This window comes from Bubalus bubalis, chromosome 9 (genome assembly GCF_019923935.1).
Source record: "Bubalus bubalis isolate 160015118507 breed Murrah chromosome 9, NDDB_SH_1, whole genome shotgun sequence".
Classification (NCBI taxonomy): Eukaryota; Metazoa; Chordata; class Mammalia; order Artiodactyla; family Bovidae; genus Bubalus; species Bubalus bubalis.
This window is the reverse complement of record NC_059165.1, coordinates 20941747-21013835: the sequence shown is the minus strand read 5'-3', so window position 1 is coordinate 21013835 and position 72089 is coordinate 20941747. Positions and strand designations below refer to the sequence as shown.

Genomic DNA, 72089 nt, shown 5'->3' with positions numbered 1-72089 from the left:
GTTTACATTGAGTACTACAGTACTTTTGTTTTTTAAAAAAGTATCCAGGTATCTACAGCTATCTAGCTGAAAAAAATAAAAACCTAATAAAATATAAAAGGATAGATATTAAGCACTGCTATAGCCTCAACCACTCAGGTGCACCCTGTTCTTAGACATAAAGGATTAGTCACATTGTGTCATTCCTTCTGAAAATGCAATTTTTCTATTTGATACTGAATAATGTATTAAATTTATTGAAGTTATGGTAACTAACCTAAAGTATCTGTGGAAAACAGTGACTTACTAAATTTTGTTAGAGCAAAGACAACAATATTGTACTCTAAGTAATAAACTTGTTTTCACAGAGAAATAGATTAATAATTGTGAAACTATATATGTTAGAATTTAGTAATTAATTAATTATATTGTGGGTATAAGAGCCAGCTATCTCGCTGCCACAGAAAGGACCTACAGGCAAGGTAAGGGAGAAGGCAACAATGGTCCTTGTAGTTTTAGATGTAAATTGACTATATCAGTATAAACTCTGCTGTTGTTGATATTGTTACTGTTTTTAACATGGATAGGTTTAGAAGTATATATATCTTTCCTAGTTCTGTCCCCTAAGAGTATTTCGAAGGAAGATTACCAAGTACAAACGATCATGCTTAACATCCAGATTTTGGTTTCTAAATATAGCATTCTCCAAGAAAAATAAATAGAGCTTAGCTAGGAAAAATATGTTGGGGACATTTTATGGTGTCAGAAATTACAGAGCATCTTATAAGATGATGTACTGAGGACATAAAATCATTTCTGTGCCATTTTTTGCAAAAATGCATAATATAAACTTGAACACGAAACATCATACAGACAGATTTATTCTACATAATACTGGCTAGTACCCTTCTAAGATGTCAAGGTCCTAAATAAAACATTAAGACTGAAGAAATACCCTAATTAGAAGAGACTAAGAAGACATGAGGGTTTCCCAGGTGGCACTAGTGGTAAAGAACCCACCTCCTAATGCCAGAGACATAAGACAGCAGGTTCTATGCCTGGGTCGGGAAAATCCCCTGGAAGAGGGCATGGCAACCCACTCCAATATTCTTGCCTGCAGAATCCCATGGACAGAGGAGCCTGGAGGACTGAGTCTAGTTCAGTTCAGTCGCTCAATCATGTCCGACTCTGCAACCCCATAGACTACAGAACGCCAGGCTTCCCTGTCCATCACCAACTCCCAAAGCTTACTCAAACTCATGTCCATCAAGTCAGTGATGCCATCCAACCATTTCATCCTCTGTCATCTACTTCTCCTCCTTACCTCAATCTTTCCCAGCATCAGGGTTTTTTTCTTTGTATGAGTCAGTTCTTCGCATCAGGTGACCAAAGTATTAGAGTTTCAGCTTCAGCATTGGTCCTTCCAATGAATATTCAGAACTGATTTCCTTTAAGATGGACTGGTTGGATCTCCTTGCAGTCCAAGGGGCTCCCAAGAGTCTTCTCCAACACCACAGTTCAAAAGCGTCAATTCTTCAGTGCTCAGCTTTCTTTATAGTCCAACTCTCACATCCATACATGACTACTGGGAAAACCATAGCTTTGACTAGATGGACCTTTGTCGGCAAAGTAATATCTCTGCTTTTTAATATTCTGTCTAGGTTGGTCATAACTTTTCTTCCAAGGACTAAGCGTCTTTTAATTTCATTGCTGCAGTCACCATCTGCAGTGATTTGGAGCCCAAAAAGGTAGTCTTTCACTGTTTCCATTGTTTCCCCATCTATTTGACATGAAGTGATGGGACTGACTGCCATGATCTTAGTTTTCTGAATGCTGTTTTAAGCCAACTTTTTCTTTCTCCTCTTTCACTTTCATCAAAAGACTCTTTAGTTCCTCTTCACTTTCTGCCATAAGGGTGGTGTCATCTGCATAACTGAGGTTATTGATATTTCTCCCAGCAGTCTTGATTCCAGCTTGTGCTTCATCCAGCTCAGCATTTTGCATGATGTACTCTGCATATAAGTTAAATAAGCAGGGTAACAATATACAGTCTTGAAGTACTCCTTTCCCGATTTGGAACCAGTCTATTGTTCCTTGTCCAGTTCTAACTGTAGCTTCTTGATATGCATGCAGATTTCTCAGGAGGCAGGTTCAGGTGGTCTGGTTTTCCCATCTCTTTAAGAACTTTCCACACTGAGTCCATGGGGTCATAAAGAGTCAGACACGACTAAAGCAACTTACCATGCATGCATGGATACATGAAGAATAATGAAATAGAAGGATTCAGGATTAGATCTTAGTTCAGATTTTTTAAAAAAATTAGTAGGAAAATTGAAGGAATCTCAATAAGATCTGTAGATTGGCCAGTAGTAATATATCAGCATGAATTCCTGGCTTTGATCACTGCTATGGTTGCTTATGTAAGATGGCAATATATGGTGGAGATGGCTAAAGGAATTCTTAATGCCATTTTCATTCGTTTTGTAACTCTGGAAATACTTGAAAACTAAAGATTTTTTAATAAGGGATTTCCTGCAGGACAGGACAATTTTTTTTTTTTTGACGTCACCTAGACTCTTCTCCAAAAGTTGTTCCTAATTTCACAGTTGTCATTTTTATCTGTTAAAGACTTTTCTCATTAAGGCCCCTATTAGCAGCCAGAAGAATCAAATTAAATGTTATGCAATAAAATCTCTTTCTTCTTCCCATAGCTTCCTTCTCTCCTTTTAAACTTCGCATTATGTTATTCTCTCAGCAAACCTGCATGAGAAATTCTTACTTATGTAACACTTAATGTAATATATAGCATCTTATAAACTTCCAATATCATTGAAATACTATAATAATGTAATTCTGGACACTGTGGTTAAATAATTGCTACTGTCTTGATAGCTACTCAGAATAATGTAGCTAAAACATTATTCTAAATTCTGTAATTAAATAATTAGAGTTGTCTTGCTTGCATGCTACTTTTATTATTAGTTCCGTTTTTCTTTAGCTTTTTTTTTTTCTTTGACTCAATGCTGATACATCTCTGGAACATGCTGGGTTTCTTTTTTAGTATGTCCTAGAGTGGGATCATTACAAATTTTAGGTAATTTTTCTTTCCTTTCTTTTCCTTTTCTTATTTCATATTTTCTTTTTAAAAATTTAATTGTCACAAAATATACATAAGATAAAGTATACTGTCTTAATTATTAAGTGTACAGTTTCATAGTGCTAGGTATTTTCACATTGTTAAAGTCCTGGGATTGGTTCCTTTTTTTTAACTTTTATTCATGTATATAAACAAAAAGATGCAAAGCAAAGATGATTTTCTTAGTCTTGGTGGGCTATTAAGGATAGTATATTCCCAATTTCATGTACCATTTTTCCAGATATTATTTGCAATGATTCACATAAGCTATAAATAAATGTTTTAGCGCTAGCTTTGAGTTCAAATGATTAGAAACAAAAATCAAGCAAAGAGGGGCAGAGAACTTAAATACAGTTATATACCTCCTGTATGACTTCCCAGGTGGTGCAGTGGTAAATCCACCTGCCAGTTTAAGAGATATAAGAGACTTGGGTTCAGTCCCTGAGTCAGGAAGATCCCCTGGAGAAGGGAATGGCTACTGACTCCAGTACTCTTACCTGGAGAATATCATGGACAGAGGAGCCTGGCAGGCTACAGTTCATGGGGTCACAAGAGTCTGACACAACTGAGTCTAACACACACAGACCTCCTGTATAGAACTATCTAAAAAGCTCAACTGTCCAAAATAGAGTTTTTGGAGAAAAAGTAAGTAGATAAAAGTTCTGTGGGGAAATAAAATTAGTACCACAAAATCCAGGGCTTAAATTTGATGTATTTTAGACATAAAAAGATCTCATGCTTTATTCAAGGGTTTACTCTTACTTTAAGGGCAATGTAACATTCTTGGCTACCTGGTTTCTAAAAGTCACCAGAGACCAGAAATAGCAAATATGAAGTAAAAAGAGTTACTCTTGTAGGCAGTGTTGGCAGTACATCGAAAATAAAAAATTACATGTGTAAAGACACAGAAATAACATGAGAAGCAGACATCATAATATAATTAACAGAAAAATGAGTGTACTGTTAAGGAATAAAAATGTTCTTCACATCTCAAAGTTCCTAGAGGCTACTATGAATTTAAAAACATTATAATACCCAGTGCTCATAATGGTATCTTCAGTGTAATATATTTCTAAAAACAAAGAATAAAAATAAATTTATACTGCATGATCTCTATGTTCCAGTGTTCACAGATTTAATTTATAGGATATATACTATATTTTAGAATGCATAAAATAAAACAGCCTTATTTTTACTGCTGTTTAAAATGTGGGTGCTCAACACCAATTTGGGGTCAAGGGGGAGAGATGTACTACTGCAAGAAATTGTATCAGAATCATTTTTTTCCAAAATATAATTCACACAGTTATTCTAGCTCCCTAATTTAAAAAAAAAAAATGCTGGTAATGAGAATTCATTTTCAAAGTGCATATTTTCTCTAACTGCTGACTTTTCATTAATAAATTACTAAATGTGCAGCATTAAAATAAGATTACAAAGATTAACACTTAAGAAAACTCTGGAGAGATATGAGGTTAGAAATGCTTAGAGACATTCACTGGGAAATGACCACAGGCATTCATGGAGAATTTTTGGTCTCAGGTAGATGCCCTTTGGCAAATGATACAGGCTAATAAGTTTCCAAAAAACTGAGACTATAAGCTCTGTGAGGCCAAGAACCCTGTCTCTCTTCATCACTGTATCACAAATTCCTGTTACAGAGAGTGAAACAGTGTCAGGCAAAATTAGCACCTGGACTGTGTGCTTTCTACACACTGTTCTCATTTTCTATGAAGTGAATTAAGGAGATAGGACACTGGAAGAAAGTCAACATGTCCCTTTCTGGACTTAAAGTAACTCATTTTAACAGATCCTATGGATCTGTAATTCCCTCGGTTCTATCTTGCGACAGCAGAAATTCAAAGCAGCAGACAAATCGGTGTTACAGCTCAGTTTTATTAGGAAAAACAAAGGAGGAGTGAGGACAGGCCGACCCAAAGGACCCAAAAGACGAAGAGAAGAGAGGCCTCAGTCCTTCTAGGCTTCCTCCTTTTATACATTTGTCTCCTGCCCGCTGAGCCTGCCCTGTGTAAATTGGGCCAGCAGGAGGGCTGTTTGTTTTACCTGAGGTCCTCACTCCAGGCCTCAGACCTTCCTTTGTTCTATTTTTGTGGGCTTTTCCCTTCTTTGTCTTTTAGCCACCGCCATTTTGGACTCCTTTTTCGTCTTCTAACTCCTAACAGATCTAAAGTACCATCATATATTTTATTTTAATCAGCTCACAAAACTTCCCCAGAGTTTTTGTGATAACAGCATTATGAGACATTTTAACAAGCACGCCAGGACCATGCTAATTGCTATATATGCAGAGCATCATAACTGTTGGCCTAGCCTGCCTCCTCCAACTTTATGTCTCCTGTGAATATACTCAATGAAAGCAATTTCAGAATCTATGTCTTGCCTTGTGTATTCTTCAAATGCCGCAAGTTTAAATATGAATAACTGACATTTTTTGTTCTTTTTGTAATATGTGCTGAGTATCTACTCTAACCTGTTAACTCTACTAGAAGCCCAGTTAACTCTACTAGACACCAGAAATACAGTGGTGAGGAAAACAATCTTTTCTCAAAGATCTTATATTCTGTTATAAAGAGTTAAAAGATGCAACAAAATTAACAAAATGAGGAAAACTGGCAAAAGCACTAGAAGAAAATATGGGCTGTAATAAGAATAACAAAAGGAGTGGGGCAGGGTGGGGGTTGGAGATGCATTGGGTCTGATTGAATCAGAAAAGATTTCCTGAAGAGGGGACATTTACGCTAAAATCTAAAAATGATGCAATGCTTAGATTGACAGGCATTTGGGGAATATGATCCTCTGAAGCAGTAAAAAGCTTGCCTTGTTAAGGAGTTGAAACAAGACCAGGATGGCTGAGGCCTAGTAGATAGGCCATGATAAAACATGAGGGTTTTTCCTAGAGAATTGAGAAGCAATTGAAGATAGTTAGAGAAATGATTTACATGGCCTAGTTACATCTGGTATATTTTTCTTAGTTCCTAAAGCAAAGTAATTAAATATTGCTAACTTAAATTTTATTTGCCCTGAAGTTTTCCATGATGCATTTGAAATAAAGTTTTCACCAACCTTCATTGTTTGAACATGTTAATGCTACAGCGAAACTTGACTTTCTTGACTGTCTTCCAAAGATCAGTCCTTACTGATCTCTCATAAAACTCAGAACCACTTAAGCATCCTAGCTCGAAGCCCTGTTTTCCCTCTATCGTCTTCATGACCATGGAGACCTACAGTTCCCAGACGTTCATATGACAAAGGGCATTAATCATCTGCTTCAAAGGGCTCCATTTGTTGTGTTGGCAGCTTTCATTCTTTCTCCTCTCTAATGAGGCTCAGTCCCACTCACTGACATCCTACAATAGTCAGACAAACCACCATCTCAAGTTCTGCCAGGAATCAAAAATAACATAAACTGCATTCTATGCTGGGTATCTATATTTAATGATAATGTATTAATATAATGTCTCTGGTGGTATTTTTTCAAAATTTGTTTCTCCATTTCCCCTTCATTTGGAAAAATGCCTCCTAACCATTGTCTATATAGCTTTTCTGAAGAATCGAAATGCTTATTCCCCCTGTAATACCTATATTATAATTAGCACACAGAAATCCTTTAAAAGTTCCTGATTTTACCACCTGGAAAGAGAGTGGGCCTCATAATTGTTCAGTAGAGTTCTCTATACCACCCCCAACTGGGAACAGATGCAGCTAATGTGATTCTGCAAATGAACTCACAGAAATCCTGGTGCTTTCTCAAGGGAGCAGAATTCTTTTCCCAAGGTACAGGATACTTCAGAAAAGGGTTAGAAGAGACACCTTCTTCAACATGCATTTATACCTTCTGGTCCTTAACAATCCTTACCTGTAGTAGTCATTATTCCTCTAGACTTGGTAGTTCTACACTCTTTCCAAAGTCACATAGAAAGATACCAGATCAAGATATGGGACATAACTCCTTACAACCTTCCTCTGCAACTCTTACAATCCTGCATACCCTGGAAAGCCAAATAACTTCTGTCAGAACTTGCTGAGGACATGGAATGAGATGATCCATAGAAGAATACCACAAAAGATACAAAGGAGTGTGCAAACCTCAGGTACTAAGACTATGGCTTACTTGTCTTTGTACTCCCAGTGACTAATACAATACATGGTATGTATGCAGCAGGTTCAAAGGAAATACATAAACATAAAATGAAATGAAGTTCTAAAAATACATATATCTATATACAGTGTGTGTGCGTGTGTGTGTGTGTAGAGAGAGAGAGAGAGCACTCGGGTGACATATAGAGAGACTAAATCTAATTACTAAATAAATAAATAAATCTAATTACTGCATTTGAGTATCAATAGGTTTAGCTAGCCTTTACTCTAACTTTTTAAAAATTTCCATCATTATGAAAGTATTTAGTATTTGTCTTTTTCTATCTCTCCTCCCTTTCTCTACGATCCCCTATACAGATACATCACTTTCCCCTATATAGACACATAATCACCCAAGGCCATCCTGACTGGCAAATGATACCTCCTCCCAGTCCTTAGCACCTCATCTCTGCTATCTCCAACATTTTCCTACCAACTCTCCCATCTTCTTTGTTCATTCTTGGGCTCTTAAGCCAGTGAGTATGAGCATCAGACTTGAGGAGTCTTTGATATACAGCCAGTCATCTTATCCCTCACTCACTTGAGTAGCCCCCAGCAAGCCACTCATTACCGGTGTAACAGCAGATCAGCCACGAGCCTGAAGTCCTCAAGTACACAGAGAGCTGTGCTGTTAGCAATGGAGAGCAGCTCTTCCCTGTTCTTCTGGGAAGTTGGAGTCCAAAGAATTTAGAAGGGATATATATAAAGATATAATACATAAAAGTTTTGAGAAAGTGAAATCACCCCCAGTGGTAGCATAAAGCAGGGGTCCTCCCAATATTGCTTTCTTTAAGAAAAGGAGAACTTCTCATTTCCATTAAGTTTTATCAGGTTTGGTAAGGAAAGGTACTGTACAGGAAAAAAAAAAAAAAGTCACTTCTCCCAAACACACTCCCAGATCCCATTCCATACCTGGGCTTACAATTTAGGGAACTGCAATGGGCACAAGTCATTCCACGTGCAGAACCTGCCAGCACAACTTGATGTGTTGGTTGAAAACTACTGAAACAAAAGTATGGATCTCAGGAGAATTTTAAGAAAAGGTAAAGTTTTTCCAAATGATCAAAATCTTGTCTTATTTAAAAGCAGAGGGATAACTACAAGTAAAATTTGAAATTCTTTGCAAATCTACAATTCTATGATTACTAAAAACAAATATATAATGGCCATCTCTCATGGAGGATGTTAGCTCTGAATATTTCTATTTTTAATCATTGTATTCTGTGAAACAAAAACAAAATATATGCTACAACAAGAGTGATGTCATGACATTTTGAGTTCTCTAAGCAGCTATTAGAATTGGCCATATATGCTAATAATTTCAAGCGAAAGGTATTTTAGAGAAATAACTGCATGGGGCTATGTGTTTGCTTTCCTACACCTTGAATATAGTCTGATGGAAATAATACAACCTAGCTGTGCAACAGTTCTTTAGTTTTTTATGTGACTGAAATTAATTTCAAATTAATGTAACATTCTGAATGCTAGCTACTACTGGAGATTTTTAAATATCTCCTATTTTTTAGTACAGCATAACTTTTTAGTAGCTGATATTGGGTCCTCAAAATGCACTGCACTAAGGAGAAAAAAAACAATGAACATCTTAAAGAGAGTAATACAATAGACATATTTTTTATGGAACTTGTTTATCTATCCTCCTGCAAAGAGATTTTATTTCCTACTCTCTTCTAGGGCTAGAACTTTATCAGGTCTCTGCCCGAGTTGAGTTCTGCTAGTTCCAGAAGGAAATCCTATAAGTGGTTTAGTAAATGCTAAATGGAAACCCTGGGATATCTGACTACACAAAATTCAAAAGTAATAGCTTAGTAATTCAAAACAGAACCTCTGTGTCTCTCATTACAGTATGTTAAACTAAGTAGAAGATCTCTAAAGTTTTAGCAGCTGAAATCCCACCCTACTTGTTCCAGTCCTAAGCAATGTCTTCTCAACAACATTAACGAAGCAAAGTGTGAGCTATTTGTCTATTTCATCATGGAAGTGCTCAGTTTCACTTACATGTGTTTGTTTCTTTGGGCTTTGATCAAAACAGTTTCATTAAGTGTCCAGTCATATAATTACACATAAAAATAGCTTTTTTTTTTTTTGCCTGTAGACATTATGTCTCAACACTTTAAGGGCTTTAGCAAAACAGTCTTTGCTCTTTCCAGTAACAATGGTCCAATTCAGTCAATCACAACTTTGGCTCAAAAAATGGCAATTCAATTTGGCTCCAGCTACACAAATTAGACCAAAGAACAAAATCTTTATAACAGTGTATTTTGAAGAATGAAGTGGGAAAAAAAATAGCTTTTTCCTTCAATGAAAAAATTGTGAACCTCTGAAATGGAGCTTAATACAAGTATCTGAATTAGGTTTTAGCTTTGACCTTAAGCATTTTTTCCTTTAAATCTAAGAACTAATAGTTATTTGCCTGAAATTTCAATTAAAATTATTTGGTTTATTCTTTCCAGGAAAATCGTTTTCTTTCCAGGCAACGTTTTCCCTAACTCAAAATTTTACCTGAGTAGGTAAAGCTCTATAGCAAGGTTCAGTTAGTTCAGTTCAATTGCTCAGTCGTGTCCAACTCTTTGTGACCCCATGAATCGCAGCACGCCAGGCCTCCCTGTCCATCACCAATTTATTCTACTTAATACTCATTCTCTTCACAGGCTTAAATAAATCCCAAGTGTCTAGATTTTTTAAATAATTTATTCTCTCAAAATAATTATAATAATAGATCAGATATAAAGAAGCCTAATGTATAGAAAACTATAGAGCAGTTTTACATCTCAAAAATACAAACAAGAGTCCCAGAAATCTCCAAGAAACCAAACAATATGCCAAAAAATTCACAAACAAAACAACATAATGTATCAGGGGTGAAGGAGAAGTTTGCACCCTTTTCCTCTGGTGTGTTTGGCCAAGCAATTATGCCTGAAGGGAACCATAAGTGAGTGGGAAATATGTATTAGTTTGGAAAGCTTGCCCCCTTCTCTTACCACCCTAACCCACCACCTACAAAACTTCTCTTGTTAAAAGAGAAAATTTTAGACATAAAGTCTAAATAAGGGTTTTTGCCCTTCTCCCCAAAAAACTAAGATTTGGAGCCCTCAAAACGGAGTAAATATGATTTATGCTCCTCCCTCCAGATGCAGAAGGGCTAAAACATGAAAAGAAAGTACACATGAATTAGTATGAGGTAGGTCCATCTCTGGAAAGTAAACCCTGTTTGATCAGTTCAATACAAAGAAGTCAAAAGTACTAGAGAGACAGGATATGGAAATGGATGGATCATGGCAGTATAGGTATGGTAACACCCCCTATTTGCTAAAATGCAACCCCAAAATGGCCTGCACTTTAGTCAATTACATTATCAACTCCTCTCACAGTATATAAAAATGGAAAGAATAAAATTGCTCCAAAAATTCTTTCAACAGAACTCCCGATACCAAAGTCATGGAATAGCTCCCCAAGAGTTTCCTTGGAGCCTAAACTAGTATTTAGAGAAAATTCTATTAAGTGAAACCTTCAGCCTAAGTGGTATTTAATTTGCAAATTATGATAGAAGAGATCAACAGAAGATCCATTTCAAAGGTAGGCTCAAAGATAGCAATGAATGTTGAGAGTATGGTTGAAAAAGAATAAAGTATAAAAATAGGTCTACCAGTGCCTCAGGACATAGTTCCTTGAACTCCTCAGGAAGGAGGCAAACACTTCTAGGGCTCTCACAAAGCTTCAATGTATTAGGAGTCAAAGTATCTTCTAACCCTGAGTTAGCAGGGAATTATGGTATGTGTATTCTATTTAGGAAGTTGCAGAGAAGCATTTGCAACTGTGAAGATGTTTTCTTCAAATTGCTGATTTTTCAAGTGTAGTTCTCATAGAGTTATGCTTCAGTTATATGGAAAATTCATTTATGTACATATAATCAACTTAGCATACATGCATGAAGTATTGTATATCCTGAAGATATCAATTCATATTTGTATACATTTGAAGTTTCTATGGTAAATATACAGAAAGACAATATAGATAGGCTTTTGAGAATAGGCAAATTTCAAGATTTATTTAGTCATTCTCAGGACCTAGAACAAATGGGGCTTCCCAATCAGCTGTAGTGGTAAAGAACCTGCCTGCCAATGCAGGAGACACAGGAGACATGGGTTCAGTTCCTGGGTTGGGGAGGTCCCCTGGAGGAGGAAATGGCAAACCACTCCGATATTCATGCCTAGGAAATCCCATGGACATAGGAGTCTAGCAGGCTTCAGTCCACGAGGTCACAAAGAGTCCATCACAACGGAAGCAACTTAGCGCACACATACACAGAACAAACTAAAGAGAAAAGGGTTAAAACCTTCAGTTTCTTACCTTACATTTGCCATATTTCCATATATAAGTGTTTCTTAAAGACATAGTATTTTTTCTCTTGCAATCTTAGTCCTGAGACTCTAGTAGCAAGACTACCTAGGATCTAACAAAATTCTCCCTATGTGTTGTATCTCCAAATCACATAAGAAATCACTTTGAATTTCCCATATGTAGAGTAATTTGTCCCATGGCTTGCATATGGCCAAATTTTAATATTGGCCTGTTACTACTTCTTATCTGGTAATTGTACGTAAAGGAAATTTGATAGATATAGGAAAGCAGACCACAGAAATCCAGGTGATGTTTCCCAAAGCCTACTATTAGTATATTTTACATAATTGTATTCTACACTATTTGTCACTGACAGGAAGATGGATGATAGAAAGTTAACTTTTAAAACTATATAGTTGACCAACATAAAAACAACCATCAAAATTATGGAACTCTGAAGTAATTCTAATCCATCTTACTTAGACATTTTAACTGTGTTAAATAATGCTTATTACCAAAAAAAAAATGCTTAAAATATATCTACATTAATTTGAATTAATGAATAATAGCATAGTCATTGGAGACAAAATATTTGAGTTCGGCACACTCTGTTTTGACCCAAGTATACCAGAATCCATGGTTTGAACTTTTTATTTCAAAAATGATACCAATGCAACAGTAAACGAATATGGTTTCCATTTGTTCTGAAAATAGCTTTCTGTCGAAGTGGCAAAAAGTCATAGGAAAGAGATACTTTTCAAAACCAAATCATCTAAATATCAATGGGCTAATGCTAGAATACCAATAATCATGAAGATGAGTTGCCCTAAAGATACTAGAATCCTATAACCAATTGTTATTTGTTGAGTTTATTCAATACTTTTGTCTTTAGAGAGCGAATTAGTGTAATACATTAAAAATTATTGAAAGAATTTAGGTGATTCACTGATTTCTCTCACTCTTCTTCTTTGGATAACAATTTCTAAGGTTTTATTATATCTTCATACTTAACTTAAAACTCACAATCTTGGCACCAAAGGTGACCAGCGATATATTTTAATTTTCTCTTGGGTCTGTTTAGTACAAGATACATTCTGATTTCTCAGCCCTGTTAGGCTCAAATTATTTCACAACACATCTGTTCTTTGTAGAAATTTTGGAATATTTTACTACTCTTGAATTACTCTGTACATGCTAATTCAGTTTCTTGTAAATGTGAAGTTTAGACAGTAACTGAAGGCAGTCAACTGAAATAAGATGAATAAATCAAAATCTTAGGTATTATATATATATCTTTCCTTCAGAAAGCATTTGGAAAGGATCCTCATTTACCCTGTCTGGACAGAAGTGGTCAATAACTGGAAAGAGTTTATCAACCCTAATATCAGTGTCTCAGAGAAGTATGCAATCTCAAAAAGTAATATGACAAAAATCAGGAAATTGTAGGCTTGGAAAATGGACACGTTGGGAGTATCAGAGATAAGATTTGTGGCTGGCCAAATCTCAGACACTGTTGCAATAGTATTTCTAGGACAACCACACATTTGGAGAAAAGTTAGAGTTAAAATCTAGTAGGACATTGTACCCCAGCTTTTTTCTCTTTTGTATTCCAAATGTCAGATGATGTCTACAAGAGCCATTCAATTCAGTGGCAAAACTAGATTTGTACAAAAACAAACAAAAGAGAGAAAAAAATCTGAAAATAAACAAAATAATACTAATGTCTTATTTACATTGCATTCAAAAGATATTTCTAAGCATGAGAATTAAATCATACTGTTAGTACTGTTAAAGTTCTCACAAAAGCAGTTTTTATAGAGAAAAATGCTTAATATTTGCTTTAATATTAAACATGTCAAATATGAATTTTGAACTTTTTAGAACTCTGCTAAACAAATATTAGAATGAGCAACAACATAATATTAATATATTTATGTTCATAAATATAGTTCATTTTACAATAATATATAGAATGTGTAAGATGTAACATTTTTATATAAAGAGCATCATTCTCAATAAGACACATATATAAATCTCTAAGCACCCCTGTTTTTATCTAGCCTCATGTTTTCGTTAAAAATGTGTGGGTAAAATTAACACAATGGATGTAGCTGTAATATCATAGCTCATAAATTCTACAAAAGTCTCTAAGCACACCACTGTTTGCAGTAGTGTAGCTCAACAGAGGCTGCTGAATCTGTGTAGTTTGGGATCTGCCTATGATTTCTGGGAATAACAGACCACCTGACCTGCCTCTTGAGAAATCTGTATGCAGGTCAGGAAGCAACAGTTAGAACTGGACATGAAACAACAGACTGGTTCCAAATAAGAAAAGGCTGTATATTGTCACCCTGCTTATTTAACTTATATGCAGAGTACATCATGAGAAACATTGGGCTGGATGAAGCACAAGATGGAATCAAGATTGCCAGGAGAAAGATCAATAACCTCAGATATCAGATGACACCACCCTTATGGCAGAAAGTGAAGAACTAAAGAGCCTCTTGATGAAAGATCAAACTAGTCAATCCTAAAGGAAAACAACCCTGAATATTCATTGGAAGGACTGATGTTGAAGCTGAAACTCCAATACTTTGGCCACCTCATGCGAAAAGCTGACTCATTCAAAAAGACCCTGATGCAGGGAAAGACTGAAGGCAGGAGGAGAAGGGGACAACAGAGGATGAGATGGTTGGATGGCATCACCAACTTAATGGGCAAGTGTTTGAGTAAACTCTGGGAGTTAGTCATGGGCAGGGAGGCTTGGCATGCTGTAATCCATGGGGTCACAAAGAGTTGGACACAACTGAGCAACTGAACTGAACTGATGATTTCTCTCACCCTTCTCAAACTCATACCAAAATACACATGGGTGCAAGTGATATCATTTTATATATAACTTTGAATCCTAGTTAATTTGAAAAGCAATGTCATTTCCAACTTTACATCTTTGACTATTATTAACAACAGAATACTTCCTAGACACCTCAAAATAATACCACCATTCTAGTGGTAGTGGTTTAGTTGCTAAATTGTGTCTGACTTTTGTGATCCCGTGGACTGTAGCCGGCCAGGCTTCTCTGTCCATGGGATTTTTCAGGCAAGAATACTGGAGTGGTTTGCCATTTCCTTCTCCAGGAGATCTTCCCGACCCAGGGATCAAACCCAGGTCTCCCACTTTGCAGGCAGAATCTTTACCAACTGCCTGTGGTTGGGGGTCAGGGAAGCCCTGACCTCATTTGGAAGATTTCATGGGTCAGTGAACTCCTTGAGTTTCCAGCACTGGTCCCTACTTAGTCCCAGCACAGGGCTTGAGGAGGATATTGAATATTGCCAGCATTCAACAGTTGTGGGTGGAACTCAACTCAGCATCCACTGGGTGGCCCTACTATTAAGGAATGGTTTCTCCTCACTAGTTGCAAACAAGAACTGCCAAACACAATTTGTTCCTCCAGACTAGCTGTCAGCACTTTTAATCCATATTAAAATATGCATGCTTACAAAGGAAAAAAAAATAGCTTACTTTTATAAAGTTTTGAAATGATTTATAAATTTTTTATAAACATGTATTTTAGTCTTCTTCACTTTGTCTCTTCTTTCTTGAGATTGCAATACAACAGTGGAAGCAGGGACAGCTGCTCACAATTGAACGTTTTGTGTTTATAAATGTGTGTGTATAGACATGTGTGTGTGTGCTTAGAAATAAGTAACACTGTCTAAAAATGTCTCTGAAAGAAATCCAGTAGAAGAAAGATCCCTATTCTATACAATGGCTGATATGATAGGTAAATCTTGAAACCTGGACTTACACTTTAAATTCTGATTTTAGAGAAGAGTTTTGTTTCCAACACACTTGTCTCAACTTCTCACAATTCAGATTCCTAAATATGTTTTTAAAACTAGGAAATGACAATGCTGCTGCTACTGCTGCTAAGTCGTTTCAATCGTGTCCGACTCTGTGCGACCCCATAGACGGAAGCCCACCAGGCCCCACCATCCCTGGGATTCTCCAGGCAAGAACACTGGAGTGGGTTGCCATTTCCTCCTCCAATGCGTGAAAGTGAAGTCGCCCAGTCGTGTCCGACTCTTAGCGAGCCCATGGACTACAGCCTACCAGGCTCCTCCATCCATGGGATTTTCCAGGCAAGAGTACTGGAGTGGGTTGCCATTGCCTTCTCCGAGGAAATGACAATAGATGGGCCCTAATTCTCCAACCCAATTTTTCATTTCAGTTCAAGTCACTCAGTTGTGTCTGACTCTTTGTGACCCCATGGACTGCAGCACACCAGGCCTCCCTGTCCATCACCAACTCCTGGACTTCACCTAAACTCATACCCATTGAGTCGGTGATGCCATCCAACCGTCTAATCCTCTGTTGTCCCCTTCTCCTCCTGCCTTCAATCTTTCCCTGCATCAGGGTTGCAATGAGTTTTCCAATGAGTTGACTCTTCGCATGAGGTGGCCAAAGTATTGGAGTTTCAGCTTCAGCATAGTCCTTCCAATGAATATTCAGGACTGATCTCCTTCAGGATTGACTGGTTGGACCCAAGGGATTCTCAAGAGTCTTTTCCAACACCATAGTTCAAAAGCATCAATTTTGGGGGGCTCAGCTTTTTTTATGGTCCAACTCTTAAAGAAACAAAATTTTCACCTCCATCTCAGTTGAATGCTTAAAATAATCAACATAACATAATGCATAATATCAAACTTCTACAAAAACTTTAAAATGTTTATAAAACTTTGCAAAATAAATAAAGCTGCATTTTCTTCAGTGAAGATATGCAAAAGCACCCCAATGGAAGCAGAAATGACTAGATCATAGTGAGCAGGTCTTTTGATATCTTTTTGTCCAAAAACAGTATGAAAAATCTTTCCCTTTTTTTGGATACAACTGATCTGGAATACCTATTAAATTAAGACAAAATACAGTCACAGTTCATAAAACTCTGAATTTTGTACAATGCAGCAATTTCCCAAACGACTATAGCCTCAACTGCAAATTAAATTTCTATGTTAGTGTCAGGTTAATTTTCCAAAAATGCTTTTTTGACAAAAGGTTTATTGAATGTTTCTTATGTGCTAAGCACTATGCTAAACAACTTTTACGTGTTATCTCATCAATTCTCACACCTATGAGGTAGATACCATTAAAATCTTCACTGTACAGATAGAAAAGGAGGTTTGAGGCGATTAGGCCACTTGCCCAAGGTTGCAACAGCTATTACATGATAGAACTATGTTTTAGACATAGGTCAATTTAACTTCAGAACTCAAGCTACTTATAATGGATTATTCTGCCTGAAAAATCTTCAACTTATGTTCCCTGATGCACATTAGTCAAGAAAGAGCTTGTAGAATCTCAGCTTAAGAAACAACAGTTTTCCTTTGAGAGTGGTGGTCCTCTAGTCTCCTGAGTTTTTTGTCTGTTCTCTGACAGCTCTAAGGCCAGGGTGGGCACTAAGTGTAATGAGGAGAGGACAGTGTTTTTACTTCTGTCTGTTATTTGTCAGCATGCAGGACCTGGCCTTCAACACAATAAAAGGATGATCTCTGATGCAAACTTACTTTTCTACCTTTCAAAGCAAGGCTTTTCACAGTATGGTCCAGATCCAGACTTACTTAAGGTTTAATCACTCAAGAAATCAGAGCTTCCCTGATGGCTCAGCAAGTGAAGAATCCGCCTGCAATACAGGAGAGGCAGGAAAAATGGTTTCAATCCCTTCATCAGGAAGATGCTCTGGAAAAGGAACTGGCCACTCGCCCCAGTATTCTTCCCTAGAAAATCCCATAGGCAGAGGAGCCTGGCGGGCTACAGTTCACAGGGTCACAAAGAGTCAGACATACCTGAGCAACTGAAGGGAAAGAAATGCGTTCAAGAAATCCATTTTTATTGATCATCTACTATATGATTTTCTTATTTTCACATTCAAGAAATTTATGAAGAAATGAAATATGCACATAATTTATTCTCTATGCACTAAGTGAAAGATACTCAAAATTCAAGAGCATCCTAGTATGAGTATAGGGAGTTCACTGACAATCCATACCCATTTAATAATTTAAATGGAAGAAAAGAGAGCTATGCAAGTTAACAATAGTTCCTTAGTTTTTCATGCACCCAGTTTTTCAGGCCATATAGAGTAGAAAAAAAAATCAACTTATGTTGTCATTCTAGTAGAATATTTACTTTAAAATATTTCTAAAAAGGCTAACATTGATCTAATATATAAAATTAAGAAAAGCATTTATTACTGCCTTACACATGTTCAGTGTTTTCTTTCATATCAAATCCTAGAAATAAATTTCCTCAGAATCAGTTCCTTTTAAAAGAGGTTTTATATATATATATATATATATATAAATTTCCCACTATTTCACAATTCTAGACCCGATTACGTTGTTATGTTACCCTCTGGCAAGGGCTGCGGAAAGTGAAACCTCATAACCCCTTGACAAATTTTCCTCTCTCTTCTTAACTGGAAATGAAAGAGTGAAAATTTGTGCTGAATGAGATCCAACCTGAGGTTCTGTCTGCAAAAAAGACGCAGACATTTCAAACCCTTCCTCTTCTCTTTTTCTCTGAAAATATAAAGAGGACAGTTCTCCATGGGGACTTTTCCTTTCAGAGTAACAATACTTGAAAGTTGAGGATTCATCCACTTTGACCACCTGTTTAAAATGCCCAAGACTTCGTTGGCCTATTGCAGCAAGTGGTCGGTAAATTTGAGCAAACTTGAATTTCTTGCATTCCTCCCACCTGCCACATTTCCTTAACTGAAAGCAAAAAGTGTTGCAATTGTATGTATTCCCGTGAGCCTGCAGAGATTCACAGAGTTCTAACAGACATTGCTTTAGGTTTTTAAAATAGGACAAAGCAGTCTGAAAATAGTGAGGTTTGGGGGTAGATCTGGTTTTAAAAAGACTTAAATATGGTAAAATCAATCTAAAAACTGTTCCAGGCAGCTGAGAGGCTGGGGATAACACGAGCAAAGGGAATAAAGGGAGCTCTGAAGAGCCAGTACCAGTTGCTAATACTTAATCTCTTTAAATAATGAATTAGCTGCTCATATCTACTGTGGCTGCTAAGAGAAAGCACTTTCTTTGAGGAGTGAAGTAAAGCTTGAATACCCATGAATTATTCAATATAAAGTGTGCCGGTTAAAATGCCTTGATATTGGAAGTCAAGTGTAAGATTATCTCTTGTCTGTCAAAAAGCATCTCTACCGTGTTACTGAGCCCTAGAGGAGGGGCTCAAGGAGTGAGAAAGGAAAGAAGGAAAGCCATCCAGAAACAACATAATAAAGCACTAAGCACTCAAAACGAGTGGGGAGCGGCTTCCTCGCTGTGGGGAAACCTTTCCTGACATGCCCTCTCTAAGCAGGACTTTCACTGCTCACAGTCATTACCCTCTCTGGCTCTTCAGGATGATAACATGGAAAAGTTGACTAACTCCTTTCCATTGGAGGCAATAGATACTAATTCACCAACTACTGCTGCCTTAAAGAAACACTTCCCTTCCTGAGGTATCTACTGAGAGTTGAGTGATGGTCTTTTGATCAATTTAGAAGTTTTAAAGGAAAGCCGATAAACCACAGAGCATACTGAAATGTAGACCATGGCAAAATTCAATGCACACTATTTCATTATCTATTACTCTATGAAATAATTTCATATTCAACTGCTTATTTTTTTTCTTTCCTAGATGTTCTCCCAGATTTTTTTTTCTTTGATAACTCATAGAAATAATTCGGTGCATGGAGAATCAAAATCCCCAAATCCACCATGTTCCTTTTAAAAATGAGGTGGATGAAACTGGAGCCTATTACACAGAGTGAAGTAAGCCAGAAAGAAAAACACCAATACAGTATACTAATGCATATATATGGAATTTAGAAAGATGGTAACAATAACCCTGTATGCAAGACAGCAAAAGAGACACAGATGTATAGAACAGTCTTGTGGACTCTGTGGGGAGGGGGGGGATGATTTGGGAGAATGGCATCAAAACATGTATTATATCATATAAGAAACGAATCGCCAGTCCAGGTTCGATGCAGGATACAGGAAGCTTGGGGCTGGTGCACTGGGATGACCCAGAGGGATGGTATGGGGAGGGAGGTGGGAGGGGGGTTCAGGATTGGGAACACGTGTACACCCGTGGCAGATGCATGGGGATGTATGGCAAAACCAATACAATATTGTAAAGTAAAATAAATAAATAAATAAATAAAGACGTGATTAAAAAAATAAAATAAAAATGAAATACTCATAAACTATATGCTATGCCTTCAAAAAGCATTCATTAAGTGCTAGTTATTGGAAGATACTGTTCCAGGTCCTGAGAATAAAAAGATTAATAAAGATATCCATGCCCTAAAGACATTTGCAGTATAGACAGGAAAACATATGCACAAACATTAAATCCAAGAGCTTCTGCACATCAAAGGAAACTATTAGCAAGATGAAAAGGCAGCCTTCAGAATGGGAGAAGATAATAGCAAATGAAGCAACTGACAAACAACTAATCTCGAGAATATACAAGCAACTCCTACAGCTCAACTCCAGAAAAATAAATGACCCAATCAAAAAACGGGCCAAAGAACTAAATAGACATTTCTCCAAAGAAGACATACAGATGGCTAACAAACACATGAAAAGATGCTCAACATCACTCATTATCAGAGAAATGCAAATCAAAACCACTATGAGGTACCATTTCACACCAATCAGAATGGCTGCGATCCAAAAGTCTACAAGTAATAAATGCTGGAGAGGGTGTGGAGAAAAGGGAACCCTCGTACACTGTTGGTGGGAATGCAAACTAGTACAGCCACTATGGAGAACAGTGTGGAGATTCCTTAAAAAACTGGAAATAGAACCGCCTTATGATCCAGCAGTCCCACTGCTGGGCATACACACTGAGGAAACCAGAAGGGAAAGAGACACGTGTACCCCAATGTTCATCGCAGCACTGTTTATAATAGCCAGGACATGGAAGCAACCTAGATGTCCATCAGCAGATGAATGGATAAGAAGCTATGGTACATATACACAATGGAGTACTACTCAGCCATTAAAAAGAATACATTTGAATCAGTTCTAATGAGGTGGATGAAACTGGAGCCTATTATACAGAGTGAAGTAAGCCAGAAAGAAAAACACCAATACAGTATACTAACGCATATATATGGAATTTAGAAAGATGGTAACAATAACCCTGTGTACGAGACAGCAAAAGAGACATTGATGTATAGAACAGTCTTATGGATTCTGTGGGAGAGGGAGACGGTGGGAAGATTTGGGAGAATGGCATTGAAACATGTAAAATATCATGTATGAAACGAGTTGCCAGTCCAGGTTCGATGCACGATACTGGATGCTTCGGGCTAGTGCACTGGGACGACCCAGAGGGATGGTATGGGGAGGGAGGAGGGAGAAGGGTTCAGGATGGGGAACACATGTATATCTGTGGTGGATTCATTTTGATATTTGGCAACACTAACACAATTATGTAAAGTTTAAAAATAAAATAAAATTTAAAAAAAAATGTGTCATAGATGATATGATAGAATATCCCAAAGGAGGGCAATTGATTTGAGTGGGGAATGGGGAAAATCAGGGAAAGCACATAGACAATATAAGGCCAGAGGTTAAATTTGAAGGAATATGAAGGAAGTTCATCTGGCCAGATTTGGGGAGAGGGCTTTTATGAATAGGTATGAGGATGAGTACATGTGAAATGCTGAGAAGGTGACCTGGCTTTCTAGGAGAACAGCAGCCATCTGGGTATGGATAAAGCATCATCTAGAGGCTGACAGGTACAAACCAGTCTAGGCTACACGCAGAAGGCTGAAGTGGATAACATGCTTAAGAAGTTTGAACTGTATTCTCTAAACAGGAAAAGATAATCCAGGGATTAGGCAGAAAATTAACATCTTAAGGTTCTTGTTAAGGAAGGTCCCACTGATGGTCAAAGTGCCTGAGAAAGTGCAAAGCTGAGAATGGGAGGCCCAGTTATGTTCCGAGAACCAATGCTTCGTAGCAGAGATGAAAAAGAATAAGAAGGACTGGTGACTAAATGATTTGAAGAAAAACAGTGGCAGAAGGATATAATTAAACTTCCAGGTATCTGATTCAGATGAATGATACAAGTCATTGATATTTCAAGAGATAAGAATACAGTAATCAGAATAAGTTAGGAGATAAAGAGAATTAGTCTGATTTTGGGTTTGTTAAACAGAGATCTCCAACAGGCATTTCAATGTTGCAACCTCAAGCTACAGCTGAACTTGGCTAAAGATGCAAATTTGAAAGTCATTAGCTAGCACTCTGTGAGTAAAGACGTAGGTACCAATGCAATGAATATGAACTTGCAGAAACTCCAGTAGATGGTGAAGGACAGGGAGGCCTGGTGAGCTGCAGTCCATGAGTCACAAAGAGCTGGACACAACTGGGCAACTGAAGAACAAGAACAACCAGTGAAAGAACCAAAAAAGTGCATAGGACTCCAGGGAATAAAGGCAGGCAGAAGAAGAGAATAACAACTTTAGAGAAATTTAAGAACATTTTTTGGGTGGGTTCAAAACTAAACAATGAGGAAGCTTTAAGAAAAAAATGGCCAACAGATTCAAAGGGCCCTTAGGAGTCAAGTATGGTAAAGATTAAAAATTACCTAAAGGATTTGGCAACTAGGGGATCATGGATGACTATTTTGACAGCAGCTAGTTCATAGTGGCAGAAATAGAACAGCAGAAACCAAATTATCCAGGATTAAATAAGATAGTAAGAAATTTAAAGCTATTAGTATGGACAATTCTTTAGAGAATGGCAATAGGAGGTATAGTGGGTTGAACTGTTCCCCCTGAAAGATACATTCCAAGTCTCAGTCTCTGGTGAGCATGACTATAACCTTGTTTGTAAACAGAGTCTCCGCAGATGTAATTAGTTAAGCTGGTAAATCTCGGCCCTCCCTGGCCAGTCAGTGCATCACTCTGTCTTCCCTCTGTGGGTCACTAAATCTCTCCTTCCTTAAAAAGACAACAATCAGATTGGATTAAGGGCCCCATCCTACTCTAGTATGACCTCATCTTAACCAATTACATCTGCTATGACCGTTTTTTCCAAACAAGGTCACATTCTGAACTACCAGGGGTTATGATTTCAACATATATTTGGCCAGGGGGTGGGGGGACACAATTCAACCTATTACAGTCTCCTAGAGACAAAGTAATCTAGCAAATAGATATAGACAAATATGGAAAATGACATGGATGCATACATAGAAATATAAATACAGACATGGATGTATAAAATGATTGAGGCCCAGGATTTTTTTTCACTAACTCAGGTCACACATCAAGTTAGTATTACCGTCTGCACTAGAACCCAGTTCTGCAGATTTTTAACTGCCTTTTCTGTACTGCCCACACCTCCATACAACTCCTCAAAAGGCTTCACGTGGCTATGTGGATATAACCCAAACTCTTTAATATGGTCTAAGGATCTATATCATCTGGCCACAGCCTCAACTCAAGCTGCTTATCCTATTCTCTATGCTCCAATCACACTAACCTTTTCCTAATTTCATAAATCTGCTGGCTTCCTTTCGCTTCACTCCACACTGCGCAGGCTAATTCCTTTACCTTGAAACTGATACTCATTCTGTGGCCCTGCTCACTCTTCCTTCTTTGCATCTCACCAGAAATTCATTTCCCTGAGAAAAACCAATACTGAGTACCAGATTAAGTTAAATTCTACTTTTGTACTCCTCTGTGGCATCCTTATATTTGAGAAAACTTTCCCCAGTTATTAAGTTTTATATGTTTTATGTATATTTTTCCTAATAGACAATAAGCACTGAAACATGAATCCTCCCCAAATTATGGCAAAGTGCTTGGTGCTAAGCATAGGCATTTTGTTGTTCAGTCGCTGGTGGTGTCTAACTCTGTGACTCCATGGACTGCAATATGCCAGGCTCCTCTGTCCTCCACTATTTCCCAGAGTTTGCTCAAATTCATATCCATTGAGTTGATGACACTATCTAACCATTTCATCCTCTGTTGCCCCTCTCTTCCACCTGCCCTCAATTTTTCCCAGCATCAAGGTCATTCCAGCAAGTCAACCCTTTGCATCTCTTGGCCGAAGTATTGGAGCATCAGCATCAATCCTTCCAATGAATATTCAGAGTTGATTTCCTTTAGGATTGACTGGCTTGATCTCCTTCCAGTCCAAGGGACTCTCAATAAAGTCTCCTCCAGCACTGCAGTTCGAAAGCATCATTTCTTTGGAGCTCATCCTTCTTTATGGTCCAGCTCTCACATACATATATGACTACTGGAAAAGCCATAGCTTTAACTATACAGACCTTTGTCAGCAAAGTGATATCTCTGCTTTTTACTACACTGTCTAGAAGTTCTCAATTCACATACTGCTGAAGTCTATCTTGAGGGATTTTAAGGAAAACCTTACTAGCATGTGAAACGAGCACAACTGTATGGCAGTCTGAACATTCTTTGGTGTTACTCTTCTTTGGAATTGGAATGAAAACTGACCTTTTACATCTCTGGGGGCACTTCTGAGTTTTCCAAAATTGCTGATATATTGAGTGCGGCACTTTAACAGCATCATCTTTAAGGATATTAAGTTGCTCAGCAGAATGTAGTTACTAACAGAAGCAAAACACCCTGCCTTTCCCTATCAGATGGCTGAGAAGGCAATCTGGACATGATGAAACATGTGGATCCTTGCTGTTCCTCCAAATCTCACATTTAAATGGACTACTCTGTCTTTCTGGGACATTCTTAGCCCAGATATATTCACAATTTTACTCTTTAATTTCTTCAAGGATTTTTTCCAATGCCACCTTGATAATGATTTTTTGGGACCTCATGGACTATAGCCCGCCAGGCTCCTCTGTCCATGGAATTCTCCAGCCAAGAATACTGGAGTGGGTAGCCATTCCCTTCTCCAAGGGATCTTCCCAACCCAGGGATTGAACCCAGATCTCTTGCATGGCAGGTGGATTCTTTGCCATCTGACCCACCAGGGAAGCCCTATATATCAACCAGCCTGAATTTAAAACTGTAACCTCATCCTTCTGAGCCTGCACTACTTTCTCTTGTCCATGGTAGTTACACTTTCTAACTACTATATACTTTTTTTTTTTTTTTGCTGTTTATTGCCTGCCTTCCCCTACTAAAAATATAAATTATTTTGGGCAGAGATCCTTATTGTATTCAATAATGTATCCTGACTACCAAGGCAGTACCTAGCATGTAGTAACAGGATTTTCAAAATTAATTATTAAATGAATGTATTCCAGCAATATGAAGAGGTACCACTCAAACTATGTTCTATATAAAATCAGTACATATCCTCCTTTGCTAGCATCAGAAACAGGTATACGGTCTGTATTTTATTTTATGTAATTTCTTTTTTTAGAGGAAAAATAATATTGCTACATTTTGTATGCTTTGTGGTCCACATAAAAATGTCAATTTCAACCCATACCAGCAGAATTAAAGTAAGAGTAATAGCTAACCTCTGTTTTCCAATATTTTTGGCAAAAGAAGAGAAAACTAAGCATGAAATTCAGTAACTGAACTAATCTCTGATCCTTCCTGACAACTTAAATCACTTGACATATTGCAATATTTCTGCAATTTCCAGTGATTTGCTTAAAGCCTACTTCTATCTACTACTCTGCACACAAAGCCGGCTTAGATCTAACCACTTTATGAACATTTCATAAACCTAACAAAACCAAAACCATAACAATAAGCACTGCTTCATGTTTACATTTAGATTTTAAAATGTAGCAAAACTTATGGCAATAAAAAAAAAAAAATCCTGAAGCAATTATAGCTAAAACACTAAGCCCTGTGGTTACCGCCCTTTCCTGCTCTCATGGTCTTTTTTGATCTCAACTGCCTGCAACTGCCCAAGGAAGACAACACCTTAATATGCCAATTAAAGGCACTCCAGCCACCCACCACACCTCTTGCTGGCTCACCATTTCTGCTGCTGCTTCCAACTCTGTCTTCATCTGTTTGGATGAAGAGAACACCACTAACTGGGGGCCTTATAATAACAAGGATTTATTCCTCAAAATTCTAGAGACTGGGAAGTCTAAGTCCAAGGTGCGAGCAGATTCAGTGTCTGATAAGAGCCTATTTCCTAGTTTAGAGGCTGTGGTCTTCTCACTGTTGTCATATGGCAGAAGGAGGGAGAGAGAACTCCCTGGGGTCTCTTCAATAAGAGCACTAATCCCATTCACAAGAGCTCCCCACTCATGACCTAATTACCTCCCAAAGGCCCACCTCCAAATATCATCATGGTGGGGATTAGATATCAACATAATGAATTCTAGGGGGACACATTCACTCTATAACAATCATCATAGACAATCTTTCTTGAACTCAGCCTCATCCAAAGTTATTTTGCTTCTTCTGCCAACACAGCCATTCCCTTTTCACTAATTCTACTCCCCTGACATTACTTTGATGTTCCAGATTCTAAAACATGAACAAATGCTACCACTATTGTCTTGGGCAACCAATTTGATGTCATTTTTGCCAGATGTGTTCTCACTGCTTGTTTCTAGGAGGTAAACAAACAAGAGCTGAGATTTTGCATTACCTGTTAAAAACTTGCTACAATACTTCTGACCTGATCAGAAGATTTAACTGAATAAGCTAAAGTGCTATCCTAGGGACACTGTGTGCTCAACCAGCCCACCAAGTCAATTCCAAGCAGCTCATAAAAGTCCTTGTGAAAGTGAAAATGTGTTTAGTCACTTAGTCCTGTCCAACTCTTTGTGACCCCATGGGCTGTAGCCCACCAGGCTCCTCTGTCCATGGATTCTCCAGGCAAGAATACTGCAGTGGGTTGTCATTTCCTTCTCCAAGGGATCTTCCCAACCCAGGGAATAAACCAGGGTCTCCTGCACTGCAGGCAGACTGCTTACCATCTGAGCCACCATCCTAAGGCTCTTTTCAATATCAAGCAGGTAGGATGAGAACTTCTTCACATCCTAGCTAAAGTCTACAGATCCTACAATGTCTCTGATTTCCTCACACCTTTAACAATTCTAGGTTACCAAATAACTCAAGAAATTAGGCAAAGTCTAAAAAGTATTTATCTTTTGACTATATACCCTTTTCCAGTTGAGTTCAGTTTGCACAGAAATCTGTTTTGGGGCTGAAACACTGCAACTAAATTTCTCATACAAGTATATACAGAGAGTATGTCAAAGTTCTGTTTTGGGCCATGAACACTGTTGCTACTGATTTCTCTACAGTACCCAGTACTTTGGGAATAGTTTAATTTAGTTCATTTTATTTATTTCCATGATAATAGGCTTGTGTGAAGCCCTCAGAAAATCTGTTGTCTTACATCATCAATAGCCCATAGAGTGCTAGATTTTTGTGAGACGCCCTCTAACATTTAGAAGTCTAGACTATGGCCACAAAATCGTTTAGGTTTGTTTAAAACTACCTTGTTCTTGTGAAGAGTAAATTCTCCTCTTTATTTTTTAAGCATTATACTCTAACTGAGCTAAATATCTCATATAAATGAATGTATAATGATACTAAAGCACAGAACTGGAGACCAAGATAGAGATTAGGTTTTTGACACAAGTTAGAAACCCAGCTGTTACAATGGATAATTCATCTAAACTTGAACTAATAACAAAAGTGATTTGACTGTCAATCTCCACGTTCTGGACCACAACTCCAAGCCCTGGATTTGACGTCTTTAGTGTAGCTTCCCTCTTCTCCCTCCCCACAGCCACAGCTTGGATCTGGTCGTCAGTGCTTTTAACCTAGATCACCCACAGCCTCCAGGAGAGTTTCCTGCCAGATATGCAACTGCAGGTGGACAGATGCAAATAGAAAGTGTCAGGACCCCCTCCCCACCTAAAGTCCTCCAGTAGGTCTCCACTGCTTCAGAAGAAGGTACCAACACTTTCACACGACACCAAGTGGGTCTCTGATGATAATGTTGTCGGCAGATTCCGTAACTTCCTCTCCCTCATCTGTATCCTACACTTAAAACCCACTAGTAGCTCATCTGTATCCTACATTTAAAACCCACTAGTAGCTCATCTGTATCCTACACTTAAAACACACTAGTAGCTATTCCCACAATGTCCCATGTCCTGTCATAGTCCTACTTTGAAGGTTTATCACTGTTTTAAAAAGTCAAATTCTTTGGAAAATTAATTATTCTTGAGATGTTTAATAGAATGTGGAATAAAGGATAACTTTCATGATTTCACAATTTTCCTAGGCCAGCACTTCTTCAATGTAAGTATCTTATTATTAAAATTGAAGATGAAGGGGCCAGGTGGGTGGGGAAATGTAGGGAAATGTTGACTGGGATCACCAGGGCAGAGGCTATTGATACAACTACACTGAGCTATAAAATTATTTTTTAAAATCACATCCACTCAATTTTCATTTAGTTTTTCTGAATAATACTCTCAGAAATCATCAAGGTAAAGGACTCAGATTTGCTATGAATGAACTATAGAAAGTCACAGTGTCAAGCTGACCAATCTGCTTTCTGAGCAGACAAGTTTTAAGCATCTGATGGAAACAATATCCACCTCTGCCCCCAGAACAGAACAATATTTGTACATGACTGTTGGTCCTTAAGAAAGTATTCAAAAGAATTTTGAAGATTTTTAACATATTTTACTATTTATATATAGGTAATATGCTTCTAATATTTGATTTTCCATTTATTAATAGATGAAACTCAAAAGTTTGGGTAAATTTTGAATTGCAGAAATCACAAATGTCTAAGTAATAAAACACAGATTTTACTACCTTTAATATTGGGGACGGGATTCCAAATGGACAAAAAGATTATGCATGTGGAAAGGGAGAAAAACAAGGGGAGGGAGAGAAGCTGAGAGAGAGATGAACAGAGAATTAAAAAGAAAGAATCTCTGCCAAAAGAAATTAAAAGTGAACACTTCACAAAGCTTTTAAAATCAGGCCAGTGTTTCAGAATAACAGGTAAAAGAAATCTGTATCTCTTAGGTTAAAAATTATCAAGAAGTTGGATAACCAAAACAAGAAGCTACCCAAGAGAAATCAAGGAGTACTATAATCAAGAAGGATTGTAAAACGCGTATGACACCCCAAAAGTAGCTGTACATATGTGTGTAATTGGCATTTTTTCCAGTTCGACCCACAAGGCCACTATATTTATCACTCAGTAACAGGAAATAGGTCAAATTTACCATGATGAAAAAGAATTTGCTTTAACTAAATATTAACACATACCTTACACCTAATAGCTGAGAAAAGAAGAGAAGCAAAAGGCAAAGGAGAAAAAGAAAGATGCACCCATTTGAATTCAGAGTTCCAAAGAATAGCAAGAAGAGATAAGAAAGCCTTCCTCAGTGATCAATGCAAAGAAATAGAGGAAAACAACAGAATGAGAAAGACTAGAGATCTCCTCAAGAAAATTAGAGATACCAAGGGAATATTTCGTGCAAAGATGGGCACAATTAAGGACAGAAATGGTATGGACTTAACAGAAGCAGAAGACATTAAGAAGAGGTGGCAAGAATACACAGAAGAACTGTACAAAAGAGATCTTCATGACCCAAATAACCATGATGATGTGATCATTCACCTAGAGCAAGAATTCCCAGAGTCTGAAGTCAGGTGGACCTTAGGAAGCATCACTACGAACAAAGCTAGTGGAGGTGATGGAATTCCAGTGGAGCTATTTCAAATCCTGAAAGACGATGCTGTGAAAGTGCTGCACTCAATATGCCAGCAAATTGGGAAAACTCAGCAGTGGCTACAGGACTGGAAAAGGTCAGTTTTCATTCCAATTCTAAAGAAAGACAATGCCAAAGAATGCTCAAACTACCGCACAATTGCACTCATCTCACATGCTAGTAAAGTAACGCTTAAAATTCTCCAAGCCAGGCTTCAACAGTATGTGAACCGTGAACTTCCAAATGTTCAAGATGGATTTACAAAAGGCAGGGGAACCAGAGATCAAATTGCCAACATCTGCTGGATCATTGAAAAAGAAAGAGAATTCCAGAAAAACATCTACTTCTGCTTTACTGACTACAGCAAAGTCTTTGACTCTGTGGATCACAAAAAACTATGGAAAGTTCTTAAAGAGAATGCAATACCAGACCACCTGACCTGCGTCCTGAATATCTGTATGCAGGTCAAGAAGCAACAGTTAGAACTGGATATGGAACAACAGACTGGTTCCAAATAGGAAAAGGAGTAAGTCAAGGCTGTATATTGTCACCCTGCTTATTTAGCTTATAAGCAGAGTACATCATGTGAAATGGCGAGCTGGATGAAGCACATGCTGGAATCAAGATTGCCGAGAGAAATATCAGTAACCTCAGATATGCAGATGATACCACCCTTATGGGAGAAAGTGAAGCAGAACTAAAGAGCCTAAAGAGGAGTGTGAGAAAGTTGGCTTAAAACTCAACATTCAGAAAAGCAAATCATGGCATCTGGTCCCTTCACTTCATGGCAAATAGATGGCAAAATAATGGAAACAGTGAGAGTTTATTTTGGAGGTTCCAAAATCACTGCAGATGGTGACTTCAGTCATGAAATGAAAAGACGCTTGCTCCTTGGGAGAAAAGCTATGACCAACCTAGACAGCATATTAAAAATCAGAGATGTTACTTTGCTAACAAAGGTCTGTCTAGTCAAAGCTATCGTTTTTCCAGTAGCCATGTATGGATGTGAGAGTTGGATTATAAAGAAAGCTGAGCGCCAACGAATTGATTCTTTTGACCTGTGGCGTTGGAGAAGACTCTTGAGAGTCCCTTGGACTACAAAGAGATCAAAACAGTCCATTCTAAAGGAAATCAGTCCTGAATATTCATTGGAAGGACTGAAGCTGAAACTCCAATACTTTGGCCACCTGATGTGAAGAACCGACTCATAGGAAAAGACACTGATGCTGGAAAAGATTGAAGGCAGGAGAAGAAGGGAACAACAGAGGATGAGATGATTGGATGGAATCACCGACTTGATGGACATGAGTTTGAGTAAGCTGGGGGAGTTGGTGATGGACAAGGAAGCCTGGTGCGCTGCAGTCCATGGGGTCGCAAAGAGTCAGATACAACTGAGCAACTGAACTGAATGAACGCATACTAGATTTTGACATCTCTCTCATAGTTGATATTTAGCAAATATTTTAACTATTGATTTCAATAGATCTTAGAATTGGGTTTGTTAAAAGAGGCAACAAATCTGAAAGAATCCTCCAGGTAAAACTTATGCAGCCAGCATGTAACTTTCTGAGTTTGAGAAATTTAACTGAGTTTGAAGCCTGGTAATTCATTTTGGGTATCATGCTGTCTGTGTATCTTCTGTGAATTTTCAAAATTAGGTGAAGATCTTTTCCTGCTCAAAAATATACACCCTTGTTAGAGATCTTCAGGCTGAAACCAAATTCCTTACATTAGATATAATGCAAAATTTTTACATATCAGACAATATATGTCAAGAACACAAGTTTGATGTTCATGACTGTGACTTTTCTTAACAAGATATATATGTACACATATATACATGTATCGAGATGTACTTTGCAAATATTAAGCAAATTAAGCATCTTCATAATTTTTTATTGTTTTTGTCTTAGTTCTCACAGCATCATTACATACAATTCTAAATTTAATGCACAGGTTAAAAGCTTTATTTTCAAAGACATACCAATAAGTATGTCTGTGTCTTAGAGGATTTTCATTTTTAAGACCATTTTCATTCACTGAAAATAAGTCTACTCAGAAGTATACTATGGATTTTATAACAAATATTTAAAATATACTTCTCCCAGGACATTCCTTTTGACTAAGGCATAATCTTCAGGAATTTGTGGAAATAGATATTAACATCAAAAAAGAAAAATGGCTGTGCATTATATCATACAGATCATCATAGCAATCTAGCTCTAACTGGCTTTCTCTTTTATTCCTCTTTCTCCATTACACAAATTAAGTAATTCTATCTGTACAAGGTTAAGCAAAATCTCTGGGCTTGGGAATTAAGTCTCCAAAAGCTAGTATTACAGAGACCAACTAAGTAAATTGTTTCTCTGTGGCTAGTGGGACTTTATTTTGGCAAGCCTCCAAATCAGAACTGACTTAGATAAGTATAGGGAAGATCACTTAATGGCATAGAAAAAATAAGGTCTTTCTTACCAAAGAGAAATCTATGTATACATCTTATCTACTTTATTTAGGAAAGCAGAACCACAACTTAGGACACTTATAAGGTTGGATTTTCATCCTGTACCAGCTTTAATAATTGTATATACATATGTGAGCATTTTTTTTGCTATATGTTACATGTATATACATGTATTTTATGCATTTATGTGAGTTATATGCATCATTATAAATATACCTGTGGTATGATTAAACATAAATAAATATACTTATGGATATAGATTCCATTATAAAGCATACCTAGAAGCCATCAAACTTTTTACAGCATATTCCACATTAACTCTTATATGACACTGACAACGTGTTATAATTACCAAATCATGTGTTCTAGAACTCTGCGTTATCTTCTGATGCCCATCAGCAGATATACAGGGTTAAGTTTTTTTAATTACAAATTTTAAAAGCATTGCTATATTCCTATTCAAAAATACAAATTAATTATAGATCCAAATAAAGAGTGAAATTATGAAGTAAAAACCCTGGACAAATTCAGACATGAATTTATGAGGAGAAGAAGACACGGAATTCTGTCATTGGTGTTAAACCCTCAAACTCTACTCCCTGGGCTTTCCCAGTGTTCATAAATGAGCATATTATCCACTAGAGTTGTTTCCTCCCAGAGTCTTTTCAGAAATTTGCCATATATTAATTTTCACAGCAATCATAAAACATAAAATTATTCCATCTTAAAGAGAAATAAAACAAGGTTATGTTAGGTTAAATAAGTTGCTTAAAGTCACAGAATCAAGATTAGAATCTATGGGTCCTGCTACAAGACTGCTGTTTATGTGGATACACCAAGAATAAATATTTCCAACAGTGTGTGGATTCTTCAGCAAAAAAAAAACTCTTTTGGATTCTTTTTTTTTTTTTTTTTGGATCTGGATAAAGTCTGTATTGAACTTGTTACAATAATGTTTTTTGGCTATGAGCCATGTAGGATCTTAGCTTCCTGACCAGGAATCGAACCCTCATCCCCTGCATTGGAAGGCAAAGTCTTCACCACTGGACTCTCAGCAAAATTTTTGCCCTCTCAAACAGAATACAAATAGCAAGTGAACTGGGTAACTGATTGTAAAGTTGTGTAAAATAGAAGAGGTAGATAAAAGAACAGAATGAGACACTTATGTCCTGACACTCTAGGTACAAGTCCTGGAGGAAGCAGAAATGTTAGAAACTTTGGGGGAATGTTGCAAACAAAAAGACTTTGCCCCAGTTCTCATTTGGGAATCTAGGAAGAGATAGCTTTGCGGCAAATTCCACTTCCACCATCGACTTCAGTTCAGTTCAGTTGCTCAGTCGTGTCTCTTTGCCATCCCATGAATCGCAGCATGCCAGGCCTCCCTGTCCATCACCAACTCCCAGAGTTCACTCAGACTCACGTCCATCGAGTCAGTGATGCCATCCAGCCATCTCATCCTCTGTCGTCCCCCTCTCCTCCTGCCCCCAATCCCTCCCAGCATCAGAGTCTTTTCCAATGAGTCAACTCTTCGCATGAGGTGGCCAAGGTACTGGAGTTTCAGCTTCAGCATCAGTCCTTCCAAAGAAATGCCAGGGCTGATCTCCTTTAGAATGGACTGGTTGGATCTCCTTGCAGTCCCAGGGACTCTCAAGAGTCTTCTCCAACACCACAGTTCAAAAGCATCAATTCTCCGGCGCTCAACTTTCTTCACAGTCCAACTCTCACATCCATACATGACCACTGGAAAAACCATAGCCTTAACTAGGCAGACCTTTGTTGGCAAAGTAATGTCTCTGGCTTTTCAATATGCTATCTAGGTTGGTCATAACTTTTCTTCCAAGGGGTAAGCATCTTTTAATTTCATGGCTGTAGTCACCATCTGCAGTGATTTTGGAGCCCCAAAAAATAAAGTCTGACACTTAGCAAAGCAGAATAATGTCAATAGACAGAGAAATACGCCGAGTTAGTACTTTTAAGCTGTCCTCCTCTCTAATTGTAGTACAGAAAAGACTTGAGAGTTCCCTTGTGCTCTGAGAGAGAAATAAGGTAGCAAAGATTTGTTGGGAGACAAGCTGACAGCATGGGAAAGGCAGACAGCAAAAAGGAGTACCAGCCTCACCCTAGGCGTTCTCCAGAGTCAGTAGGAGCAGAGATGGAACCCATGAGAAATGGGGATGGGCTCCTTAAAAGCATGAAAACTAGATTATGAAAAAAAGAAACAGGAGGTACATGAGTTATGAACTATAGCAGCAGGAGAACAGGACACCTAGTACATTAACACTATCAACCAACCACACCTCAGTAGAGACAGCCAGCCCTCACCCAGGGCAACACAGCTCCCTGCAGCCAAGGCCAGCACAAGATCAAGGGCCCCCTCTTGGACTCAGAGCCCTGAGATCATCAACATTTCTCCTAAAGCCAAGAACTACTTTGGGGAAAAGGGAGAAAAGGAAGAGGTCTGTGGATTAAATAAAAGATCAATTAAACTGGAAGAGTCTGAAGAACTAGAAACCCTCCAAATTTAAAGGTATTTATTACTGTTGTTCAGTCACTAAGTCATGTCTGACTCTCTGAAACTCCACGGACTGTAGCATGCCAGGCTTCTCTGCCCTCCACTATCTCCTGGACTTTGCTCAAGCTCATGTCCATTGAGTCAGTGATGCTATCTGACCTCATCCTCTGTCGTCCCCTTCTCCTTTTGCCTTCAATCTTTCCCAGCAACAGGGTCTTTTCCAATGAATCAGCTCTTCTTATTAGATGGCCAAAGTACTGGAGCTTCAGCAGCAGTCCTTCCAATGAATACTCAGGACTCATTTCCTTTAGGATTGACTGGTTTGATCTCCTTGCTGTCCAAGGGGCTCTCAAGAGTCTTCTTCAGCACCACAATTTGAAAGCATCAATTTCTCAGCCTTCAGCCTTCTCTATGGTCCAACTCTAACATCCATGCATGACTACTGGAAAAATCGTAACTTTGACTAGATGGACCTTTGTCAGCAAAGTGATGTGTGTGCTTTTTAATATACTGTCTAGGTTTGTCATAGCTTTCCTTTTCATTTCATGGCTACAGTCACCATCCACAATGATTTTGGAGCCCAAGAAAAGAAAATGGTCACTGCTTCCACTTTTTCCCCTTCTATTTGCCATGAAGTGATGGGATCAGATACCATGATCTTAGTTTTTTGAATGTTGAGTTTTAAGCCAGCTTTTGCACTCTCTTCTTTCACCCTCATCAAGAGGCTATTAAGTTCCTCTTCACTTTCTGCCATTAGAGTGGTATCAGCCTCATATCTGAGTCTAACTGATATTATAGATGAATTGTTTTTTGTTGTTGTTGTTGTTTTTCCCCCTCTCTACTACACAGCACAGTTGGGATCAAATGGGGAAATATCAATGAGCAAGGATTAAATGAGTTGTAGAATAAAGAAGTAATTATTTCTTTGGACATTTTATAAAGTATGAATACATTTTTAAACCACTGCAGAATCAACACACATTCAAAAAATGAGAATTACATAAATAACCATCTTCCTTTTAAAATGTTTCCTCCTTAATCACTCTAATATTTGTCTTTTCTGTTCTCCTCCCCTCTTGGTTTATTTTCCTCTGAAATAAGATAATGTGGAAACCAAAAAAAATAGAATGGCCCCTAAAACTACAGGAGTATTTGTTCTAGCCTGCTGTTAACTCATTTGGGTACCAAAGCAAAGAAATTACATCTTTCTGCATCTTACTAAACTCTATAAAATGGAGATAACATAAACTCACTTCAGAGAGAGCTTCACAAGCTTTAAAAGCTGCCTGTGAAACACTTTGCAAATCTTATACAATATAAATAATTCTATATTTTTTCAACTGTTCCCAAAAGGGAATCAGGGCCTTGTCCTACCCTCCAGAGGTCAAGATAGAGTTAGGAGAAGAACTCCCTCCAGCTCTGCTACATTTCCTAATATCTGTTGGCCAAACCAGATGTTGGCAGGTATAAAATTTGAGACAGCTGGTTATCCAACCCCTTAGGGCCAAATGCTCCCCCAAAAATCACTTTTTTTGCAGCACACATCCTGATTTCAGAATCTCTGAGCTAATTATCAGGGTTGTGATTCTCAACCTAATCATTTCTACTATGCCTCCAGAGTAAGAGAGATTCTCAAAATTAACACTTAGTATGCGGAACGGTACACAGACAATATGCAGATGGCCCACACTGGTTTAAATCATTAAGGCAGTTTCCATTTCTGTTTATGCTCCTCATAGGTTTTTAAAATCATCAAAAACTATACACTGAGCTCTTACGGCATACAACAGACTGCAGAGAGACAGCAAGATGTAACCGATTTCCTATACCTTGAATTCAGGATTTGTAAAAATTATAATGCAAAGAAGCCTCTATGCACCTGATACTGCACAGCAAAAAACACACAAACTCACAGGCTTAAGTCAGTGAATTTGGTCAAAGGGTGATTGGTGATGAGAATTACACTGTCTTATCATTCTTTTCCTGGTCTGTCCAGAAAAACAGACTGTAGTCAGGGTTCAAACTGTTCAGGAAAGAATGAAAGAGATGTCGTTTTGACAGAGAAGAGGATGGAATTATTAGGTTGGTGCAGAAGTAACTGCCGTTTTGCATTGTTGAACTTTGCTGTTTGATATTGGAATACATTCTTAAATGTGCTTATGTTATACATCATTTTAATGTGCATTTCTTGCTTTATTTTTTTGCTAATATTACTTGTTGTTTATATTTATTTCAGACTAGGCAAATGATGTTATACAAAAAGCAATTTTGAGCAATATTTTTAATTTGAGCTCAAAATGGGTCATAAAGTAGCAGAGACAACTCTCAACATCAACTACATATTTGAACCAGGAACTCCTAGTGAACACACAGTGCAGCGGTGGTTCAAGAAGTTTTGCAAAGGAGATGAGAGCCTGGAAGATGAGGAGTGTAGTGACCAGCCATCAGAAGGTTACAATGACCAATTGAGAGCCATCATCGAAGTTTATCATCCTACAACTGCATGAGAAGTTGCCAAAGAACTCAACGTCGAACAGTCTATGGTCGTTAAGCACTTGAAGCAAATTGGAAAGGTGAAAAAGTTCGATAAGTGGATGCCTCATGAGCTGACCACAAATCAAAAAAAAATCAGTGTTCTGAATTGTCGTCATCTCTTATTCTACCTAACAACAAAAATTCTCAATTGGATTGTGACGTGCATTAAAAAGTGGATTGTGTATGACAAGCAACAATGATGAGCTCTGTGGCTGGACTGAGAAGAAGCTCCAAAATACTTCCCAAAGCCAAACATGCAGCAAAAAAGGGTCATGGTCACTATTTGGTGGTCTGCTGCCAGTCTGATCCACTCACAGCTTTCTGAATTCCAGCGAAACCATGACATCTGAGAAGTATGCTCAGCAAATCAATGAGACACACTGAAAACTGCAATGCCCGCAGCCAACACCAGCCAACATAATGGGCCCAAGCCCTCTCCATGACAACACCCGACTGCATGCTGCACAACCAACATTTCAAAAGTTGAACGAATTGGGCTACAAAATTTTGACTCGTTCACCATATTCACCTGACCTCTTACCAACAGAATAACACTTCAAGTGTCTCCACAAATTTTGCAGGGAAAGCAAATCTACAAACAGCAAGAGGCAGAAAATGCTTTCAAGAGTTTGTTGAATCCTAAAGCATGGATTTTTACGCTACAGGAATAAACCAACTTATTTTTTGTTAGCATGTGTTGACTGTAATGGTTCCTATTTTAATTAATAAAGATGTGTTTGAGCCTAGTTATAATTATTTAAAATTCACAGTCCAAACTGCACTTATTTTTATACTAACCTAATATAACAAACTGTGGTGTTGGAGAAGACTCTTGCGAGTCCCTTGGACTGCAAGGAGATCCAACCAGTCCATCCTAAAGGAGATCAGTCCTGGGTGTTCATTGAAAGGACTGATGTTGAAGCTGAAACTCCAGTACTTTGGCCACCTGATGTGAAGAGCTGACTCATTGGAAAAGACTCTGATGCTGGGAGGGATTGAGGGCAGGAGGAGAAGGGGACAACAGAGGATGAGATGGTTGGATGGTATCACCAACTCGATGGACATGGGTTTGGGTGGACTCCGGGAGTTGGTGATGGACAGGGAGGTCTGGCGTGCTGCAGTTCATGGGGTCGCAAAGAGTCAGATACGACTGAGCAACTGAACTGAACTGAACTGAATTTAATAATCACAGAAAACAGTGACTGCAGAAGTACAGAGGAAAGAAACAGAAAAATGATTCTTCTGACAATTGTTTAAATTTTGCTTAGTGCTAAGAAGATATACAATCAATGGGCAATCTATTATATATCCACATCATCCCATATACTGGGACACAGAGCGGAATAGTGCTTAAGGGTGGGATGAGATTCAGTTCAGTTGCTCAGTTGTGTCCGACTCTTGCCACCTCATGCGAAGAGTTGACTCATTGGAAAAGATTCTGAAGATGGGAGGGATTGGGGGCAGGAGGAAAAGGGGACGACAGAGGATGAGATGCCTGGATGGCATCACGGACTTGATGGACGTGAGTTGGGATGAACTCTGGGAGTTGGTGATGGACAGGGAGGCCTTGCATGCTGCAATTCATGGGATGAGATTATCGGGGGTCAAAACCTGGCTTCTCCACAGGCCAGCCTCATAAACTTTGGCAGGATATTTATTCTTAGTTCCCTCCTATGTAAAACTGGAATGATAGTAATACATACTTCATGGGATTGGCATAAGAATTAAGTAATAACACACGAACTTTTTAATACAATGCCTGCCACAAGCATCTAATAAAACTTAATAGTTGATACTGCTGTTATTATTTAAAAATGGATTTCTGGGATTGATCTGTGAAAAATATAAATTACAACCCTAACTCCAAATTTAATTATTACTTAATACCTGATGCTGGTAGTTTATTCATAAAAAGTAGAAAAAGGTTGCTTGTTCACCCATTAAATGTATGTTTCATTTATAAAATAAGCATATTAATATTTTCAGACAAGATTCTTTGAGGATTAAGTATTATTACGCAGGCAAAATGCTTAAGGTAGTTCCTAGCACATAAGTGCTCAAACTGTGAGTTGTTCTTATCATCACCATCATCTCAGTTATTTAACATTATCATCATCAATTAGGCAAAGAAAAATTGGGACTCTGATAAAGAACATGATATTGAGGAAAGAAATGAAAGGAAAATGTCTAGAGGATATATTTTCCTCTGCTTTCATTGCAAACTGAGAAGGCGTGGAATAGATTCTTGCCATGATACAGATCAAGAAGGTTGAGTAACTGATGGAGCTGAGGCAAACAGGAGACTGGTTCTTAATTTTGAAAGGAATTATTAGTATGTTTTTACTATATAGGCCAAACATTGTGCTATGTGTTTTGCAAACATTAGCTCCTGTCACATTTACAACCACTTTGTAAAATACAAACTATCCTTGTCACCCCGTATTATCAACACAAGTGTCAGCTAGACAGGTGGGAACACCTTGATAGGAGTCTCAAGGCTAGTAAGCAGTGGACAGAGTCAGGGCCTGAATGTAGATCTACCTAGTTCTAGTTCAGCCTCTTACCTGTAGTGTGTCATTGGGAACTTTGAAGAAGGGTCTTCAGAGAAACAAAAGGAGGCAAAAGGAAAGAGTTATCTGTGAGAGAGTGTCTCTAACTTGAAAGCCAGAACTATCCGAGCATTCTCCCATTACAGAGAGCAGTCTCTCATTACCCATTCCTCTGGAAATATACATGGCATGTTTCCTTACTATACTATGCATCACTTTAGAATGATTTCCTGGGAAGTTCAATGTTGAAAATTATTCTACTCATGCTGGGAATCTACTGTAATATTTCAGAGTCAATCTAAACAATTCCCAGATAAAAAGAGAACTTGGGTCAACTTTGAAAAGTTAAGCTAGTCACCAAAACAAATAAGTTAATAAGATAGAAAAGAAATATATATATACATACCTATATATGTATATGAATAAATTGAGACAGAAAAACTTAAAAGAGACTTCAACTAATTATAATCTCAAAATACTTTCTCATCTTCCACAGACACTTCCTATTACTTTAACAGTAAAAGTTGAAGGCCAAATATACCCACATCTGGGAAAACCATGGCATCTGAATGCTAAACAGGAAGATATGATGCTGTCAAGAGGACCCACAATTAGTGAAATAATAAACAATGTGAATATCTATTTTTGAATATTATTAAATAAACTATAACTTTCAAATAAATTGACTTCCTCATCTTAAAAATTCCTAACAATACAATATTGTAAAGTAATTAGCCTCCAATTAAAATAAATAAATTTATATTTTAAAAAATTCCTAACAATGTAGATATAAAAGTATGAATCGTGTATTAAAGTTTTTATTTTTCCAACTTTAGTTCAATTCCTTTTTTAAAGTCCCAAAATGGGGAGAAGCAACATTGAAAATTATTTTGCTAAGTACCAATAACTTTAGAACACATATTAAAAATTCCAGTTAAATTAAAAGTTGAGTCAGGTAGAACACACAATTACACCTCTCCACTGTCCTCATTAAATTTCAGTTCAACAGGGAATGCTGTCATTTCTTCCACAGACTTTCCTATTATACTTTTATTTTAGGCCAATACCACTGATACTCTGCAGCAAGTATTTGCAGATCTTAAGCAAATAGCATTATATTACCAAGAAGCAGAATGAGCAATTGTTTCTAATTTTTCTCTACAACTTTGCTTTGGTGTGAATGGTCATAGATTGTTTCAAAACAGACCCCAGATGACTACTTGGCAAAAATCAACAGGCAAAAGTGAGGTCTAGTTTCCTTTTCGGGCATCTCTGCAGTAAATTGTCTTCCTTATAACAGCTTCAGCTATCTAATTTTTTCAAATCTTTCTGGAATAACAAGTAGCAAATTAGTAGATCTGTCACATGAATGCTATTTGCAATTTACTTATAGTACACTCTTACTTCACATTCAAGTTTTGTCTTGATGTAATTGACTTAACAAGCAAGTATTTATCACACTTACTGCTGGAAAACATTAATTACCTTTGATCCTGCTGAACTTCATACCCACTTATTTTAAGAAAATTTGACCAGGTTAAAAAGTTACTTAGATAATTACAACTCAATTTCCCAGCATAGAATGTTGCATTCTTAGGAGTCTCAAAAAATTATTTAAGTTGATTCAAAAAATTGAGGCAAAACATACCCATTATTTAATAGTAAATTACAATATTCCAGAAGAAACTGGACTGCATAATAAAAGTAAATTCAGTAATTATTCCTTTTCAAAGTTGATGAGGCTAAAAAATTTCAGAGTACAATATCATATGTCTCAGTTAATGTGGGCTTCCCTGGTAGCTCAGCTGGTAAGGAATCCACCTCCAATGCAGGAGACCCCAGTTCAATTCCTGGGTTGGGAAGATCCGCTGGAGAAAGGATAGGCTACCCGCTCCAGTATTCTTGGGCTTCCCTTGTGGCTCTGTTGGTAAAGAATCCGCCTGCAATGCAAGGAGACCCAGGTTCGATCCCTGGGTTGGGAAAATCCCCTGGAGAAGGGAAAGCTACCCACTCCAGTATTCTGGCCTTGAGAAAGCCATGGACTATATAATCTATGGGGTCGCAAAGAGTCAGACAGGACTGAGCTCTTTCACTTCAGTTAATGTGGCTAAAGGTCCTGACAGGGTAGTATACTACATCGCTCTTTATTTTGTAAAAAAAAATGATAACGAAGACCATGTAATCTTTAATTTGGGGGAGAATCTAAATTTTCTATCTCATCTTAAGACATTGCTAATGAAGAAAACTTAAAAGTTGTTTCAGGTGTCAGAAGTGTTCTGAACACAAATCAAGCAATGACTAGCACTTAATTACTTCATGTTAAAATTATCAGGATGTCTAAAATCTATTCTATGCATAAATGCTTGGATATTCAATTGAAACTAAAATCATTTAACTTATGTAAAATTAATTACATGCACTCAATTTAAAAAAATAAAGAGAATAGGTAATTTTCCTCGCTTTTTCACTCAGTGAGGATATGGGGTAAACTAGGGTGGAGAAATGGGACACATGGCTACATGTCCCCTCAGTCATCACAGTTCATGTTATGTCTCTCATAATCTGAGCATCCCATCATGCTGTGTATGATTCAGAGGTTAGCAATATGTGTCTTCCTGTTAGTGAGTCCTGTAAACAAAAATTAGTCTTCTGTTCTCAGCCAAGGAATGAGCAATTTTTCCCAATACTGTCATGAAAATGTGGATATTTTGGACTCAGTGAAACCATAAATTATGTCTGTCTCCCGTGTAACAACTTCTTAATGGAATGTTAGTGTTACACAGACTGCAATTTTTGCCCCACATGTTCATTTAAGAAACTGACCTACCATAAAAGAAGCTACTGTCCTTAAACTTACTGCAGCCACCTATTATCACATGGATACTCATAATCTCTCAGTAGTGGCAAGAAACATTTTACCTCAGTACAAAGTAGATTACATTTGCATATGTATATCTCACAAATCCACAATGCATTGCATACTCATAATGCAACTTGATGTGAATATGTAAATACCAAGATATATAAGTATTTCAATATTAGAAAAGATTTCACATAGAAGTAGAGGATATCCATAATGCAACTTACTATCTGCCTAATACTACACCACAATCCAAAAAGTTCGTGCTACCTGTCAGTTGGAAATGCCCAAGAAATAAGCCTTTCCCCACCACACTGAAGAAGCCTGAGCAGGTCTAGCCTGAGTAGCCTGGTCTCTGTCAAGAGATTTCCACAGCACAAGACAGAATTCAATCAGAATTCTTCCTGGAAAAGCCCAGTTTGCCTCTAGGCCATCTTAATTCAGATGAAACTGAACTATGATTTAAAAAGAAAACCACAAATATTTATAGAGTTCCCTACTGTTATGGAGCTGTCCTGATTGCTACAGGGAATAGAAGATATTTTTACAAGTGCTCTATATTTTTTAAAAGAAATTCATGTTCACACAAAAATTTACAAGTAAATTATAGGAAAGTTAGAAAGCCATTGCAATAGGGAAAAGTGATGAAGGCCCAGCGTAGGATAGTAAAATAGGAATGGTGACTGGCGCTTTTAAAGACACCTAAGAACCAGATTAGTCTTAGTAAATAAATGCATTTAGAGTATGAGAGAGGAGTTAAGTGAGTCAAAGTTGTCTCATTTTTAATTTGGAGTAGATGCGATAACATTAACCAAGATAGAAAATACAGGAATACAAAAAGGTTTTTGGTCAGGAGATAACACATTTTTTTACTTTGCTGCTTTGATTTTTAAGATGGGATTTGAGGGACTATATTTTCTTTTTTTAACATTTTATTAATTTTTTTGGCAGGGAGAGCTTCCCTGGTGGCTCAGCTGGTAAAGAATCTGCCTGCAATGTGGGAGACCTAGGTTTGATCCCTGGGTTGGGAAGATCCCCTGGAGAAGAGAACAGATATTCACTCCAGTATTCTGGTCTGGAGAATTCCATGGACAGAGGATCCTGGGGGCCTATAATCCATGGGGTCACAAAGAGTCAGACACAACTGAGCAATTTTCACTTTCACTAAAATGTTTTTTAAATTTTTATACAACTTTTAAAGGTTATTCCATTTACACTTATTATAAAATACTGGCTCTATTCCCCATTACATACAATACATCCTTGAGCCTATTTTACATCCAATTCTTCATGCTTCCCACCCCCTCACCCTTATCCTGCCCATCTCCCCTCTGATAACCACTGGTTTGTTCTCTATATCTGGGGGTCTCCTTCTTTTTTGTTGCCTTCACTAGTTCATTGTTCTTCTTAAATTCCTCATGTAAACAGTATTATACAGTATTTGTCTTTTTCTGACTTAATCTAACTTAGCCTAATGCCCTGCAAGTCCATCCATGTTGCTGCAAGTGGCAAAATCTAAGTTCTTTTTTATGGCTGAGACTTCACTTTCACTTTCCACTTTCATGCATTGGAGAAGGAAATGGCAACCCACTCCAGTGTTCTTGCCTGGAGAATCCCAGGGATGCGGGAGCCTAGTGGGCTGCTGTCTATGGGGTTGCACAGAGTCAGACACGACTGAAGTGACTTAGCATAGCATAGCATAGCAATACAGTTTATTTTTTGGGATCCAAAATCACAGCAGATGATGATTGCAGCCGTGAAATTAAAAGACACTTACTCCTTGGAAGGAAAGTTATGATCCAGCTAAATATTATATTAAAAAGCAGAGACATTAGTTTGCCAACAAAGGTCTGTCTAGTCAAGGCTATGGTTTTTTTTTGTTTTTTTTTTTTTAAGGCTATGGTTTTTCCATTGGTCATGTATGGATGTGACAGTTGGACTGTGAAGAAAGCTGAGCACTGAAGAATTGATGCTTTTGAACTGTGGTGTTGGCAAAGACTCTTGAGAGTCCCTTGGACTGCAAGGAGATCCAACCAGTCCATTCTAAAGAAGATCAGTCCTGGGTGTTCTTTGGAAGGAATGATGCTAAAGCTGAAACTCCAGTACTTTGGCCACCTCATGCGAAGAGCTGACTCATTGGAAAAGACTCTGATGCTGGGAGGGATTGGGGGCAGGAGGAGAAGGGGATGACAGAGGATGAGATGGCTGGATGGCATCACCGACTAGATGGATGAGAGTCTGAGTGAACTCCGGGAGTTGGTGATGGACAGGGAGGCCTGGCATGCTGTGATTCATGAGGTCACTAAGAGTCAGACACGACTGAGCGACTGAACTGAACTAAACTAATATGGTTCGTGACATTGTACAGGAGACAGGGATCAAGACCATCCCCATGGAAAAGAAAGGCAAAAAAGCAAAATGGCTGTCTGAGGAGGCCTTACAAATAGCTATGAAAAGAAGAGAAGTGAAAAGCAAAGGAGAAAAGGAAAGATATAAGCATCTGAATCCAGAGTTCCAAAGAATAGCAAGGAGAGATAAGAAAGCCTCCCTCAGCAATCAATGCAAAAAAATAGAGGAAAACAACAGAATGGGAAAGACTAGAGATCTCTTCAAGAAAAATAGAGATACCAAGGGAACATTTCATGCAAAGATGGGCTCGATAAAGGACAGAAATGGTATGGACCTAACAGAAGCACAAGATATTAAGGAGACGTGGCAAGAATACACAGAAGAACTGTACAAGAACGAGCTTCACAACCCAGATAATCACAATGGTGTGATCACTCACCTGGAGCCAGACATCCTGAAATGTGACATCAAGTGGGCCTTAGGAAGCATCACTACGAACAAAGCTAGTGGAGGTCATGGAATTCCAGTTGAGCTATTTCAAATCCTGAAAGATCATGCTGTGAAGGTGCTGCACTCAATATGCCAGCAAATTTGGAAAACTCAGCAGTGGCCACAGGACTGGAAAAGGTCAGTTTTCATTCCAATCCCAAAGAAAGCCAATGCCAAAGAATCCTCAAACTACCGTACAGTTGCACTCATCTCACATGCTAGTAAAGTAATGCTCAAAATCCTCCAAGCCAGGCTTCAGCAATACGTGAACTGTGAAATTCCAGATGTTCAAGCTGGTTTTAGAAAAGGCAGAGGAACCAGAGATCAAATTGCCAACATCCGCTGGATCATGGAAAAAGCAAGAGAGTTCCAGAAAAACATCTATTTCTGCTTGAGTGACTATGCCAAAGTCTTTGACTGTGTGGATCACAATAAACTGTGGAAAATTCTGAAAGAGATGGGAATACCAGACCACCTGACCTGCCTCTTGAGAAACCTATATGCAGGTCAGGAAGCAACAGTTCGAACTGGACATGGAACAGCAGACTGGTTCCAAATAGGAAAAGGAGTACATCAAGGCTGTGTATTGTCACCCTGCTTATTTAACTTATATGTAGGGTACATCATGAGAAACTCTGAGCTGGAAGAAGCACAATCTGGAATCAAGATTTCCGGGAGAAATATCAATAACCTCAGATATACAGATGACACCACCCTTATGGCAGAAAGTGAAGAGGAACTAAAAAGCCTGTTGATGAAAGTGAAAAAGGAGAGTGAAAAAGTTAGCTTAAAGCTCAACATTAGGAAAACTAAAATCGTGGCATCTGGTCGACAGAACTGAACTGAATATTCTACTGTGTATACATACCACACCTTTATTCATCTATTGATGGAAACTTTGGTTGCTACCATATCTTAGTAATTGTAAATAATGACACTATGAACACTGGGCTGCATGCATCTTTTCAAACTAGTGGTTTTGGATTTTTTGGATATATATCCACAAATGTAATCACTGGGTCATAGAAGGAGATGACAGAGGATGAGATGGTTGGATGGCATCACCAACAATGGACATGAGTTTGAGCAAACTCTGGGAGATGGTGAAGGACAGGGAAGCCTGGCATGCTGCAATCCATGGGGTCGCAAAGAGTTGGACATGACTGAGCAACTGAACAATAACAAATGTAGTTCTATTTTTAGAAATATGATATCTCAGAGGAAGTTGTGAATCATCTATCTACAGTGATGTAGTAGGTTCTGCTGCTGCTGCTGCAAATTCACTTCAGTCGTGTCCAACTCTGTGTGACCCCATAGATGGTAGCCCACCAGGCTCCCCCATCCCTGGGATTCTCCAGGCAAGAACACTGGAGTGGGTTGCCATTTCCTTCTCCAATGCATGAAAGTGAAAAGTGAAAGTGAAGTCACTCAGTCATGTCTGACCCTCAGCGACCCCATGGACTGCAGCCTACCAGGCTCCTCCGTCCATGGGATTTTCCAGGCAAGAGTACTGGAGTGGGATACTGATCTATAAATCATTGTCATATAGATGATTATTCAATCCATGGTTACAAATAAAATATCCAGTGAGAATACGGATAGCATATAGAGAGTAGTGTCTGTATTTAGGAGCTTACTGCAAGAATAAGAACAGTGAAATAGAGAAAAGAAACACTTACAATATAGGAAACTTTTAGGTCTAAAGAAAAGGGTAATGTTAAGTAAGAAGATTTGGTCATTTCTGTCTGCTATTATGCGGAGGTGAAAAAAAAATATGAGAAAACACTGCCACCTGTTTTTGCAATTAGGTCCTTTATACCTTTGAGACGTTAAGAAAAAAGCAGGAGGGGAAAAATTCACATGTTATGCTAACAAGAAGCAACTGAGGGTTAGAAATGGCGTTAGAGCTATAGACCTAAAATCCAAACAAGAAAGGAGAAAAATCAGATGGTCACTACAAGTTAAGGATGTATTTTTTAAGGTAGAGAAGAACCTTCCAATAAGGGATGATCAAGAATCACACAGTATCTCTTAAGATCACTCTAAACCATACATTTCTTCAACCTCTAGCCCTCCTTCCAAACTCTCTCTCACATACACTCTCCTTTCCCACCAGAACCACACTTTTCTCGTAAGAGCAAGACTAAGTTACCACATTAAGTGGATACTGACACACCTGTCACAGGACGTCAAGATGACTCAACTGTTATCCAGGCTTCCTTAGGATTCATTTTCATGAATATATGCAAAGAGCTGTCCTTATTAATCTACAAGCAGGAAGCACGTGCTAGGATGCAAGTTCTCCTTGGTTTAGCAGAAAACACAAACCCCGGTTCTAGCATGAAAGCTAGCTCCAGCTCAGAATCCTGCTGGAGATAGATGATGCTAAATTGAATATCCAGACCATAAAATTTCTGAGCATGAATATTAGTGGCAGAAATTAGTAAGTAGGGGAAATATGAAGGCTGGATTCTTATTCATCTTTATACATGAAATCTAACATAATACCATATGTGGAAGTTCAATTGTTGTTAGATTGAACAGAATTTTCTAAACATTTATCCAGTCTAAAATTACTCTATCAAACAATATGTTATGGTGACAAGAGGACAAGACTAGGACACAGAAGGCTAAAGTTCAGGTCTGTTCTGAAACTTTTGATGTCTTTTATCTCCTTGATAGTTCTCTCATCTGCATTCCCATCCTGCCAGATTTCACAGATTTTAAGAGGGAAACACATTTTAAAAATACATGTGAAAATGCATGGTACATTTTTAAATACTATACAAATATTAAGGCACATTTATGACTACTATTATATGTAATATGCCATTTAAGGTGATCAGATGTTGACATAAAATGCACTCTTTTCTCTAAATTGGCTGTGCTACAAGTATTATTTTATTGTTCTTTACCCCTGTTTTATCTAATCCCTGTTTGAAATCTGCTAAACTATTTGCCTATTTATCAGGGTGGCCCTAATTTGGAATCCAGAGACTAATGGCATTGGAAAATTGCGCTGAAAGGAGTCACCCATGTACTATGATAGATCATAAATATGGATGACTAGAAAGTAAGATGCTTCGCTTAAGATGCAAATTAGCAGAGAATGAGATGCAGCGGGTTGTGCACCCCAGATTCAAATCCTGATGGAGAATCCCTGGAGGGTCACCAGACAAAAAGCAGGTTTCTGCTGTCACTCCCCCACAAAGCTGTAGACACTCCCTCAGCCTGTCAGGCAACACTAATTGAACCGGATACTAATAGGAGAGAGAGTGTGCCAGCCACATCCTTGCACACAGAGCTGCCAAGTCAGTCTAGGGAGGCACTCCTGGCAAGAAGCACAAGAGCCTAGAACTATAACCCAGAAATCCTCAGTTAGGCCAATCCTAGCAGCAGACTGGCTTCAGAAAATGAGAAAGGCAGAAAGGGAGGAACTAAAGCTTTGTGGGGAATACAAATAATGTAATGAGGATACATGGTTCTCAAGGGAACCACTGTGCTCTGTAATCTAAACTCTCTTCCCTGCCCTCCTGTAACTTCTGCAAAGTATACCCTCCCAAATCCCCTATCCTGCCACCCTCTCAGCACCACCCGCCAACCAGATAAGATTCAGATGAGATTCTTGATGTAGTATCTCAGACAACAGGTTTGGAGTACATTCATCCATGCAGACACGGCAATAGTATATATGAATATGCAAACTTCAGTATGGCCTATAGCAGAGAGAGGGAGAGAATTTAAAAGTCGAAGAGAATGGAGCTCACTATGTAAAATGAAAAGACAAAGTATCTGCTGTAAGAGTCCTCAAAAGAGGCAGCGAGCAGCGGGAAGCACAGCTTCTTATGTGCTTGAATTGCCTTCCTTTCGCTGCTCTGTTCCCCTGTGTCCTTTCTCTCCATGCCCCGTGTGATGAATATCTTCTTAGAACTCATGTTCTGATCCAAACAGGCCATGTTATTGGAAATGTGGCAGTAAGCAGGAAAAGAGAAGGCAAGAGAAAGAGGAAATATGAGAAAATAAAAATGAGAACAGAAAGAAGGAATGATGTGAATGAAAACCAAGGTCCTTTGGGTCATGCCTCAGTTTACCCATACACTTTTCACAAACTCTACAATACCTGCAGAGCCACATCACATAGGACTGCTGCCTCGGGAACATCCGGCTGAGCAACAGGCCCCTCTCAGACCTGCCTTAGCTGAACCTCTTCCCAACTGCATCATCGGTTAAACAGCAATCCACATTTCTCAGAGCAGGTCACTGATACTTTCTGCTTCTGGTCACAAAATTAAAGTCCCCAAAGGAACTGCCTGTCTCCCAGCACAGGAATTTGGGATCAAAAAAAGGCAAGAAAGGAAGATAAACAAGAACACCTTTAGAGCTTCCATTTACATGGTGAATGAATCAGATTCCATAAACATCTTGCATATCCCTTTAATAAAGGAGAAATTTAGGATTAAGAAAATTTGTAATTTTCTCAAATTGTGTTTAACACAAGTATTCAAATTACTTCAAATCCAAATCATTCTCTTAAATACATAAATGGATGTATCAAGTGACATTTATCCATTAAGAGATCTTTATTGAGCCTCAACTGTAATGAGCCTCAATAAGAGGTTTGCCATCAAGGGTACCATCTTTAATACCTATAATCCACAGTGGGAGGGAACTCCACATTTAATCAAGATGCCTGCTGTAAAATCATATGCAAGATAACTCAGAGTCTATAACCAGCATGGGGAACAGATTCCAGGACACAGAATGAAATAACCTGAGTGAGATCCCCATTGTAAGGAGTCATCAACAACAGCCACAGATCATACATCAAAGGGACACAATTGGTATTAATAATTGATAACTTTTATTGAGCTATTATTTGTTAGGCACTAACTATTGTCTCATTTAACCCTTACCTCAGGAACAGCAAATAATATAATAAGGAAAGCATGTGATTAAGAGACTGAGTTCAAAGAGATGAAGTAATCTGCTCAAGGCCAAACAGTGAATAACTGGTGATATGATGAAGGTTTTGAACCCAGGTACTTGAGACCAGAGCTTCCACTAACCCCAGACTAGGCAGTAACAGTCTCATCTTCCAGCCTCACCCTTCACTGACCCATCCTTCCATGAACCTCTATTACCTACACTTCCACATGGTCTTTCATTCTCTCTCCAGAACGTCTGTCCTTCTCTGAGACCATTTTTGTCTCCATTTATTTTTCTCTTTTCCCTCTCTGCCCACTTCATCCTTCTTCCAACTCTCTCTCTCCCTCCCTCTCTTTCTTTCTCTAAATCAAACTGAATGTGAAGTTCAAATAAGTTCTGAAGATGATGATTTGACTTTATATCCTGTTTTGACTTTAAAATACATTCTCAGTATGAGAGAAGTAGGTATCCCTTTATATGTCTCTTCCCCAGAAAAGAAATATCAAAACTATGAAGGTTTTTACTTTGATGAAATGAAGTAATGATCTGTTGAATGATTCTTGAACAGATCCTTGAATGATCTGTTTGTTGAATCGAGGTTTACATTATCAAAAGGTTTCACACTACCCAGAATTGCCATGGGCCGATGTGTCCTTCCCAAAATGCTTATGTTGAAGTACTAATCCCCAAGTGACTGTAATGAAGATAGAACAAAAGGGTGACTGAGGTTAAAGGAGGCCACAAGTGTGGAACCCTGATTTCACAGAACTGGTGTCTTTATAAAATAAGAAAATACACCAGAGACCACTCTGTTTCTACCATGTGAGGACGCAGGGAGAAGGTAACAGTCTGTGAGCCAGGAGGAGGGCTCTCAATGGGAACTGAATTGGCTGGCACCTTGATCTTGGGCTTCCCAGCCTCCAAAACCATGAGAAATTCATTTCTGTTGTTTAAGCCATCTAATTTATGCTGTTTGCTGTGGCAGCCCAAGCTGACTAATATAATTGGTTTTAAAAATATGGCTCTTCTTTATGAGAAAATTTCACACATTCAAATGTTAGCAGTATGATTTCAAGATGAGTATTCTCATCATTACTAAACTGTTTTGAACTTATTGAGCTTTAGGTAAGATGTTTCCTGGACAAAGAAGAAGCATATTCCTAAAACGCTTGTATTCAAAACATGCATTTTAAAAAATTATGTCCAATATTTATCTGACCATTTAGGACAGAAAACTACTTTTCTGAAAAGCTAACAGATTTCAATAGACATAGCCTAGATCCTTCTATGAAAAATAAGAATAGGAAGAGAGAGGCCCCCTGATTTATTCAGATGCGGGTTTGAAATTTGGTGACTTTTTTCTGAGTTATTTTATTCAATATCCAACAGATGACTTTGTTACCAATTCAATCCACATCCAGTAAAAGAAAAATAAACCACTCATCTAGCTATCAGGTCCAGAAACTGGGAACAACCTAACATAAGAAAAATACTCTTTTCAGAGTCTCTTTATTTTCCAAGCTAACAGCAATGTGAACGTCACTGTTGTACAGCCACTCACTAGAGCTGTTGAAACTTTAAACAGCTTTAGGAAAATGCCAGTTGTTTTAATTATTTCTCCAGTGGGAATCTTTGGCTTCACTGAAAAGGGTATATGAGCCGTTTGGTGGCCAAATGGCAAAGTAAAAAGAAAAAAGAAAAATACACAGACCACCACCACCAACATCCCCTTCTAAGTTACATGAAACTTCAATAAAATATGGTTTGATGGCCTGTTGACTGACCTCTGCGAGGTGGAGAGTTACTCTGAATCCATACCTCTTCTTCCTGTGAGATAAGCTGAGAAATTTGAGAGGAGCAGGCCTTGTATCTGAGCCCAACTCAGACACGCTTTTTCTGATTCAGCCATAGCTTTGCTTGGAAACCTGTACGTCATGGCCTTGGCGGGCCCCCAAGCTTCCTCCTAAGCAGTCTGCTATTTTTCCTCTAGCTTACCCAAAATAGCTGGGCAGAGATTTAGTACAGTTGGTATGCTGGTGTTTATAGGCCGAAGTGTTGTCAAGTTTCCTTCTGTGGGCAAGCAGAGGTTCTTGCAGACAGACCAGAACAAAAGGAAAGGTGGTTCTGGCCTTCTGGTTCTGTTTCCTGGCAGAGTTAGAGGTTCCCTTTCCCTCCTCCAAACAACCCCAGGATCAGACAACCTTTATCAAGTTTAACCTCCCTCCCTATCTTCTCTCATTCTCTGAAAAAATCCTTTTTCCTATTCTGAAGCCCAACTGCTCGGAATTGCAGTATATTATGAGTCATATATTTCAACATATTTATTATCTAGGATCCTTCACAGGCAAAACAGGTATAGAAACTTCCTTCTTTCCTACTGGAGAATTTACAGGTATATTATTTCCACTACTGCTTAGTCATTAAGTCATATCCAACTCTTTGTAAGCCCATGGGCTATATAGTCCACCAGGCTCCTCTGGCTGTGGGATTTCCCAGGCAAGAATACTAGAGTAGGTTGCCATTTTCTTCTCTGATACTATTTCTAGGTGTTCTATTTTAAAATGCAAAGTCCAACATTTGCAGGGAGAAATGCAAGTGCTAAAGAAAACAGATCCACCCTGAGGAGAAAAGAAATAGATTTGCTAACTCATAAGTCTAGAGTCCCTGGTTTTTTCCCCATAAAGTATTTGAACCTTTATTTTCCCCTTTTGTAGAAATAGAGTCCCCCCACCCCAACCCACATTCTTCCCTTTCATCGCCTCTTTTCTACTCATTGTGTCCCAAAAAAATAAGATGGTACAGGTTTTCTCATCTGTTGTACTCTCCCCAGTAAGTTGCTACTCCCTTTGAAATTCCCCTTGCTGTTCCATCAAGCCATGCTGCAGAAAAAGATACAAATTGATGATTTGATCCAGGTTTCACTCTTTGAGAATGCAATTACATAAAGCATAGGTCTCTGACATGGAGAAAGAAAAAGGCAAAAAAGAAATTACAGATGACACTCAGGAAGCCTTTCCCAACTTAGAATCAACTGACCTATTCCTGCAGCCACAGGAAGCAGTGCTCCTGTCTCTCCGCTGCTGTTTCTCTTGACCAGGGCAGGACTGTGATATGTTCATGCCCTATCTACTCTACCGGTCCCTTTCTTCTTTGTATCATCAGAAACTAAAGCAAGAGGAAACCATGAATGATTATTTTATAGTTTTCAGAATTAGACCAAATTCATATTTATGCAAAAGTAAAATCAAGTTCTGTCTAGATCTACTAATGTATGTATGGATCTTTCTGTATCTGCTTTTTTGTTGTTCTGTCGTTCAGTCATGTCCAACTCTTTGCGATCCCATGGACTGCAGTGCATCAGGCTTCCCCATCCTTCACCATCTCCCAGAGTTTGCTCAAACTTAAGTCCATTGAGTCAATGATGCCATCAAACCATCTCATCCTCTGTCAACCCCTTCTCCTCCTGCCCAGTATTTGCTTTGCTGGCTCTTAATCACTGGGATTTTGAGCATCAGTGTGTGATCTAGCCCTGCTTGAGGCTCTGGATTGGATGCTTGCCCGTTGACTTTACATCTACATGAAATGACTGACCCAACCTGATATGACTCGTCCCTGTGGAAAATGTCTCAGGGAATAGGCAAGGAAAACATTAGAGAGAATCAAATACTAATCTTCTGCCCAGCTGCCAATGTGGTAACTCCCTACTAATGGGATGAAGGCATCAGCAACATTAGGTGTTTACATTTATTTTAAAACACCAATCTTAAAAGAGAGTTCTTTTGGGCACGGGGTAAGAACATTTATACTAAACCTTTTATCCCCAGCATTTTTAAGCATTACCTCATTAGTCTTCAAAGCAGCTATTTAAGGAAGGTAGAATGATTTCCTCTGCAATTTTATATGTCCTGCTTAATATGAGTCAGAGAGTGTGCAGGATAGGACTACCAAGATGGTCTAATGATAGTACAGGCCGCCACCCAGAGAAGAGCAGCGTCTCCATGAGCTTCATCTGCCCAAGTCTTTCCATCCATTCCCATCTCCCTAAAACCCTTAGTACCTCTCTTAGGGCTACATCTCATCTACAAGAGCTTCCTATCATCCCTTGATCCTCACTCAGCCCCCATCCAAAGTTGCTCATGTTTTTAAAATCCCATGTCTTTGCCTTTATGTTGAGTAATACTGTGTTAATCTGCAAAATGTCTCTGAGCTACATGTTACACGGTTAGCATGCCCTAGCATTTCCCACTTTTATTTATATTTTGACAAAGAACTTATGAAGATAAGATCTTAATACAAATATAGTAAAAGTAATAATATTTTAAGCAGAAGAATCTGGTGAATTTCCCTTAAAAGACATTAAGGCTTTAGTAGGTCTCACCTAATTGTTGAGTCTGTCCAGTGGACAAGAAAGCTAATAGATAGGAATGAAGTTTAACTACCTCTCACTCTTATCATCTAAAAAAGGTGTATGTGTATATGTGTATCATATGTGTGTGTGTATCCCTTTAGGAGTACTACTTTCCAGGTCTCTGCTTTCACTCTTTAACCTTCATCAATATATAGGTCCTTTGTTTTTTCCTTAACTTTTAGATTTTAGATATTAGTTTGCATTTCAGGTATGTTATCTATTATTTTGTGTAGGGGATACCTGAAACTGTACTTCCATCTTTGAGAAAATGAACTAATCCACAACAATTCTGGAATGATTAACAGCATCAGAAATATTATATACTTACTGTAACCATTTAGGAGTATTAGCTTCAAGAGAGAAGAACTATCCATTACAATTTATTGGTTTGTGTGTGACTTCCTGTCTAAAAGAGTACTAATTCTTATTAAATCTTTTTCATACTTACTGAGATTTTTTTCCTTAATGGTACAATTCAATTTTAGTCAGCTGACCAGACAATATGGCTTGTAAAAGGCAGAGCTTGGCTCCCAGTGTATTGAGAACACTTATTCTATCCAAAACATTACTTAAACGAGTTATCCCTCAGTATCCAAGGGGGATTGGTTCTAGGAACCCTCTTACCAAATTCCAGGTATACTCAAAGCCCTTATAAAGAATGACACAGCATTTACATATAATCTGTGCATATCCTCCATATACTTTAAATTATGTCTAGAATACTTATAATACCTAATACAGTGTAAATACTATGCAAATAATTGTAAGTACAATATAAATACTATGTATGTTGTTGCCAGTGCACAGCAAATTCAAATTTTGCTTTTTGGAACTTTTCTGATTTTTTTTTCAAATATTTTTGATCTGTGGTTGGTTGATTCTGCAGGATGCAGAAGTTGAGGATATGGAGGGCTGATAATGTATCTCAGAAATTACATTAGCAACTAACATTTTACCTTAATCAATCAGCTAACATTTACATAATGACAGCTCTGTTGACATGTCAAACTCTCTATGCAATTTTCATACAAAGATACCAGCTAATGCAAGAGGATTTCTTCAAAAACAGCTTGAGAGAAAATAAGAAAATGAGTCACTCAGTCATGTCAAACTCTTTGGGACCCCATTGACTGTAACCTACCACACTCCTCCATTCTTGGGATTTTCCAAGCAAGAGTACTAGAGTGGGTTACCGTTTCCTTCTCCAGAGGATCTTCCCAACCAAGGGACTGAACGCAGGTCTCCCGCATTGTAGGCAGACACTTTACCATCTAAGCCACCAGGGAATTCCTGGTGAAAGAAAATATACCTTAGATTAATCTAAGGAAAAAAGTCAAGTCCCTACCAAGAGCAGATTTCTGGGAGGAATGAAATATAGGATGAAAAACAGCTTCTTAATAGCTTATCTGTTGTTCAGTATTGTACCTCTAACATCGGAATGTGAAGTCAGGTGGGCCTTAGAAAGCATCACTATGAACAAAGCTAGTGGAGGTGATGGAATTCCAGTTGAGCTATTTCAAATCCTGAAAGATGATGCTGTGAGAGGGCTGCACTCAATATGCCAGCAAATTTGGAAAACTCAGCAGTGGCCACAGGACTGGAAAAGGTCAGTTTTCATTCCAATCCCAAAGAAAGTCAATGCCAAAGAATGCTCAGACTACCACACAATTGCACTCATCTCACACGCTAGTAAAGTTATGCTCAAAATTCTCCAAGCCAGGCTTCAGCAATATGTGAACTGTGAACTTCCTGATGTTCAAGCTGGTTTTAGAAAAGGTAGAGGAACCAGAGATTAAATTGCCAACATCCGCTGGATCATAGAAAAAGCAAGAGAGTTCCAGAAAAACATCTATTTCTCCTTTATTGACTATACCAAAACCTTTGACTGTGTGGATCACAAGAAACTGTGGAAAATTCTGAAAGAGATGGGAATACCAGAGCACCTGACCTGTCTCTTGAGAAACCTATATGCAGATCAGGAAGCAATAGTTAGAACTTGACATGGAACAACAGACTGGTTCCAAACAGGAAAAGGAGTACATCAAAGCTGTATGTTGTCACCCTGCTTATTTAAGATTATATGCAGAGTACATCATGAGAAATGCTGGGCTGGAAGAAGCACAAGCTGGAATCAAGATTGCTGGGAGAAATATCAATCACCTCAGATATGCAGATGACACCACCCTTATGGCAGAAAGTAAAGAGGAACTAAAAAGCCTCTTGATGAAAGTGAAAGTGGAGAGGGAAAAAGTGGGCTTAAAATTCAACATTCAGAAAACTAAGATCATGGCCTCTGGTCCCATCACTTCATGGGAAATAGATGGGGAAATAGTGGAAACAGTGTCAGACTTTATTTGGGGGGCTCCAAAATCACTGCAGATGGTGACTGCAGCCATGAAATTAAAAGACACTTACTCCTTGGAAGGACCGTTATGACCAACCTAGATAGCATATTCAAAAGCAGAGACATTACTTGTCAACAAAGGTCCATCTAGTCAAGGCTATGCTTTTTCCTGTGGTCATGTATGGATGTGAGAGTTGGACTGTGAAGAAGGCTGAGCACCAAAGAATTGATGCTTTTGAACTGTGGTGTTGGAGAAGACTCTTGAGAGTCCCTTGGACTGCAAGGAGATCCAACCAGTCCATTCTAAAGATCAGCCCTGGGTGTTCTTTGGAAAAAATGATGCTGAAGCTGAAATTCCAGTACTTTGGCCACCTGATGTGAAGAGTTGACTCATTGGAAGACTCTGATGCTGGGAGGGATTAGGGGCAGGAGGAGAAGGGGACGACAGAGGATGAGATGGCTGGATGGCATCACCGACTCCATGGACATGAGTTTGAGTGAACTCCAGGAGATGGTGATGGACAGGGAGGACTGGCGCTCTGTAATTCATGGGGTTGCAAAGAGTCATACACAATTGAGTGACTGAACTAAACTGAACATTTTATCAAAGATGAAATTCTAAATTGGCTTCCATGTTTTTATTCAGATGAGTAAAAATGTCTCCAGTGCCCAGCATAGTGCCTGAAATACAAAGATGCTTGGCAAAGATTTGCTGGGGGAAAAAAATGGGTAGAAAAACACTCTAGTATCAAATGTTATTCATTTTTGGACTGTCCTCCATTTTATATTACCCAAACCTCAGCTTTTTTCCATTAGAGGAACATCAGCAGTTGGCAACAGTTTAATTATATTTTAGGATATATACAAAAACATAAAATCTATGTTCATAAAACATGAGCCAAAAAACATCAAACTGCATAAGTATGGCCATTCTCAACTGCCCTCCATTTCCTTCTTAAGCACCACTTAAATGTTCCCCTATTGCCAGTTCCAGTTATGTGTCTTAAATAAGTAATAAGATAATTAGCCCTGAAGTACACATACTCAACAGGCCAAATATTAAAATAAAATGAGACCTTAGAAAAAAATGTATTATAAAAAGAAATCATGAAAATCCAGTAGAGAGTGAAATAAACTGGGCTTTAGGGCAGAACTGAAACAGGCAACTACATGCTGTGGTCTCCATGATTCTAGTTTAGCACAAAAACTTCTGGACAGAGCAGGGACTGACTGTCAGAGAGATCTGGAGACCTGAGACCTAGCTGAAATGTAAAGCTAAGTAGCCATGTGAGCCTGAGCATGTGATAGACTCCAGTCTGAGTTTTATTTTGTTTTGTTGCATACTGTAGACACTAAGTAAATATTTAACCCAACTTCCCTCATGTGTAAAAATGATCATCTCAAAAGCCCTTTCAAGAACTAATAGTATGCATGGATTCTGAGATTTTAGGTTCCCTACATGAAACTAGAGACTAACTACAATTAGAAAGAAGAAAATTATTAGGAAACTTCTGTTTTCTGAAATTGATCAATCATCTCAGAACACTAGGTCCATTCAAGAATTAAAACACAAGTCTCCCACTTTCCCTGTCTCTGTAATATGTCATTGTGAAAGTCGCTCAGTCATGTCCACCTCTTTGCGATCCCTGTACTATATAGCCTGCCAAGCTCCTCTGTCCATGGGATTTTCCAGGCAAGACCACTGGAGTGGGTTGCCATTTCCTTCTCTAGGGGCTCTTTCTGACCCAGGGATTGAACCCAGGTCTCCCACAATGCAGGCAAACTCTTTACTACCTGAGCATAATATGTCATGTGCACTGAAAATTATGAGTATTTTGAATTTTAAGGTAACACATTGGCTTGGTTTCATATTTTGACTTGAGGCTGATCCTCTCATGAGAACCAGTGTTGGAAGCCCTGCCACAGCCTAGCAATCAATAGGTCAGGCTAGACACTAACCTCAGTTCTCATACATCTTAGAGACATATGACTTCAAGTGACTCAGCTGAACAAGAGACTAGGACCAAAGTGAAAGTGTTAGCCACTCAGTCGTGTCTGACACTTTGAGACCCCATGGATTGTAGCCTACCAGGAGCCTCTGTCCATGGAATTTTCCAGGCAAGAATACAGGAGTGGGTAGCCATCCCCTCCTCCAGGGGATCTTCCCGACCCAAGGATGGAACCTGAGTCTCCTGCACTGCAGGTGGATTCTTGACCATCTGAGCCACCAGGCACAACCTAAAATCATTTAAACCTAACTATTACATAACTATTTCTTGTCCTCTTCCTCCCTGCCTGATATGCCACTTTAGAGTATTCAGAAGTAATGTGACATTAAGTCTCCCATCAGAGTTCATAGTCTTAACAGTTCACCTGAAGAAGTAAACAGAGAAAAGCAGTGAGCTGTGTGCTAGGTAGGAGTAAGAACAGGATGTACAATAGTATGTACAAGAGGCACCCCACAGTCTACTGGAGCAAGGAGAGGCAACATCTAAGATGAGGTCTGAGGGACAACTGGAGTAGGGTCAAGTTATAAGACCTTGGGGAAAAGTGACCCAAGCTGTGACCCAAACCTGGTAGAATAGGACATCCAATGTTGGTCATCACCGGTGCAGCAACAGAAAATGGAGCAGTGTTTCTCTGCCTGGGTGTGCTGTTCTTCCCACCTGCAGGGTCCCACCTAGGGGGACTGCTAAATATGCACATTTTTAGACTCTTCCTTCAGTTCAGTTCAGTTCAGTCACTCAGTCGTGTCCGACTCTTTGCGACCCCATGAATCGCAGCACGCCAGGCCTCCCTGTCCATCACCAACTCCCGGAGTTCACTCAAACTCATGTCCATCGAGTTGGTGATGCCATCCAGCCATCTCATCCTCTGTCGTCCCCTTCTCCTCCTGCCCCCAATCCCTCCCAGCATCAGAGTCTTTTCCAATGAGTCAACTCTTCGCATGAGGTAGCCAAAGTAGTGGAGTTTCAGCTTTAGCATCATTCCTTCCAAAGAACACCCAGGACCGATCTCCTTCAGAATGGACTGGTTGGATCTCCTTGCAGTCCAAGGGACTCTCCAACACCACAGTTCAAAAGCATCAATTCTTCAGCACTCAGCTTTCTTCACAGTCCAACTCTCACATCTATACATGACCACAGGAAAAACCATAGCCTTGACTAGATGGACCTTTGTTGACAAAGTAATGTCTCTGCTTTTCAATATGCTATCTAGGTTGGTCATAACTTTCCTTCCAAGGAGTAAGCATCTTTTAATTTCATGGCTGCAGTCACCATCTGCAGTGATTTTGGAGCCCCCCAAAATAAAGTCTGACACTGTTTCCACTATTTCCCCATCTATTTCCCATGAAGTGATGGGACCAGATGCCATGATCTTCGTTTTCTGAATGTTGAATTTTAAGCCCACTTTTTCCCTCTCCACTTTCACTTTCATCAAGAGGCTTTTTAGTTCCTCTTCACTTTCTGCCATAAGGGTGGTGTCATCTGCATATCTGAGGTGATTGATATTTCTCCCAGCAATCTTGATTCCAGCTTGTGCTTCTTCCAGCCCAGTGTTTCTCATGATGTACTCTGCACGTAAGTTAAATAAGCAGGGTAACAATATACAGTCTGGCTAAATTAAAATTTCTTGTAGGTGTATCCCAGAGTTCTGAATTACAAAAGTTCATCAAATGATTTGTGATGAAAACTGAGGTTTGAGAAGCTCTGCCATAGCAAGCAGTCCCTTCATGCAAATGGCTGACAACGTTCAAGAGCTGAAGGTGGTCACAGATGTGGTACAGGAAGATGGTCAGCAACAGAGAACCTTGAATGATTTCTCAGTCATCAGGTTGGAGTTTTGGAACAAATTCAAGGTGTGCAGAAAAAGAAACTGCAGTCCTGGAAAAATTATCAAGCCAAGGTTTCACCACAGAAGGAAATATCAGCATTTGGAGACCAGAGCGGACAGAGCAGGACTAAGTCACAAGAATAAGGACAGACTTTAAACAGTAACTAGATCTTAAGGTTAGAGAAAAACTGTTAGGTATAGGTGACCTCATGCTGAGCTCCAGAATGCTGGGCCTGGTCTGTGTTGAGGAATCAATTGGACTGTGCACATGTGCACCCATGATGAAAGAGTTTCTGAAACTGCTAAATCAGGCAGGCCCATGTATCCTGGAAACAGATGATACAGTGTGGTGTGCTAGGTATATTATAACTTAATATTCTAATAACAGTCATTGAATCCCTTTGCCCCATTATCATTCTCAGTGCTTATATTTATATGACTCTCAATATTTCAACATTCTTCTCCTTCATAGTTAGATGGAATCCACTCGCATTCCTAACCAGACATAAATCTTACATTGAGGTGTCCTCTGGCAGGATTAGAGAACCATTTCTTTGATATCTGAAATCAACACAAATCTGTGACAATAATTTGGAATCAATTGATCAATGCTGGGCTTTCTAGTGTAAAACAATCAAAATCCCTTTATGCAAAGCACTTTTGACTTAATCTGCTTTTAGAGGGTAATTAATTTCACTTGTTCCTAAATGGCTAGCAGTTTCTGCAGGTCATGGGATCAGTTAAAGTGTAACTATGAAAAGTGAAAGTCGCTCAGTCATGTCTGACTCTTTGCGACCCATAGTCCATGGGATTTTTCAGGCCAGAATACTGGAGTGGGTAGCCTTTCCCTTCTCCAGAGGAGCTTCCGAACCCAGGGATCAAACCCAGCTCTCCTGAATTCCAGGCAGAATCTTTACCAGCTGAAACACTAGAGAAGCCCAAATCGGTAGCTCATAATAACTATGAGTGCTAACAAAAAGCACCAGCTATGCTCCATTATGTTCACATTCCAAGGCTAGTGTTCCTGTTCTTAGCATTCCAGGCTGGCTGACTTTCAACCACTTTCAATATTCATGGTGGCTCTAATCAAAAAATGTATGATACCCTCTTAAACTAGATTTCTTAAAGAAATAAACAAAGTCTATGATATGGGCTTTGGAATCAAAAACATCTGATTTAATCTCACCTGCATTGATTAATTTGTGTGAACTTGGGGAAATTATCTGTCTTCAAGATCTTTATCAGTACAATGAGGATATTAGTAATACCTAGCTGTCTAGATCTAAGTGCTTTAGAGATTAAGATAATTGTCCAAGTCTCAAAAAATCGGACACAACTTAGTGACAGAACAACAATGACAAGGAATTTATAAGAGCATTCTGTAGGTTTATCATTATCATTCTTGCTGCTCTTGTTATTCAGGCCACTCCAGCCTATAAGAACTGTGAGGTCACGTTCATAGGAATCACCTATGTTTTACTGGAATCTGTCTCCCTTTGAGAATGCAAAATGCCTCACAGGTTTCCCCTTGAAACTTCCAAGGAAATGTTTCCTATTCTGATGATGAAGTGCAATCAGCCATAACATTCTTCCTAGCCCTGAGTTACAGACATCTCAGGCCTATGGCTTGAGGAGACCACTGTCACTGTTGATGCTAAGAGGGTTTGTGTCTGAGCCTAAGATGTTGCCTTCTGATACTCTCAAAGCTCCAGTGCACTGAAGCCCCAACGATGTCACACTCTGTCTCTGGAAGCAGGGTGACTAAAAAGTAGCCATCCACAGTAAACTTGTGAGAATAAATAAGTTTACCCATATGGAGTGTGCAGCCCCACCCTCCAAACAGTTCACCTGTAGCTTCATTCACTAAGCCAAGGAAACTATTTGTGAAAGAAATCCCAGGCTATCCTTCATCCCCACCTACTTCTGAAAGAAATCCCAGGCTATCCTTCATCCCCACCTACTTCCAAGTTCCTTTCACCAACGCTCTCCAAATCAACCTGCTAATAAACCACGATTACTGGAAGATAGTGGAAGATAGTGTAAATGATTACTGAAAGATAGTACAGTTCAGTCGTTAAAAGCAAAGGGAGCTGAGGCAGACGACTCAGAGGGGAAAGTGACAGCCCCTGTGTCCCTCAGTTTTGCTTTTCAGCAATAAAATTGATACAATAATAGATCCTAATTCACACAGATCTGGGGGCCTAAACGAGACGAAGTATGTGAAAGACAGCACAGCGCCCAGCACACAGCGTTGGCTTGGTAAATGGTAGCAACGACATCAGCCGTCACTCCATTTCAGGGAGCCACATGGTATGGACTGAACGTTTGCAACCCTCCAAAATCAACATTTTGAAATCTGATTCCCAATGTCATCGTATTTGGAGGTGGGGTCTTTTGGAGACAGGTCATGAAAGCAGAACCCTCCTGAATGGTATTAGTGCCTTTATAAGAAGAGGCCAGAGCACTAATCTGCCCTCTCTCAACTGCATGAGGATACAAGTCAACAGTCTGCAATCCGGAAGAGGGCTCTCACTAGAACCCAACAATGCTGGCATCCGATCTAGAACATCCCAGTCTCCAGAACTACGAGAAATAAATGTTTATAGTTTACGCCATCCCACCTAAGGTAATTAGTTACAGCAGCCCACATTGACTGAGACACTACAGTTTAAGACAAAACCAAGAATTCTTCTTTGACTAACAGAATCACAATTGTTTCTATTCTTATAGGGTTGTTTGTTTTCCTTTTAATGGTTACCATGGGCTCATTAGCTGTTGGGATAAAAAACCCTTTAAGTATGAGAAAAATGATATGGAACTTTTTTCACAACCAATAACCAATTATATACTATGTACGGTTAATATATCAGATTTACAAATGATGCGTTCTTCATTTTATATAAGCTTGCCACCCAAGCAGATTAGTTGAAGACTATGACACATTGATTTAATTAGTTTTTATAACCATTGTTCCCCAGAATTATTCCCTTGTTGAAAAATTGAACCACAAAATGTGTTCACATTAATACATATTAAAGTAGTTTAACCCATAGTAATAACGTTTGTATAACATCTAAAAATACAAAATGTTATTTCACGTTTGTAACATAACTTAATCATCATAACAACCATGTAAGCAAAGTGTAGCAGATGTTGTTTCTATGTTATAGGTAAGGAAATGAAAGCTCAAAGAGGGTAGGCAAATTGGACATGTCACACAGCTGGTAATGATAGTCAGTACCTGAAACTAAGCCTTCCCAAATCCTATACCAATGCTTATTTACTGTAATACCATTGGATAAAATTGTTTTCTTTGACTGATTTTATTATATATGCATTTTGGCATGTCAATCCATTACCATCCATTCTCCCCAGTTCACTTACCTTTAAAAGAATCCATTCTACCATGTGTCCCAATATGATGCTAAGTATCATCAGGATTGCTTATCTTTCTCTGACTTTTCTTTTGAGTTTTCCAAGTAGAAAAGATTCTGGGCAAAGAGAACCCAGAAAACAATTTAAAGTGAAGTGAAAGTGAAGTCGCTCAGTCATATCCAGCTCTTTGCAACCCCATAGACTATGCAGTCCAGGGAAGTCTCCAGGCCAGAATACTGGAGAGGGCAGCCTTTCCCTTCTCCAGGGGATCTTCGCAACCCAGGGATCGAACCGAGGTCTCCCACATTGCAGGCAGATTCTTTACCAGCTGAGCCACAAGGTAAGCCCAAGAATTCTGGAGTGGACAGCCGATCCCTTCTCCAGTGGATTTTCCTGACCCAGGGATCAAACCAGGGTCTCCTGCATTGTAGGTGGCTTCTTCACCAACTGAGCTATGAGGGAAGCCCAATTTAGGAAAGAGTCAAAAGCCATGAAGAGCTTCACTGGGTTCACTGGAGACGAGTTTCACTAGTTTTTCTGAGGCACCTGTGAGAAAACACAGTATCGAGGATGGGAACTAAGACAGCTTCACAAAATGTTTTCTTCCTTCCTCCAAACTTTTACTAGACCCGTGGTTCCCAACTCTAGTTGCACCTTAGAAATAACCAAGGAGCTTTCCAAAACCCCCGAAGCCTGAGCCCCCACCCAGACTGCTTAAGTCAGAATATCTAGAGAAAGGAGGGGCCAGGATACAGGTAGTTTACAAAAGTTCACAGATGTTTCCAGTGTGCAGCCAGGTTTGAGAACAAGATCCCTGGGCTCAATGCCACATCTCAAGCGCAATGATAAACTGGGGAACCAGAGTGGCTCTTAGAATAAGCACCCACCGCTGCTATGGAGAAGGGCAGAGACCTTCTAATAATGAAAAAACGGTGCTGTGCCTGGTCCAGTGGCAAAACTGGAACCTGGGTCAATAGACAGCCAGATCCAGACTCCTCATATCAGTCCCAGCAGCGAGTGCTGAAATAACACATGAAACCCTTTCTTCACCTAGGTTAAGCTCTCCATTTCCATAGGTTGCGTAGTTGTTTCTAGACATTAAGGATTAGCCTATTCCCAATTCTCATTGTGCCTTCTGTGATTATGCTGTTAATGTCATTAGGGCTTTGTTTATTAGAGTACATGGTTCATTACCAAAAAAAAAGAGGAAATCATTCAAAATTTATCCTTCAGAAAAGAATCTGGAAACATAAAATGTAACAATTTTATCCCCATTTTATATATATCCTATTTTAACTCTCTGAAATCTCTTTTAGACCTGGATTATTTTGTGAGTTAAAATCAAAATCAGTCCTAATTACAGATGTTAAAAGTTAAAGAAGCATAACAAGAAAAATAAATATAACAAGAAAAATAACTGACACTGGCTTTAGCAGTGTATTTCATTTAAAACTCCTATTCTCTCATTGCTGTAACTGCTGATATTCACAATAGAGCTGAGATCACAGCATTTATTGACCTTTCTTTAATCTTAAAATAAATGACCCATTGCTTTTTGCACCAAAATTCATATTGGGAAAAATCCTAACTTTGCCCTTAATTTATATGACTTAAGATATTTTAGTGTAAAATCATTCCTTATGTATTTGAAGTATATTTCAGAAGATATACTCTTTCTGCCACCATGCTGAATTTGTTCCCTCTGCCATGATAAAAATACAAGTTATAGATTTAACAATCTCCATAGGAATTCTTTAACTTTGTATCAACAGACAAAGAAATCATTCTTGAAATACATCTGATGACATGATAGACTGGTAAAGTCAAATCTCTCCAGAAGCAAAAATTAACTATGATTACTTGATGTAAGACATCACTCAAACCAATCAAATGTTATTTTGGGAAATCATAAATTTATATCCAGCATCAGTTTGTCACTCATTAAGTTCTTATAAGAATGATTAGGAAATTATCTTAATAAGTAAACGTTAGTCTTAACCTCTTCTTAGTTTGATGGCTTAAAAATATAAGTTTATATCAATCCATTGAGTCCTGCTAAAAGTCTCTTCCTACTTGAAGAGTTATTTATTCTAGTATTAATAAAATTTATCCAGGATTGACAAGGAAATTCCTGCATTGCTCCATTCTGCAACAAATTTGCCTACCCTGTGTTAGGAAAGCTTTCAAAATATGATTTGATAATTATTATTAATAAATATTTACTGGGTGCCTACTATGTTCCAGGCACTATGTGTGGTACTTGGAATATATGAAAATCTCATCGTCTAAAAGTGCCCCCATCCACAGAAACCCCAGGAGCAGATTGCAACCTTGCCAAGGTGTCGTTTCAGTGACTGACATGGATCACCACCTCCAGCAGTCAACAATGACAGCAGGCAACGCTGCTTAAGAGGGAGTTACTTATCCTGCAGCTGTATTTTGCTTGTCACTCTTTGAAAGATGCTTACTTTGAAGATCTTGATTATGTGGAATAGAGGAACAGAGAGGTTCCTATAAATTGAGGAACAGAGAGGTTTTAGAGTTACAAGTAAATCACCTTTTTGGTAACTCAGATATCACAGACAACAGAAATATAGTGGGGAAAAGTACAAAAAGGATTCTATGAACTTGATGATACAGGAGTCAATTTCTTCTCCAATAAACTTTTTTAAGTACTACTGCAAGAATAGAACCAAAGAGTGTCCTTTCGTTGCCCAAAGGAAGAAAGATCTAATCAATGGATATTCTCCCTTGTTAAGGTATCACAATGATTAGTTCTAGTGACATCTACTTTTCAATGCAAAGTATGCACCCCTTAGATTTGCTTTTAAATTACTCCCAAAATAATTGCTTCCATTACTCACTTTCATCTTAATTGAAACTAAGGCAGGAAAAAAAAAAAACACTTTAGAAATATCATTGATCATTTATCAATTCCCAAAAATGATAATAGCGAACTTTCTCTGACTCAGGTTTTGTTCATCAGTATTTTACAGAATGTTTGAATGAGGCTAGGGGTTTTATATCTGCAGTGATTTCCTCATTTTCCATTAAAATCATATAAAAATGGTGATATAATTCAAATTTCATCCAATTTATTATGTTTTAAATATTTTCTACATGAAGACAATGAACAGGTATGATCAATGAAAATGTCTAAAAATAGGACCATGGCTAACATCTCTTAATTTAGCTGAATCTACCTAAATTACAGTAAAACCTCATTTATTTGAACTTCATTAATTTTAAATGTGACAAATCTATATGGCATTTGGCTGAAGTTGATCTGGGAAGTTAGATGTAGAATAGAATACCAGTTTACCACTTACTACAAGAATTGGTTAAATTCCCTAAGCCTCCATTTACTTATCTGGAAAATGGGGACAGTCTCTCATCTATTTTTACTTTCTCTTTTCACTCATATTGTTAATAGTCTATCCAGTCCTCAAACATCTTCTGCATAAAATCATACAAAGCCTTCTAGCTGAGCCTTCCGCTTTCATTCATGCCCACCCAACCTCTCAAAATTACAGGCTATTACTCACTCATAGACCATAGTGACTTTTAAAATCTAAGTCAGGGGCTTCCCTTGTGGCTCAGCTGGTAAAGAATCCACCTGCAATGCAGGAGACTTGGGTTTGATCCCTGGGTTGGGAAGATCCCCTGGAGAAGGGAAAGGCTACTCACTCCAGCATTCTGGCCTGGAGAATTCCATGGACTGTATAGTCCATGGGGTCACAAAGAGTCAGACATGACTGAGCTACTTTAAAAATAAATAAATAAATAAAATCTAAGTCAGAGGGCTGGAACCAGACCTGGGCTGCCCCCCACCTCTGGAGGCTGCGCAGCCAGCCATGCCAGGATGTGGTGTCACCCAACAGTGGGTCAGCAACCACTGTGAGAGGCAGGGCCTAGAAGCCAATGGGGCCAGGAACCAGCCCTACCCACCAGCAGTCCTCAGTAGTTGGCCCTGCCACAACAGAAGTACCTACACAGTCCACGAAGGACACCTCTTAGAGCATAAGATTGTGCTTCTGAGCCCCACAGAATGTCTGCTACATAAAGCCACATCTCCAACATCAGGAATTATAACTGACCTACCTAATACACAGAAATTAAACAGACATTTAGCCCAAAATGAGGAGACAGAGAAATATGTTCCAAATGAAGGAACAAGACCAAATCTTTGAAGAACAACTAAACAAAGTTGAGATAAGCAACCTACCCAATAACGAGTTCAAGGTAATGACTACAAAGATGCTCAGTGAACAAGCATATTTAGATGCTTGGATGCCAGGATCCTCTAGCATCCTAAAGATGCTAAGGACAAGAATGGATCACCACAGTGAGGACTTTAACAAAGAGTTAAAAAATATAAAGAAGACTCAAATAGAGCTAAAGAATTCTATAACTTAAATAAAAACTACACAAAATGAATCAACAGTAATTTAGGTGATGCAGAGGAATGGAGGAGTAAATTGGAAGACAGAGTAGTAGAAGTCGTCACTCAAGCTGAACAGAAAAAAAAAATTTTTTTTAAATGAGGACAGTTTAAGAGACCTCAGAGAAAACATCAAATGCATTAGCATTTGCTTTATAGGAGGTCCCAGAAGGAAAGGAGAGAAATGTGCATAAAACTTATTAGAAGAAACAAAATCTGAAAATGTCCCTAACCTAAGAAAGGAAACAGACATACAGGTTCAGGAAGCACAGAGAGTCTAAAACAAGATGAACCCAAAGATATCTATACCAAGACACATTACAGCTAAAGTGGAAAAGAATAAAAATTAAGAAAGAAACTTAAAAGTAGCAAGAGGAAATCACCTATTTATGAACAGAGGACCCCCATAAGTCCCATCTGCTGACTTTCAGCAGAAACTTTGAAGACCAGAGGGAGCAGTATTATATATTCAAAGTGAAGAAAGAAAAAAATCTGCAACCAAGAATAATCTACCCATGCAGATTTAAGGAGAGATAATGAGTTTTACAAGTGGGCCTTAGAAAGCATCATTATGAACAAAGCTAGTGGAGGTGATGGAATTCCAGTTGAGCTATTTCAAATCCTGAAAGATGATGCTGTGAAAGGGCTGCACTCAATATGCCAGCAAATTTGGAAAACTCAGCAGTGGCCACAGGACTGGAAAAGGTCAGTCTTCATTCCAATCCCAAAGAAAGCCAATGCCAAAGAATCCTCAAACTACCGCACAATTGCACTCACCTCACGTGCTAGTAAAGTAATGCTCAAAATTCTCCAAGCCAGGCTTCAGCAATACGTGAACCGTGAACTTCCTGATGTTCAAGCTGGTTTTAGAAAAGGTAGAGGAACCAGAGATCAAATTGCCAACATCTGCTGGATCATAGAAAAAGCAAGAGAGTTCCAGAAAAACATCTATTTCTGCTTTATTGACTATGCCAAAGCCTTTGACTGCGTGGATCACAAGAAACTGTGGAAAATTCTGAAAGAGATGGGAATACCAGACCACCTGACCTGCCTCTTGAGAAATCTGTACGCAGGTCAGGAAGCAACAGTTAGAACTGGACATGGAACAACAGACCGGTTCCAAATAGGAAAAGGAGGACGTCAAGGCTGTATACTGTCACCCTGTTTATTCAACTTATATGCAGAGTACATCATGAGAAACGTTGGACTGGAAGAAACACAAGCTGGAATCAAGATTGCCGGGAGAAATATCAATAACCTCAGATACGCAGATGACACCACCCTTATGGCAGAAAGTAAAGAGGAACTAAAAAGCCTCTAGATGAAAGTGAAAGTGGAGAGTGAAAAAATTGACTTAAAGCTCAACATTCAGAAAACGAAGATCATGGCATCCGGTCCCATCACTTCATGGGAAATAGATGGGGAAAAAGTGGAAACAGTGTCAGACTTTATTTTTTTGGGCTCCAAAATCACTGCAGATGGTGACTGCAGCCATGAAATTAAAAGATGCTTACTCCTTGGAAGGAAACTTATGACCAACCTAGATAGCATGTTCAAAAGCAGAGACATTACTTTGCCAACAAAGGTTCGTCTAGTCAAGGCTATGGTTTTTCCTGTGGTCATGTATGGATGTGAGAGTTGGACTGTGAAGAAGGCTGAGTGCTGAAGAACTGATGCTTTTGAACTGTGGTGTTGGAGAAGACTCCTGAGAGTCCCTTGGACTGCAAGGTGATCCAACAAGACCATTCCGAAGGAGATCAGCCCTGGGATTTCTTTGGAAGGAATGATGCTAAAGCTGAAACTCCAGTACTTTGGCCACCTCATGTGAAGAGTTGACTCATTGGAAAAGACTCTGATGCTGGGAGGGATTGGGGGCAGGAGGAGAAGGGGATGACAGAGGATGAGATGGCTGGATGGCATCACTGACTCAATGGATGTGAGTCTGAGTGAACTCTGGGAGTTGGTGATGGACAGGGAGGCCTGGCATGCAGCGATTCATGGGGTTGTAAAGAGTCGGACACGACTGAGCAACTGATCTGATCTGATCTGATGCAGATGACACCACCCTTATGGCAGAAAGTAAAGAGGAACAAAAAGCCTCCTGATGAAAGTGAAAGTGGAGAGTGAAAAAGTTGGTTTAAAGTTCAACATTCAGAAAACTAAGATCATGGCATCCGGTCCCATCACTTCATGGGAAATAGATGGGGAAACAGTGGAAACAGTGTCAGACTTTATTTTGGGGGGCTCCAAAATCACTGCAGATGGTAACTGCAGCCATGAAATTAAAAGACGCTTACTCCTTGGAAGGAAAGTTATGACCAACCTAGATAGCATATTGAAAAGCAGAGACATTACTTTGCCAACAAAGGTCTGTCTAGTCAAGGCTATGGTTTTTCCTGTGGTCATGTATGGATGTGAGAGTTGGACTGTGAAGAAGGCTGAGCGCCGAAGAATTGATGATTTTGAACTGTGGTGTTGGAGAAGACTCTTGAGAGTCCCTTGGACTGCAAGGAGATCCAACCAGTCCATTCTGAAGGAGATCAGCCCTGGGATTTCTTTGGAAGGAATGATGCTAAAGCTGAAACTCCAGTACTTTGGCCACCTCACGCGAAGTGTTGACTCATTGGAAAAGACTCTGATGCTGGGAGGGATTGGGGGCAAGAGGAGAAGGGGACGACAGAGGATGAGATGGCTGGATGGCATCACTGACTCGATGGACGTGAGTCTGAGTGTACTCTGGGAGTTGGTGATGGACAGGGAGGCCTGGCGTGCTGTGATTCATGGGGCCGCAAAGAGTCGGACATGACTGAGCGACGTAACTGAACTGAATGAGTTTTACACATAGTGAATGAGTGAAGTCGCTCCGTCATGTCCGACTCTTTGTGACCCCATGGACTGTAGAGCCTATCAGGCTCCTCCATCCATGGAATTTTCCAGGCAAGAATACTGGAGTGGGTTGCCATTTCCTTCTCCATGGGATCTTCCTGACCCAGGGATTGAACCCGGGTTTCCCACATTGTAGGCAGATGCTTTACCGTCTGAGCCACCAGGGAAGTCAGATAAGCAAAAGCTAAAAGAGTTCAGCATTGGCTTTACAAGAAATGTCAAAGGGACTTCTCTAAATAGAAAAGGAAAAATACAACTAGAAATATGAAAATTACAAAAGGAAAAATCTGACTGGTAAAGGCAAGCACAGAGTAGAGGAAGTAGGTCAACCACTTACAGAGGGAAGTTTTCAGGGATACAAGCCTGCCTCGGTGGGGGGAAAAAAACTCAAATGATCTAACTTTATAGGTAAAGGAACTAGAAAAAGAAGAACAAAACTGAAATTAGTAGAAGGAAATAAATAATGATCAGAGCAAAAATAAATGAAAGAAAACTTAAGTAGAAAAGATTTTGAAATTTAATTTTTGAAAAATTAAAGAAACATTTTTATAGATTCACTAACAAAGAAAGAGGACCCAAATAAATAAAATCAGAAAGAGAAGTTACAACTGACACCACTGAAACACAAAAGATCATTAAGATATGGCAACAAACAATAATATAGCCTAAAACATCTCCCAGTGCTGAGTCAGGAAGAATTAGAATATATGAACAGACCTAATACCAGTAATAAAATTGAATCAGGAAT

General features: G+C 38.8%; 1 long non-coding RNA gene across 1 annotated transcript; it reads right to left on the bottom strand.

The window, feature by feature from the left end:
- Positions 1–11545: 11545 nt before the first annotated feature.
- LOC123334988 lies at positions 11546–64281 on the bottom strand. The gene is made up of 3 exons (XR_006553178.1): positions 64024–64281; positions 17198–17313; positions 11546–11605 (listed from the first exon to the last, which is right to left on the bottom strand). It is a non-coding gene; the product is annotated as an uncharacterized LOC123334988 (long non-coding RNA).
- Between the last annotated feature and the right edge of the window lie 7808 nt (positions 64282–72089).